The sequence below is a fragment of the Choloepus didactylus genome, chromosome 10 (assembly GCF_015220235.1).
Source record: "Choloepus didactylus isolate mChoDid1 chromosome 10, mChoDid1.pri, whole genome shotgun sequence".
Lineage (NCBI taxonomy): Eukaryota > Metazoa > Chordata > Mammalia > Pilosa > Megalonychidae > Choloepus > Choloepus didactylus.
The window spans coordinates 128,971,930-129,042,859 of NC_051316.1; the positions used below are offsets into that span (position 1 = coordinate 128,971,930).

The 70,930-nt window shown below is 51.3% G+C and overlaps 1 protein-coding gene and 1 non-coding gene across 3 annotated transcripts; one reads left to right on the forward strand and one right to left on the reverse strand.

The window, feature by feature from the left end:
- Positions 1–24,909: 24,909 nt before the first annotated feature.
- Positions 24,910–25,036, forward strand: LOC119505803. The gene has a single exon (XR_005210843.1). It is a non-coding gene; the product is annotated as a U6atac minor spliceosomal RNA (small nuclear RNA).
- Positions 25,037–27,293: 2,257 nt separating this feature from the next.
- WDR5 (WD repeat domain 5) lies at positions 27,294–49,542 on the reverse strand. Of its 2 annotated transcripts, XM_037797919.1 has the most exons (14): positions 49,422–49,542; positions 46,045–46,219; positions 45,199–45,307; positions 44,700–44,773; positions 44,263–44,352; positions 43,942–44,031; positions 43,707–43,790; positions 39,949–40,004; positions 34,385–34,431; positions 32,695–32,770; positions 31,273–31,306; positions 30,881–30,955; positions 30,210–30,297; positions 27,294–29,389 (listed from the first exon to the last, which is right to left on the reverse strand). In XM_037797919.1, exons 2-14 carry the CDS (start codon positions 46,123–46,125, stop codon positions 29,289–29,291), a joined length of 1,005 nt encoding a protein of 334 aa, XP_037653847.1. In that variant the 5' UTR covers positions 46,126–46,219; positions 49,422–49,542; the 3' UTR covers positions 27,294–29,288. The 2 variants fall into 2 exon arrangements, with proteins under 2 accessions (XP_037653847.1, XP_037653848.1); XM_037797920.1 differs by lacking the exons at positions 27,294–29,389; positions 30,210–30,297; positions 30,881–30,955 and adding an exon at positions 30,346–30,830 and having other exon boundaries at positions 31,278–31,306.
- Between the last annotated feature and the right edge of the window lie 21,388 nt (positions 49,543–70,930).

Consider the following 70,930-nt stretch of genomic DNA (forward strand, 5'->3'; position numbering starts at 1 on the left):
GATGAAGGCTCCATGCAATGGGCTGATGGCTTCTTGAGAGGCCCCTTGGATGGACCCCAAGACCTCTGGTCACCCCCACCTGTGGATCCTACCGCCTCCAGGCTGCATCTCCTCACCTGCTGTCCCAGGTGATGGCTCCTGGCTCACAGGACAGCTGAGCAGATGGTGAGAAGTGAGGCTGTCTCCCAGGGAAGGCTGGGGTGTGGCATTGTGTCCCCCTAACCAGCTCAGTGGAGGCACTTAGCATGGACTGGTCTACAATCTATGTTTTGTTCAATTTAAAAAAGCTATATGTGGAATAGGATCATGGGGAGCTCTGGGAATCGGTCCCTCCACCAAAACTGCTCCTGAATTGGCAGGAACTGTCTGAATCAACCACCCTGGAACTCTGTGCAGCATCCAGGGAAGGGCTGGAGGAGGAGGCCGGTAAATTGAGGTAAATATCGGTGAATTTCACCCTCATTGAGGCAGCTCCCATCCCCTGTCCCCCAGCCTCACGGCAGGCAGCAGCGGGGCTGCAGCCCAGGCTCCTGGGGAAGTCTGATGGGACCAGGGTGGGCTATAAGGACCTATTCCTCCAATACCTGCAGGGGTGTGGTTGGATCACTGATCACTGCTTTTGATCAGCTACTTGAGATCACTGGGAGCCAGCTCTGGGGGCAGCCGCTGTGCCAGCCCCCTCAAGAAAACGCAGCAGGGGAGTCTTAAAGAGGCAAGACCATTTTTTTGTTTTGTTTTTTTGTTTTTTTTAATTTTCTCTTTCCATTCCCCATTTGGGAGCAAAAATACTCTGCAAAAGTCACAAGGTGATGGCTCCATCCCTTAAAAAAAAAAAATAGCAATCCCAGAGGATGAGAGAAATAGATTTCCAGAGTAATAACAGCATAATACTCAGAATGTTGAATTCTCAACAGAAAATTTACAAAACACAAAGAAACAGGGAAGTATGGCTGATACACAGGGATTAAAAAAAAAGAATTGACCAGAAACCATCCCTGAGGAATTTCATACATTGGAACTATTAGTCAAAAACTTTAAATCAACTATCTTAAATACATTCAATGAACCAAAGGAATCCATATACAAAGAACTAAAGGAGAATAGGAAAACATTATCTGAACAGTATAAGGAGCTAGAAATTATAAAAAAAGAACCAAATAGAAATTTTGGAGCTGAAAAGTACAGTAATTTAAATGAGAAAACCATTATATGGATTCAAAAACAGATATGAACAGGCAGAAGAAAGAAAGAGCAAACTTGAAGACAAGACTATTAAATTTATCCGGTCTGAGGTGCAGAAAGAAAAAAAGAAGAAAAATGAACAGAGCCTAAGGGACCTGTGGGACACCATCAAGCATAGCAACATATGCATTATTGGAAAGAAATAGTAAAGATTAGAGCAGAGAAACATGAAATAGAGAATAGAAAAACAATAGAGGGAATCAACAAAATCAAAAGTTGGTTTTATGAAAAGATCAATAAAATCGACAAACTTTTAGCCAATCTGACAAAGAAAAAGAAAGAGGGGACACAAATAACTAAAATCAGGAATGAAAGTGGGGACATTATTACTGACCTTACATGAATAAAAAGGATTAGGAGGATACAATAAAAAAAAATGCCAACTAATTATAAAACCTGGATGAAATGGACAATTTCCTCGAAACATATAAATTACCTAATGTGACACAAGAAGAAACAGAAAATCTCAACAGACCTATAACAAGTAAGGGATTGAATTGGTAATCAAAAACCTCCCAACAAAGAAAGTCCAGAAATGGATGATTTCACTCCTGAATTCTACTGCACATTTAAAGAAGATTTAACACTAATCCTTCTCAAACTCTTCCAAAAAATAGAAGGGAAACGAGTACTTCCAAACCATAACACCAAAGACAGATAAACAGCACAAGAAAAGACCAATATCCCTTAGAAATAGAGATGCAAAAATCTACAACAAAGTACTGGCTGACCAGATCCACTAAATGGATTATACACCATGACCAAGTTGGATTTATTCCAGAAATGCAAGTATAGTTTAACATAAGAAAATCAATCAACGTAATGCCCCACATAAATAGAATGAAGGGAAAAAAACACATGATCATCTCAATTGATGCAGGGAAGTGTATTAGTCAGGGTTCTCTAGGGAAACAGAACCAAAAGGAGATATCTGCAAATAGTATCAGATTTTATAAAAGTGTCTCATGCAACTGTAGGGATGCATGAGTCCAAACTCCGTGGGGCAGGCTGCGAGCTGACAACTCTGATGAAGGTTGTTCTGGTTTGCTAATTCTGCCCTTTTGCAAAACACTAGAAATGGATTGGCTTTTATAAAAGGGGTTTATTAGGTTACAAAGTTACAGTCTTAAGTCCAAGTGTCCAAGGTAAGGCATCAACAATAGGTTACCTTCACTGGAGGATGGCCATTGGCACCCAGAAAACCTCTATTAGCTGGGAAAGCACGTGGCTGGCATCTGCTTGCTCCCAAGTTGCATTTCAAAATGGCATTCTCCAAAATGTTACTCTTGGGGTGTTTTGTCCTCTCTTAGCTGCAGCTCCTCTTCAAAATGTCACTCTTAGTTGCTCTGATCCTTCCATCTGTGAATTCCTTTATCCCACTCCAGTGATCCCACTCCAGAGATCCAGTGATCTCCAATCTTGACATGTACTGAAATGGTGGCTGGGTTCCATGTTTGGTTAAATCCTCATGTTGGGCTGTAGCTTCTGGGGTTCCACCTCCTGGAAGCCCAGAATTTTCCAAACCATCAGTTTCTGGTTTCTTTGAACCCAAGAGTTCAGTTCTAAGTTTATCTCTCTCTGCTCGCATTTTACTATAAGCTGCAATGAGAAGCCATGCTATATCCACAACTTTTAGTTTCAAAATCTCATCAGCCAAGTATCCCAGCTTGTCGCTCCCAAATTCTTCCTTCCATCTGACCACCAGGACTCAATTTTGCCAAATTCTCTGCCACTTTAAAACAAGGATCTCCTTCCCTCCATTTTGCAATGACACTTTCAACATTTCTGTTTAAGTCCTCATCAGAAGTATCTTTAGAGTCCATATTTCCACAAACAGTCTCTTCAAAGCAATTTAGGCCTTTTCTATCAAGCTCCTCACAATTCTTCCAGAATCTTCCCCTTATCCATTTAAAAAGCCATTCCAACATGTTTAGTTTTTGCAAACTCAGCAACACCCCACTCCTGGTACTAAAATCTGTTCCAGTTTGCTAATGCTGCCCTTTTGCAAAACACCAGAAATGGATTGGCTCTTATAAAGGGGGTTTATTGGTTTACAAAGTTACAGTCTTAAGGCCATAAAGTGTCCAAGGTAAGGCATCAACAAAATGTACCTTCACTGAAGGATGGCCATTGACATCTGGAAAACCTCTGTTAGCTCAGAAGACATGAGGCTGGTGTCTGCTTGCTCCCAGGTGCCATTCTCCAAAATGTTGTTCTTGGAGCATTTTGTCCTCTCTTAGCTGCAGCGCCTCTTCAAAATGTCACTCTCAGTTGCTCTGATCCTTCTGTCTGTGAATTCCTTTATATGACTCCAGTAGTCCAATTAATACCCACCCTGAATGGGTGTGTTAACACCTCCATGGAAATTATCCAATCAAACATTTCACTCACAGTTGTTTGAATCACATCTCCATGGAAACACTCAAAGGATTCCAATCTAATCAATACTAATGCATCTGCCCCACAAGATTACATCAAAGATAATGGTGTTTTGGGGGACATAATACTTTCAAACCGGTGCAAAATTCTTTGATGAATTCCCCAGGATAGACTATGAAGTAGAGATGAAGATTCTCTCTTCTGACTGCTGAAGCCATCACTTCTTAAAAGCCTCATTGAGGAAGACACTCCCCTTGACCAACTGCAGATGTCAGCAGCCAGAGATGCGATCAATGTACTGATGATTTAAGTCCATGAAATGTCCCCACAGCAACAGATAGGCCAGTGCTTGTTTGACCAGAGAACTGGGCACCATCTCCTGGCCAAGTTGACTCATGCACCTAACCCATCACAAAAGGCATTTGACAAAATCCAACATCCTTTCATGATAAAAACACTCAGAAAAACAGGAATAGAAGGGAACTTCTTCAACACGATAAAGTGCATTGCTGGAAAATCCACAGCAAAGATCACACTCAGTGGTGACAGACTGAAACCTTTCCCTAAGATCATGAATAAGAAAAAGGATGCCCGCTGTCACCACTGCTATTCAACATTGTACTGGAAGCTCCGGCCAGAGCAGTCAAGCAAGAAAAAGAAATAAAAGGCATCCAAATTGGAAAGGAAGAAATCAAATTATCCCTATTTGCAGATAACCTGTCCTATATATAAAAAATTCCAAAGAATCTACAAGAAAGCTACAAGAACTATTAAATAAATTCAGCAAATTTGCAGGGTACAAAAGATGAGCACACAGACATCAGTTGGGTTTCCATACACCAGTAATGAACAATCTGAAAATAAAATTCCATTTACAAGAGCACTAAAAGAACAAAATACCTAGGAATAAATTTAACCAAAGAGGTGAAAGCTTTGTACACTGAAAACCATAAAACATTGCTGAAAGAAATTAAAGAAGGCCTAAATAAATTGAAAGACATCCCACATTCATGGATTGGAAGCCTTAATATTGTCAAAATGTCAATTCTGGCTAAAGGATCTACAAATTCAGTATGTTCCCTATCAAAATTTCAGCAGCCTTTTTTGCAGACATGGGAAAGCTGACCCTCAAATTTATATGGAATTTCAAGGGGCCCCAAACAGCCAAAGCAATCTTGAAAAAGAACAAAGTTAGAGGACAAAAACCTCCTGGTTTCAAAACTTACTATGAAGCTACAGGAATTAAAACTGTGTGGTACTGGCATAAGAGCAGGCATATAGGGCAATGGAATTAAATTGAAAGTCCAGAGATAAATCCACACATCTTTGGTTACTTGATTTCAACAAGTGTTCCAAGTCCATTCAATGGGGAAACAATAGTATCTTTGACAAATGGTGCTGGCACAACTAGAAATCCATACGCAGAATAATGAATGTGGACCCTACCTCTCACCACTTACAAAAATTAATTCAAATGGATCAATGACTTAAATATAAGCACTAATTCTAGAAAACTCTTACAAGAAAACATAGGGAAATCTCCTCAGGACATTGTGGTAGGCTATGGATCTTTAAATTTGACATAATAAAACAGAAGCAACAAAAGAAAAAATAGATAAAATGGACTTTGTCAAAATTAAAAACTTTTGTGCCTCAAACAACATTATCAAGAAACTGTGAAGACAACCTACAGAATGGGAGAAAATATTTGGAAACCATGTATCTGACAAGGGTTTTTAATATTCAGAATATATAAAGAAAACAATATATAAACAAAAGGACAAACAAGCCAATAAAAACTGGGCCAAAGATTTGAAAAGACATTTCTCCAAAGAAGATATTCAAGTGGTCAATAAGCTCATGAAAAGATGCTGTGATGATTTGAAGCTGTATGTAGCCCAAGAAAAGCATGTTTTTAAAGCGAATCCATTGTCGTGAGTGTGGACCCATTGTAGGTAGAATCTTTTGGTAAGTCAGATCTTAACTTGAGCCATGACCCACTCATTCAGGGTGGGTCTTAGTTCTCTTACTGGAGTCCTTTATAAGAGGATAAAATACAGAGAGAAACATACAGAAGACGGACAAAGACACAGAAGCTCAGAAAGAAAGCCACGAATGGGGCAGCCAGAAGCTGAGAGCAATGAAAGCCGGGAGAGAAGGACAAGCAGACGCTGCTCTGTGCCTTCCCATGGGATGGGAGAGCCCAAGATCACCAGCAGCCGGTCTTCAGGAGACCAGATATTGTCTAATGATGCCTTAACTTGGACAGTCTCATGGCCTCGGAACTGTAAGCTTCTAAGCTAATAAATCGCCACTGTAAAAGCCAACCCATTTTACGGTGTCTGCATTTCATCAGCTTTAGCAGACTAAAACAGATGCTAAACATCATCAGCCATTAGGAAAATAAAAATCTAAACCACAATGAGATGCCACTTCCTACCCTCTAGGATGGCTGTTATTTACACAACGGAATAATGAGTGTCCACAAGGATGCAGACACGTGGAAACCCTCGTGTGTTGCTGGTGGGAATGTAAAATGGTGCAGCCACTGTGGAAAACAGTCTGGTGATAACTCAAAAAGTTAAACGCGGAGCTACCATATGACCCAGCAATCCCACTCCTAGGTGTACACCCCAAACAATGGAAAGCAGGGGCGCAAACAGACACTTGCACACAAACGTCCGTACGGCTTCATTCACAAGAGCCAAAAGGTGGCAGACACCCAAGCGTTCATCAACTGGCGAACGGATAAACAAAATGTGGTGGAAATTATTCAGTTGTAGAAAGAAGTGATGTGCTGGTGCACACTACAACATGGATGAAACTTCAAGACGTCTTGTTGAGTGAAATAAGCCAGACACAAAAGGATAAATATTCTATGACGTCACTTACATGAAATACTTAGAAGAAGCAAATGCATAGACCGAAAGCAGAGGACTGGTTCCCGGGGCTGGGGGGCAGGGGAAATGGGGACTTATTGCTAAATGTGTGTTTGGGTTTAGGACAACGAAACTAGTCTGAAAATTGACAATGGGGAAAGTTGCACAGGATTTGGATGTACTTCATGTCAAAGAATTGTCCACTTAAAATGGTTAGAATGATTTTTCTGTGATGTATATTTCACCACAATTAAAATTAATATTTTTTAAAAGAGTATGAAAAAAAATTGCATGTTGGGATAATATGTGGGATGTGTTGAGATACATAAAATATATTATTGAAACTGATTTCATCTGTGTGGGGTTTTTTTTTAATTTTTTCTTAAGGGGCTACTAGAAAAATCTAAAATTGCCTTTGTGGCTTGCACTGTGTCGTTCTGGACAGCTCTGCTCTAGGGCCTCCATTGCAAGGATAGAAAAGCAGGAACTGTGGGAGCCACGTGTGTTTGGGGTCTGACAGAGGATGCAGCTTGGGGGGAAAGGAGCAGGGGTTTGGGGACATACCTGGGAGGCCACAGAACGGGGCGGAAGGCCCAGGGCTGCAGCTGTGGCCAAGGGGGCAGGTGAGCCTGCGAGGAAGCTCCTTGGGCTTCTGGGCAGTGGAGCCCACTGTCCTGAGGGGGTTGTGGGACGAGGAAACTAGGCTGATATTTGACAGCGGTGAAAGTTGCACGGGATTTCAATGTGGGCCAGGCCTTTGGGTCATGCCCCCCACCCCCTCGGGCCTTGCTTTGCCTAGGGTGGAAGGAGGGAGCAAGCAAGGAGGCTGGGCACGTCCCCTGGCAGGCTGGAGCTGGGTAGCCGAGGCCACCCACCAGCTGCTGCCACAAAAGGAGCAGCGCCCACTCCTCAGCTGCCTCCCTCTAGCCATCCCGAGGCCATGGGGCTGGGAGGAGGGCAAGGGTGGGGTGGGGTGGCCTGGGGAGGGTCTCCCCACCCTGCTGCTCTCCTCTCCCCCTTGCTCTCCATCCTCCTGTTTCTTTCTGCTCTCTCTGGCTCTCCCTCCCTCCCTCTCCCCCCTCCCAATAGCCCTAGCAGAGAGGGGTGGCAGAGCAGCCCCTGTCCATAGTAACAAATCTTCTGCCTTATTCCCTCTCCTTTATTTACACCGGGTGCACAGTAGCAATTCAATCAGAGAAAGTGCCGTGTTCTTGGAGGCGTGCAGCCCAGGAAATAGATGTTTGTGTTAATCAATCTTGAAAGAGCCTGTGGGGCCCGGAGCTGTGTGACACGAGAGATTTCTTCTATTGATTAATTGAATCCGAGCAGGAGGGGTGGGGAGAAAGCCAAACACTCCCAGTGGCCAAAAGCTTCGGGGCTGGGTCGGGCTTCTGTGCCCCCACCCCTGCCTGGCCCAAGGCGTGTTTGGGGGCCCCTGGGTTCCGGGCCCCCCATACCTTTCTCTCCCCTTGGCATCGGGCACCAGCTGGGGGTCAGGATCCCTGACTCCAGGCCCAGTTCAGCCCTGGCTTTCTGTGGGAATTTGGGGACAACCCTCTCCTGTCGGGGCAGCTGGACCAGGGGACGGTCCCAGCCTCACACCGCCAACCCCTGACAGCCCGGCTGGGTGGGCCCGACACCCCCGGAAGGACCCAGGGAGGCCCATGAATGGGCATGGCCAAGGACTGGGCCATGGAGGGGGTGGCCGGGCACCCCCAGGGCCCCTGCTTCAGGCCCTGGCCCAGCTGCTACGTGGCACCAAGTTTGGGTGCTGGCCAGTGGACATGGAGTGAGCCCCTGGCCCAGGCACCAGCTGGCCCTGCTGTAGGTCTGGAGGGCATGTGCTCTTGCCTAGGTGACCCGAGATCCAGCCTCTGCCAATGCCATTAGGGGCCTCAGAGCCTCTCCCCGCAAGGATCTGGGGGAATCAGAGGGTGGCGAGAAGTAACTATGACCCCCAGGAGGGCTGGGGAGAGCACTTGGCCTCAAAATACTCCACCCTGGTCACGCCTGGGGGCTAATTCAGAAACCGACCCATCCAGGGTCCTCGTGGGGGCTGGGGCAGCAGACGGGGTCATCCTCAGAGCCATTTCTCAAGGAGAAAACAGAGGCCCCAACAGGCGGAGAAGGGCAGGTTGCAACTTGAGCCCCACATCACCCCATCCCCGGGAGCCCAAGCACCTGCTGTCCTGTCCCCAGGAAGGTGGTGGGGACGAGACGGGCTGATTCCAGCACCTGGGGGTGGACATCTGACCACTTCCCAGAGGGCCGAGGTGCCTGCCGTCGGGGACGGGAGCCCTTGCCCCCAAGGGCACATCCGAGGGCTGGGCGGTCACGCCTCCTCCCCCAGCAGAGAGCCTCAGGGGCCTCATCCGGGAATCACCAAGGCAAAAATAATCACAAAAAAAACAGGTGTCTCCCTGTCCCTTGCCAAGCTTCCGTGGTCATCCTCATCACCATGACCTGAGCACCCACTGCCCACCAGGGGCCACATCCTCATTGCCTCATGGATTTGGGGCTGGAGCGGCCCTATCCCGAGGCCCCGTCCACAATTCCCGAGGCAGCACTACAGAAGGGAGACCCCATCCAAGCACGGAGAAGGGCTGTGGTCTGAGATGAAGCCACCCCAGGGCTGAGAGCCTCGTTCCCTGCCCCTTCTCCTAAGAGGCCTGGGCATGTTTCCGGTTTTACCACAGTCCTGTGATGGTGGCACAGAAATGCCTGGAAGGGACAGGAGGAACGGACCCCAGACCCAGGCAGGCCTCTCGCTCATGTGAGAAACAAACACTACTCCTAAAAAGGAGTAAACGCTCACCCAATTGTGGAGAAGAAAATAATTTACTCATGGTCTTGCAAGAATGGGTGTGCAACCAAAATGTGGGGGTTGGTGCCCAGAAAAATAGACCCAGCAGTATTTATTCCCTACGCCTAACTGCAGGTCCCTCCCCTGTTTCTCCATTGGCTGATACTCCAGAGGTTACAATCTATTCGACAAGCCTAACTACCCCGCACAAATTTGAAACATGCAGCCAGCCCAAATTGGAAACATTTGAAAAAAGTCTCCTGCACAAACTTGAAACATTTGAAACAAGTCTCCACCCCTCTTTCCTTTGTTCTTTAGCTGCAGGGCCAGCCTGAGCTAGTTTGGTAACAACTTATGAAGCTATTTTAGGAATCTCTATTCCCCCCCACCCCAGTTTCCACCTTGCAAGGACAGTGGGCGGATAAACAGGAGGACCGGCCACTGATTATAGCTTGGCTTCTTGACCCTCTGCCATTCCCCTGAGCTTCCCCCACCCTGTGTGAAAGCTAAACTTAATCTAATTCTCACACTCGCTCTGCCTTGGCTTCCCCATCTGTTAAACGGGTCGGACCAGGGACATCAGAGGGGCCCCTTTGCTACTGGGTGTCGTGCGGGAAATCTGCCTTGCTGAGCAGCTCCAGGCACCGCCTGTGTCCTGCCCCGAGCACAACCCCCACACGGCCTGAGGCAGTTGCCGCAAACAGCTGCAGGAGCCCCCAACCCGCCTGCCTCTGGGAGTCCAGGGGGGCGCACGGACGGAGCTTTCGCCTCTGCCCTCGCCAGCCCTCCTCCTGCCTCTCACGTCCCCTCCGGAAAGACACACCAATGACACCGGGGAGCTGAGGGCTTGGGGGGTGACCCAGCCGTGGCACTGTTCTGGAGTTAAAAGGAAGTGGATTTTTAAGAATAGTCAAAAGGCTTTTTTTGAACTGCTAATTGGATGCCTTTTGTCCCGTTTCCCCACACACGCACACACACTCACGAAGCTTTGATTTTTCCAACAAACAAACAAAGCATAATCTCTGCAACTGCAACAGAACATCCTGTTTAGGTTGACAGAAGTCAAAAAAATGACCCCAAATCGTCCCACCACGAAATGCTTTTCCAAGAAGGGTTCAGCGGCTCAACCCCGTCCAGCCTCCCTCCCGTGGCCGCGCTCTGCCCCCGCCCCCGCCCAGGCCGTCCCCGGCCATCCCCCCGGCACACAGGCCAAGCACGACCTCCAGAGAGGAAAGGAGCAACTTGACCATACAGAGAAACACCAGCTTCGAATGTCAAAACCAAATTGCAGACAAAGTTAAAGGACAAAAGACAAACTTGGAAAAAATATTTGCAACATATACGGTTACAGAAGAGTTGCTATCGTTAATATGTAAAGAGTTCCTACAAATACTAACAAGGAACAACAGGCCATGCAAAAGACAGTCGATAAGCATTCAAGAAATGGTGGAACTTCGCAAAATTCAAAAAAATTTAACAGAAAAGAGCAAAGACATCTCTGAATCTCTGCCAAACTGGCAGAGAGTTTTATGTTAACACTAAGATTAATGAGACAGTGGAAATAGACACTCTTGGTTCTCATCTATCATTCTAGAAGGAAATATGGCCATGTTCACACACACACACCCCCATTTTCACATGGGCATGCCCTTTTTATTCAGTGATGTCCCTTCTCTGCGTTCTTGGGCAGAGTAGCAAGCAAGGATATTTATCTGAATCTTGGTGTTCCTTATGGCAAGAGGATCGGAAACAGTGTCAACATTTGTCCATGGGGGGTTGGTTACATAAACCCCCTTTTCTTAACACAATGTTGCCGCCTGGCTATTCAAAGTCACATGAGGAACAGTACAGTGTGATCCTGGTGAGATTTTAAAATGCATGTTTTCTACACACACACACACACAAGGAGCTTTTAAAGGAGGGGTCGCAGCTGACCCCGTCCCGCGGCCACGGAGGTGAAAGGGCACACGGCTGGGACCCGGCCACCCCCCGCCCCGGGCCGGCATCGCGGCACCACACAGAACAGCAGCTGAAATCGTCAAAGGCCACTTTCTCCAACCTTCGCAGCCGGCACAGGCGTCACCTGCCCCCACGTGGCCCCGCGGCAGGCGTCAGTCCGCACGGCCTCACAGGCAGGTGAGAAAGTGGAACGCGTGGCCGGATGTGAGAGGAGCTCAGCCTGGCACTGCCTGCGCCAGCCACGGGGCTCTCCAAGGCCCGAAGGACAGTTGGGGATCCCGGGAATCATGTCCATGCTGGAGGGACACAGCAGTGGAGACGTGCTGACTCAAGTCTAATCCAAGTCCCTCTTGCTGCAGGGGAATGTACTCTCCCTTACTTGGTCCAGAGTAGAGATGGAAACTGCCTGTCTCCCGGCTTCCCTGTCACAAACCAACAACCCTCGCTCCCTCTCTTCCTTCCATCCCGCCTCTCTCCCTCCCTCCTCCTTTCTTTCCCGCCGCCCTTCCTTCCTCCTATCCTTCTTTCCTTCCTTCCCACTCTCCCTCCTCCCTTCCTTCCATCCCTCCTCTCTCCCTCTAACCCACAAACCTGGACGAGTCCCTCTGGGAGCCAGGCTCTGCTGTGGCCCGGGACAGGCTGGCCCAGCCCCAGGCCTTGGGGCCTGCTCTGCAGACAGACGACCAAGGAGCATCTAATGTGGGGGGCTCTCGAGGCCGTGAAGCAAAGGCAGCAGCCCCGGGCAGCGCCTCAGGGTGCAGGAAGGCTCTGACCCAGGATCGCAGGCAGGGCCATGAGGGCAGTGACGGAGGGGGCCGTGCGGACCCACTCGGCCTGCTCAGGGAAGGGGTGGGGGCGGAGGGCGACGAGCCGAGAGCAAGAAGGTGAGCCCCAGGGGGCGTGGGGGACAGAGGACCTGGGTTTTCTCTGGGATTTGAGAGGCTTCAGGCAGAGCCACACATTCTGGCCTGACTGACCCCAGGCCCCAGTGTGGGGTGGACACGAGGCGGGCCAGGGACAGGGTCCACAGGCAGACCAGGAAGGGAACATGGCGGCCTGGACAGAAGGGAAGAAAGTGGATTATGAAATACCTTGAAGAAAAAGCACCATGGTTCCTCATGGGTCGGATGTGGGATGTGAGTGAAACGAAGTCCACCGGGCTTCCAGGGTGGGCCCAAGCCCAGGATGGGGGCCACGGCCTGAGACGGAGGCCGTGGGGGGAGCGGGTTTGGGGCAGTAGCATGTTGGCTGTGCTGAACTCGAGGTGCTCTCAGGCCCCAGGAGGGGCGATCACCTCTGACAGGTGGAGGAGGCTGTCAGCCGTAGAAGGAGCTAGAAGCTGTGGGCCTGGGAGAGGCCTCTGAGGAAAGAGGACAGACGGAGAAGAGGAGAGGCCCAAGGACAGCTCTGGGACCTGCCAACGTGCAGAAGTACAACCATTGCCCTCGAATCTGAGCAAGCCCGGAGGGTTTGTGCTGGTTTGAAACTGTCATGTGCCCCAGGAAAGACCGTGTTCTTTAATGCAATCTTGTGTGGAGCAGACTTATTAGTCTTTTGATTAGGGTGGGATGTTTGATTGGATTGTTTCCATGGAGGTGTGAACCCCCCCATTCAGGGTGGGTCTTGATTAGTTCACTGGAGTCCTTAAGAGAGCTCAGGGGCCGACACAGACACTGACGCTTGGAGATGCAAACAGAAAGAAATTTGGAGATGCTAAGAGATGAAGAAGCTAAGAGAGGACCCCCAGACAGTTAGAAACACCCCAGGAGAACCAAGCAGAGATGAGAGAAGCTAAGAGAGACAGAAGCCCAGAGACATTTTGGAGAAAGCCATTTTGAAACCAGAACCCGGGAGCAAAGGACAAGCAGATGCCAGCCACGTGCCTTCCCAGCTGACAGAGGTGTTCTGGATGTGCCATCAGCCTTTCTTCAGTGAAGGTGTCCTCATGTTGATGCCTTAGTTTGGACACTTTTATGGTCTTAGAACTGTAAGTTTGTAACCTAATAAATCCCCTTTATAAAAGTCAATCCACTGTCGCTGCAAAGGAGAGGCTAGGCCTCCCTATAATTGTGCCTAAGAGCCTCCTCCCGAATGCCTCTTTGTTGCTCAGATGTGGCCCTCTCTCTCTAGCTAAGCCAACTTGAAAGGTGAAATCACTGCCCTCCCCCCTACGTGGGATCAGACATCCAGGGGAGTGAATCCCCCTGGCAATGTGGAATATGACTCCCGGGGAGGAATCTAGACCCGGCATCGTGGGATGGAGAACATCTTCTTGACCAAAAGGGGGATGTGAAAGGAAACAAAATAAGTTTCAGTGGCTGAGAGACTCCAAAAGGAGCTGAGCGGTCACTCTGGTGGGCACTCTTACGCACAATATAGATAACCCTTTTTAGGTTCCAGTGACTTGGAATAGCTAGCAGTAAATACCGGAAACTATCAAACTACAACCCAGAACCCTTGAATCTTGAAGACGATTGTATAAATATGTAGCTTACGAGGGGTGACAATATGATTGGGAAGCCATATGGACCACACTCCCCTTTGTCTCGTTTATGGATGGATGAGTAGAAAAATGGGGAAAGAAAAAAAAAAGGGTGCCCAGTGTTCTTTTTTACTTTAATTGGTCTTTTTCAGTTTAATTTTTATTCTTATTATTTTTTTGTGTGTGGTAATGAAAATGTCAATAATTAATTTTGGTGATGAATGCACAATATAATGGTACTGTAAACAATTGAATGTATGCTTTGTTTTGTATGACTGCATGATATGTGAATATATCTCAATAAATATGAATTAAAAACAAACAAACAAACAAACAAGTCAATCCATTTCTGATATTTTGCATAACGGCAGCTCTCGCAAACTGGAATGGAGTGGGAAGGATAATAAAAGTCGGCAGGTCATGGATTTGGGCTGTGGTGGGACGAGGACCTCAGGGTACTAGAGTGTGGAGGCAAGAAAGAGCAGAAGTGATGGATAGAGAATGACTTGCTTGATATCAAGAGTAGAAAGGGGGTGCAGATGGCAGCAACAGGGCCAAGTCAGCATGGGGTCAAGGCATAAGACGGGCAGAGGACAAGGTTAAGTCACATGTCAGTGGCTGAAAGGGGCAGAGGCCAAGGCCAAGGAGCTGAGTGGCAGGGGTGCGCAAGGATGTTGGAATCACCAGCAGGACAACCCGAGTGACAGGGAGCCCAGAGCCAGATCCTCCAGGGCCGAGAGGGAGGCCTGGAGGCCACAGATGCCTCAACAAGGAGCTTGGGCTCCCCGCTAAGCTACCCTCTTCCTGGCCTGTTCCGTTTCTGACTGCACCCAGCTGGCTCACCCTCACCCCAGGGCCTTTGCACCTGCTGGCTCCAGGGTTTGGAATTCTCTTACCCCGGGTCTTCACCTGGCTACCTCCCTCCCATCCTTTGGATTCAAGCGGGTTGTCACCTCTTCCGAGAAGCCTGCCCTGACTACCCAACCTAGATTGGGTCTGGCTACTTCCTGTCCTGAGTATTGCTCACCGCCAGTGTCCTCCCTCTAGAAGATGACACCCACCCATGTCAGCACTCAACACTCTACTCCTGAGCCTGCCTCAGTGCCCAGCATGGAGTGAGCCCCAGGGAATGCTTTTCAAACTAATGAAATTAATAAATGAGTGAACATGTGGATGAAGGATGGCAACTCGGCCTTCTGCCTCCTCCTCTCCCGAACTGCCCCCACTCTGTGTGAAAGCTAAACTTAATCTAATTCTTACACTCCCTCCGCTCAAGCCACCCCTCCCTCCGAGGCCACAGTTAAGTTCAAGGCCACATTCATATCTCACCCCCTCTCCTCTAAACGGGCCACTTCTGCCATTGCCTCTGCTAAGCTTGGGGGAGCTGCTGGCTCGGGGGGGCTGCTGGCTGGAGGGGTGCTGCTGGCTCGGGGGGCTGCTAGCTGGGGGTGCTGCTGACTGGAGGAGGTTGCTGGCTGGAGGGTGCTGCTGGTTGGAGGGTGCTGCTGGCTGGGGGTGCTGCTGGCTGGAGGGGGCTGCTGGCTGGAGAGGGCTGCTGGCTCGGGGGGCTGCTAGCTGTGGGTGCTGCTGACTGGAGGAGGTTGCTGGCTGGAGGGTGCTGCTGGCTGGAGGGTGCTGCTGGCTGGAGGTGCTGCTGGCTGGAGGGTGCTGCTGGCTGGGGTTGCTGCTGGCTGGAGGGGGCTGCTGGCTGGGGGTGCTGCTGGCTGGAGGGGGCTGCTGGCTGGAGGGTGCTGCTGGCTGGGGGTGCTGCTGGCTGGAGGGGGCTGCTGGCTGGGGGTGCTGCTGGCTGGAGGGGGCTGCTGGCTGGAGGGGGCTGCTGGCTGGAGGGAGCTGTTGGCTGTAGGGGGCTGCTGGCCTACTAACAGAAGAGAAGGGCCCATAGCTGCACCTCAGTAGAAGACATGCCCCGGGGGAGCTGCGGCTTGGCTCCCAGTCCCCATCTTTCCTGTCCTCAGGCCTGCTGGACCAGGTGTGGGCTCTGCCATGCCGACAGAGAGGAGAGGCCTGGGTCCAGGTCACCTGGGGATGACTGTCCCTCGCTGGGGCTTGTAGCCTCGTAGTAAGTGCTGTGGGGTGGTGAAGGGGAGGCACCTGGCACGTGTGTCCCTGTCTAAAGCTGCAGCCCTTGGCCTCTGTGCCTCCCAATGGCCTGGCACACAATGGGCCTGCGGAGTGGACTTAGTGCTGGAAGGTGCTTTGTGGTGCTCGCGCAGAGACAGGGGCCTCCTCTGTCCTGCTCCACCGTGCAAAGTGGGCACAGAGGCCCTCCCCTGGGCAACATCTGCCACGCAGGACATGCCCGAGTTCAGGCCTGGTCCCAGCTCCCTCTCCTGGCTCTGCGCCCACCCCTGCCCCTGCCCGGAAGTGCCCCTTCTCCCCTGCCTGCCGCCCCATCCCTTGGTCTAGGAGTTTGCCCCGAGGTCCTACTTTTGCCATCGGGCAGTACCTCTCGAGATGAGGCCGTGCTGCGTCACCCAAGGGCCCTAACTCCAACAACAAGCATCCTTATAAGACACTCAGCGGGGAAGGCCACGTGGAGATGGAGGCAGACACCAGCCAGGGCACCCAGGGGCCACCAGGGGCCAGAAGGGACAAGGACCGGCCCTCCCCAGGGCCTTCGGAGGGAGCACGGCCAGGCCCACACCTGGATGTCAGTCGTCAGCCTCCAGAACCGTGAGACAGTAAATGCCTGTGTTGTAAGCCCCCACCCCGGTGTGCAGGGCCTGGTGACGGCCGCCCAGGAAACACTCGCAGGACGAGCCCTTGGGGGGGGGCCCTGAGCCTGAGCCCCTGACAGCACCCGGCCCCTGGCCACCACCCGCAGCACGAGGGGCTCAATGACCCCCGTCACCTGCAGCGTGGGCAGGGTTGGCTCTTCTCCCCGCGAGCCTGCAGGCAGCTGGGGATGCAAACAGACCCCAGCCGGAAATAGCGTCGGGCCCAGAGCACAGGCTGCTGGGGCCACAGGGCAGCGCCACAGTCACCAGGGCAGGGGCAGGGCTGAGGAGGGCCAAGGAGGAGCCGGGGCCATGGAGGGCAGCTCTCGGCCTCTCCTGTGTCCGCCGCCACCCTGGGGCCCCTTCTGGTGCCACAAAGTCCCGTTGGAGCTCACCTGAGCATGTGGCCTAGAAGACGACACCCGTGACCTTGGGCAAATGCGTCCCTGCCCTGAGCCGGACACCTCACCCACAGACGGGCAGAGCAGTGGGGCCTGGGTGCAAAAAGCTGCCCCTGGCTGCCACCCCCACTTCCTTGTCCAGTTATGGCATGGAGGGTAACATGGGGTCCCTGGGAGCAGGGACTTCCGTGAGGCCCCCTCCTACACACTTGCCCCGGGGACATCAGCCACCCCCTTGTTCCCTGTTAGAAGGCAGGGGCCAGCGCAGCCTTCAAGTCCCTGCTCTGCTGCCTACTGGCTGGGGGTCCTCTCTGAACTTCAGCTTCCTCCTCTGTCACATGCAGAAAGCAGCAATGGGACCAAATGGGGACCACATGGCTAAGCCCCAGACAACACAGCGGGCGCTGCTGTGATCATCATGCCAGAGGGCAGGGGCTGGCAGCACCGACCTCCTTCTGGGTCAGTCTCGCTGTCCAGCACCATCTTTTAAACTACCTTCCCTCCGGCCTCATCTTCCAGGATGAGTTGGCAAAGGCCTCGTCATTTTGAGCCCACGTCCTCGTCCCTGCCTGATGGCCAAGAACCGAGAGGGGCCTGAGTTTCCTCCCGGGTTCCGCTCTGGGCGGCCGCTGGGAGGGAAGGAGGCTGCGATTCTTCCTGTGATGATTATTCAAAATGGGCTGTTTGGGTCCTTCAAATGCTGCCGGGTGCAGTTCCTTCCTCCGGTGCCAACAGGAGCCGCAGAGCGAGCACTGCGGGCTGACGGGTCGCCCAGCCAGGGGGGCGGCCACACACACGGCACTGCGACCCCGTGAGAACACGGCCCCGGCTCTCAGTGGGGAGGACTTGCTCCTAGGGGAGAACTGAGGACCGTCGGGTACCCACCCCCAGCCCAGCCAGGGCTGTGCCAGCTCCCGCCCTGGCCAATGGCGGGGACCCAGAGGGATGCCCCGGGTTGACCCATGCTTCAGGCCCGTGTCAGGTTATTTGGGGCCAATCCTTTCCCACTGTGCCCCCTCCTTGGTGGTTATCGTGCAGCTGCGACCCTCTTCCACCGGGAGACCCCCAAGGCCAAGGCCCCACCCGGCGGCTCTGCCCAGGGCAGCTGACCTGGGGGGACCGTCCAGCCCCCAGGCCCCACCTCTGCCTCTGCTGAACTCCGCTCTCAGGCAGGCCCTCCTGCTTCGGAGGGCCTTGGATTTCACCCCGTGCCACTCTTGGCATCTGTGTGACCTCAGGCCAAGAGCCTGGGCCACAGGTGACCTCTGCACCCACCTTGTTGAACAAGGGAACGAGGGAGAAGCTCAGCACACACGGGCCTGGACAGGTGGGCAAGAAACATGCAAGAAAGGCCCCTGGCCCTCGGGCGAGCTGTCCAGGGGGCCCTTCTGTGCTTCTGGTGACCGATTCAATAGCCCGTCTCCCCCTCCCGGAACCCCAAGGACCGAGCCCAGGGGTGAACGCAAGTAGATGCGGGTGTAGCTGGGCATAGAAAGGCCGCTTTGTTTCTGTAGCTCATGCCACCCCACCTCTCCAGCCACATATGGTTTCTGGGAGGTGGAGAGAAGTCGGCCACTCTTCCCTCCCCAGGCCATACCCACAAACACCCTCAGAGCCAAGTGAACGAGAAGAGAAATTAAGGCCCATCCACCAGAGCCGGGCAGTGGGGCAGCCTGAGAAGGTTCCGGCACAGCCATGAGCCGGCTCCAGAGGCCAGGTGACCTCTGTGGGTCCTGGCTGCTCCTGCAGGCCTGCGGCCACCCCTCCCTCCCCGGCTGCTCGGCGGCGTGCAGGGATATTTATATCACAGAGGAAGGGCAGCCCCAGAGCTGGGTCCACGGGGGCTTCCGGTCCACTTGACCGTCAGGGCCCAGGCAGAGCCCAGTGCTCCGGGGATGGCCGGGTCAGGCAAGACAGTCTCCAGCCAAATGCCGGCCCTGGGAACGCTCCGTCCCCTCCTCCCTCCCGCACGTCCGGGGTCAGCGGTCACTTTATTAATAGAGGCCCCCAAGGAGAGGCCTCACGGCCCCTGGACGGTCATCACTGTCCCTGTAGAGGAAAACAAAGGCTGCCCACCGTGTGGGCTTGACTGAGAGACTCTTGGGGTAACCCCTGGAGGGAGCCACGGAACAGCTGGGAGGACCGGGCTGGGGGCAGGCCAGGGGCTGGCTTCCCCGGACCTGACTCCCAGGGGTGTAAATCTCCCCGGCAAGGCAGGATGTGACTCCCGGGGATGAATGTGGACCTGGCATCATGGGATTGAGAATATCTTCTTGAGCAAAACAGGGATGTGAAACTAAACGAAATACAGCTTCAGTGGCTGAGAGATTCCAAATGGAGTCGAGAGGTCACTCTGGTGGACATTCTTATGCACTATATAGATAACACCTCTTAGGTTTTAATGTATTGGAATAGCTAGAAGTAAATACCTGAAACTATCAAACTCCAACCCAGTAGCCTTGACTCGCTGAAGATGATTGTATAACAATGTAGCTTACAAGGGGTGATGGTGTGATTGTGAAAACCTTGTGGATCACACTGCCTTTATCCAGTGTATGGATGGATGAGTAAAAATATGGGGACAAAAACTAAATGAAAAATAGGGTGGGATGGGGGAGATGATTTGGGTGTTCTTTTTTATTTTTATTTTTTATTCTGATTCTAATTCTTTCTGCTGTAAGGAAAATGTTCAAAAATAGATTGGAGCGACTCCCAGGGTTGTAAATCTCCCTGGCAATGCAGAATATGACTCCCGGGGATGAATGTGGACCCGACATTGTGGGACTGAGAGTATCTTCTGGACCAAAAGGGGGATGCAAAATGAGACGAAATAGTTTCAGTGGCTGAGAGATTTCAAATGGAGTCGAGAGGTCACTTTGGTGGACATTCTTATGCACTATATAGATAACACCTCTTAGGTTTCAATGTATTGGAATAGCTAGAAGTAAATACCTGAAACTACCAAACTTCAGGAGTCCAACCCAGCAGTCTGGACTCCTAAAGACAATTATATAATAATGTAGATTACAAGGGGTGACAATGTGATTGTGAAGACCTTGTGGATCACACCCCCTTTATCTAGTGTATGGATGAGTAGAAAAATGGGGATAAAAACTAAAGGACAGATGGGGTGGGATGGGGGGATGATTTGGGCGTTCTTTTTTCACTTTTATTTGTTATTCTTGTTCTGGTTCTTTCTGATGTAAGGAAAATCTTCAGAGATAGATTGTGGTGATGAACACATAACTATGTTATCATACTGTGGACAGTGGATTGTGTACCATGGATGATTGTATGGTGTGTGAATGTATTTCAATAAAACTGAATTTAATTTAAAAAAATAGATTGGAGTGAAGAATGCACAACTATATGATGGTACTGTGAACAGCTGATTGTACACCATGGATGATCGTAGGGTATGTGAACATATCTCAATAAAACTGAATTACAACAAAAAAGGTTGCGCAGCAGGACCGCGTTTGCTCCGTCCGAGTTGCCAGCAGGTGCCAGGTGCAGCACTGATTCCACAAAGCTCTTGGGGAGCAAAAAGCAACCACAAAATGCCTCACCTTCAGAGACATAAAAGGTGTCTTTGCAGGGAAATACCCTCTTTTAAGCCATTTGGGCCCATAAATACATGGAGAAGTCTGGAAAATTATCTGGACCCGCCCTCGTTCCCCTGCACACCAAACCTCTTAACAGACCAAGTTGCTGTCGGGAAAATGTCGTGAAAGCCCTCGACAGAGGCAAAACGCATGGCCAGCTGTCCTGCCCACACGCCTTCCGGGCCGCCTCTGAGCTGCCTGACAACCCTGTAAATTACTGGAAATAGGAAACTGCTAATGATGCAAAAGACGCTTGTGCGCGGACTGCAGATACGGCCCGTGGCGCGGTCGGCCGGAAGGCGCGGGACTCCCGTTTCTTCTTTGAACCTGCTCCCGTGTGCTTTTAAACGTGTCTCCCATGGGGGTATTCCGGGTATGATACAACACAAACCCTGCGGCAGAACTGAGCCAGAAGAAGCTTGCCGCCTGCACCTGGGGCCACACCTGTTGGACACACCTGGAGCCCCCACGGCAGCCCCACGGCTCAGCGGGCTCCCCCCACGGCCCCCAGGTGCAGTGAAGCTGAGGTCCAGGGCACCATCCTGGCCATTCCCAGGGACGCTGGGACCCCAGAAGCCCAGGTTCCAGACCCAGAGGCCCACAGCACCTGGGCATGTCACCTCCAGGTGTCGTGTAAACACTCCGAGCCTCAGTTTCTCCATCTGGAAGACGGGCACAAAAATAGCCAACCCCTCCACTGCTCTGTTGTCAGTCCCGTCAGGGGAGAAACTGAGGCACAGAACCACTAGGCGACTTGCCTGAGGCCAGAAGCAGCCTCTAATGGGAGGCTTAGAGAACACGAGATGGGGGAGTCCTCTGCCCGGGGAAGGCTCAGCAAGAGGCCGGGGAGTGGCCGCATGGCCGCCAGGACCGGAGCCCTGGGAGGTGCAGCCCTGCCCCCTGGCGGACGCTCCTGGGAACGCCCGCACGGCACCCCGGGAGGCGGGGGCAGCCTGCGCTCCCACCTGTAGGGCAGCACCCCCGAGAGGGGTGACTGGGATGGATGCCCAAGCCACAGGTCCCAGCAGTGGGACAGGGAAACCCTCTCCCTGTCACATCCCTTCCCATCGAGAGTAAAGTGCAGGCAGGGGCAGTCCTACCACCGCTGGGGGCGGACCACTGGCTACTCCAAAGCCAGCGGGTCAGGGGCTGGGGGACAGGGGAACGCCACAGGCCGGGGTCCACCTGATTCCAAAGGCCCCAGGAGTGGCCTGAAGCTGACCCTCAAAAGCTCCTGCAGCCCAGGCGGGTCCCGCATCTCTAAGACCTTCCCTTCAGAGGGGCAGTGGGTCCTTGGGAACTGTCGCCCTCCTGCCTGTGCTGCTTCTCTGCCCCTCCCACCTCGGACCCTCCCAGGAACCTGGGGAGCCTTTGGGGCCAGCGGTCAGCAGGCAGAGGTCTGTGACCTGGAGGTGGGCAGGGCCCCCCAATCACCCCACCCAGCCCACACAGGCTGCCAGTAAAACGTGCCTTCCAGAGAACTTTCCCCACTTCAAGGTTCAGCTTAAACCCACCACCGTTCCCTAATTCCACAGGACTCTGCTGGGCACCGGGAGGCCATGCTTTCTTTCGATTGCATCCCATCTCCGGCTTTGCCCTTCCTGTGGGTTCCAAGAGCTTCGGGTTGTGAAAGATCTGGCCAGCCCCGGGCCATCTGCACACCTAGGTTTCTGGAGAAGGGATGTAGCCACATTTGGAGGCTGATGGTTGTAGGCTTCCCTCAGCTGCCTGAGTCCTGACTCACAACATTTTCTAGATCCACAGCAGACAGTTCATCAGAATCTGGGAGATTCAGGCTTTCCAAAGCCACCATGCCTGGAGACGAGAGCATAGGAATCAGCGCAAAAGCAGGCTTGCCGCTGGGGGTCTCGCATCTAGTGCACATTTGTGGAAGGGGGACCAGGCAGCCTCCCAAGCCCTGTGCCTGCAAATCAGCTGACCGCCACCAGGGAGGCTCCCGCTAGCGCTGGCGGCCTGAAGGACCGCGGCAGCTCCTGCTCCTTCTGCTGTCTTCTGCCCTCCTCTTCCTCTCTCAGTTTTCTTCTCTTTTCTAGTTCCTATTTTCTTCCTCGCTGTATGCTTCTCAAGAACACAGGGCTGGATCCCACCAGCCTGGGAGGCGGGGGGGGGGGGGGCGTGATAGTAAATAATAGAAATTTCTTTTTTGAAAAAGGTTTTTTTTTTTTGTTTACCACAGAATTTCCCAAACAGGTCCTTCCCTTGTTTTCATGGGGTATCTCAAGTGACAACCGGTCACTGGTGCCCACTTTGGGGAATGCTGCTTGGGCAAATAAAAAAAGCTCCCCTCCACTGGTTCACTAGGGCTGGCAAATTTAGCAGGGAAAATGCAGGCTGTCCAGTGACATTTGAATTTCAGATAAACAGCAAAAAACTTTTAGCGTATGTTATGTACAATGATGTATTTAGAACATATTTAAAATAAAGTATATTTGGTGCTTATCAGAGATTCAAATATAACTGGGAACCCTACCCACGGACATGCTGGGGAAAGGACTGGAGCTCTCCTGGTCTCTGGTAGTGTGATGGCCAGGTGAGGTCACCTTCCCTTTCTTCTGGGACCTCCTCTGGGTGCAGCCCTGAAGGCTCCAAATAGGAGCCTTCAAAGGAAGGCCTTGGGGAGCTGCATTCCTGGTGAGCTCAGGGTGGGGGGCACCAAGTGACCCCTGGGGGAGCTCTCAAATGCACGCCCGCCTTCCTGCCGTGCAGCCCGAGCACAGGGCGGACCCCTCTGCCGCAGGGCAGCTCGCCGGCCCAGGAGGGTTTTGCCACTGTCTCGGCCCCCTCTGATGGAGGCGAAGCCAGAACTGAAGGCGCGGGTCTCAGGGGAATAAAGAAATACTAGCGATCCAGCCGCACATGTATTCACCAAACGCTGGGCCCCAGGATGAGGGCACGAGCAGGAGAGAAGGCACCTGTGGGGGCGCGGGGCCCGGGGCCCCAGCAGAGACGCCCGGGGAAAGCAGCCTCAGCACATGCGCCCAGGGGAGGAGCTGCAGGTTACCAGGTCCTTCCAGCCCGGCCCGCCCGACCCTGCAAAGACCCTCGGCCGCCTTCCCTCGCGAGGCAGCCTTCTGTGACGAGACTGGACCCTTCCCACTTCACGGGCATCACTGCCAAGTCCCCTGAACCAGGTGGGGTCATCCAACCCCCACCAAAGAAGTGACCGGCTGCTAAGATGAGGGGACCCGGAGGGCTTCATGATGCAGATTCCTGAGCCCCGCTGCAGACCCGGGAGTCAGGCGCCAGGGGACCGGCCAGGAATCTGCATTTAACAAGCCCCCGGTGGGTCTGAGTCAGCCGACACTCGAGGGGCCGGGTCTGGGGTTCCCGAGGGGCCAGCCGCCCCTCCACGCCCAGCCCATCCGGGACCAGGAACCTGCAGACCCAAGGGAAGGAGGCGGCCCCGGGGCGCTGGGACCGCCCGGCAGGCCCGAGGCAGGGGGTCGTGCAGAGCAGCCGCGTGGGGAACGGTGGGGCCCAGGCACTCCCAGCCCGGAGCAGGGTCCTCCAACGGCGACATCCCCAGCCAGCCGCCCCTGGGGGCCGAGGAGGGAAGGCCGGGCCGGGCCGTCCGCGCACCGCCGGGACCGCGTCACCTCGAGGGGCCCGTGACCCTGGAAACGAGGCACGGTTTGCAGCTCTGGCCGTTGTGCCCTTCACACGAGAGGGGCCCATGGCCGGGAAGTGTGGGGGCGCGTCCTCCCGTCACAAGCACGGCCGCTGCAGGCTGCCAGCCCCGCTTGTGTTTCGATGGGAGCTGGGGTGTGATTCATGCCCTCGGGCCATATTCTTGTCGAAACTGACGCCGCGAGAGGGAACCGCACCTCCTGGGGCGTCCGGCCTGAAGTTTTAATGGAAAACGCGGGAGGCAGTGGACTCCGGCCCCCGCCGGGACTCGAACCGGGGACTCCAGGAGGGACACAGTAGGAGCCGGGCGGCCGCGGAGCAGGCGCGGGGAACGCCCCCAGTACCCACAGTTCCAAGTGCAGGGCCGCTTCCGGAAGTCGGTGGGCGCGGCCCTTCCATTTCTCGGTTTCTGATTCGTCGCAAATCACTTCCATTTCCGCAGACGCTTCCCGACCCTCCGGGAGGAGTGTCGCTGCAGGAAGTGCGCGCCGGCAGTTTTATTTCCGGGGGAATCTTCTTTTTAAATGACGGTCCGGTGTTCCCCTCAGCCTCTGATTGGCCGACTTTATGAATATATTAGAGCCCGAAAAGTGATCGATTTTCTTACATGTTCAAATAAATGTGGACGATATGATGCAAGTATTTGCATCTTCCAGTAGTAGTCTGGTATTTTCACAACTTTGTATATCTGAATTGGGAACAGGAAGTCACCGTATGCGTAAAGGCGGCGTATTTCCTGGGCTATAAATAGGGTGCAGGCCGCCACCATCCGCGTGTTGTATGAAAGGAGAGAAGGTTAGCACTCCCCTTGACAAGGATGGAAGAGGCCCTCGGGCCTGTACAACACGCATACGGTTAAGGCATTGCCACCTACTTCGTGGCATCTAACCACTGTTTTTTGCAGCAGTCTCACGTGCTTTGGAAAAGATTTAGGTTATTTATTAAAACTGGGTGATCTGAGAACATCTTGACCGAAAGGAGGACGCGAAATGAAACAAAATAAAGCTTCAGTAGCTGAGAGGTTTCAAATGGACTCGAGAGGTCACTCTGGTGGACATTCTTACACACTATACAGATAACCCTTTTTTAGGCTTTAATGTATTGGAATAGCTAGAAGTAAATACCTGAAACTATCAAACTCCAACCCAGTAACCTTGACTCTTGAAGACGATTGTACAACAATGTAGTTACAAGGAGTGACAGTGTGATGGTGAAAACCTTGTGGATCGCACTCCCTTTATCTAGTCTATGGCTGGATGAGTAGAAAAATGAGGACAAAAACTAAATGAAAAATAGGGTGGGATGGGGGGACGATTTGAATGTTCTTTTTTACTTTTATTTTTTATTCTTATTTTTACTTTTTCTGGTATAAGGAATACGTTCAAAAAAATAGATTGGGGTGATGAATACACAACTATATAATGGTACTGTGAACAGTTGATCGTACACCATGGATGACTGTATGTACGATATGTGAATATATCTCAATAAAACTGAATTTAAAAAAACAAAAACAAAAAAAACTGGGTGATGGATCCATGGTGATTTGAAATACACACACAGGCTCCTGCCTGCTCCCAAACACAGAGAATATGATTATTATTTTGTGTTGTTTGCAGTTTTTCATGTCTATTTTTAAAAGTTTCCTTTGTTAGTACCATAAATTATGAGTTTGCAATCAATACACCTGGAAGCAGGTCGGAGCCTAATTTTAAAGCAGAAAATTGTCTCTGCTACCTCGATAGCCACAGCGGAGAGGCAGGTAGGGTTGCCAGATTTAGCAAATAAAAATACAAGACATCCAGTTAACTTTAAATTTCAGATAAATTATGAATACTTTCTGAGCAGATGTACGTCCAAGCCTTGGAGCTTCGGGCCTGGACAAAGTGGAGAGGAGGCTCAGCCGGGGGTGGGGGTGGCGGTGGTTCTGGTGGGCCGCTGACCCGTGGGCTCCTTGTGAAAATCCCTCTGAAGCTCTGGCGCATTAGTCCTCATACTGTTCCATGAATGGATGAATGCTGAGCAGAATGGGTGCAGCATGGAGGCTGGGGCTCCAGGGGAGGTCTGGGAATGCTGCCACAAAAGACACCACCTGAACTGAGACCTGAAGGAGGTGAGTGGACAGCTGGAACATTCCACAGGGGAAAGGCAAATGCAGGCACGGGCCTGGTGTGGCTTCTGCAATGAGGCCAGCGTGGCTGGAGAGGGGCGCGTGCAGAGGGTGGGAGCGGAGTCAGAGGGGCGGGGACTGGACTTGAGCTCATGCTCAATGAGGCAGGGGGTCCAGAGGGCACCCACAGGGGAGCACAGGCCCTCGCTTGGCCTTTAACAGCATCCCCCTGGCTGCCACATGGAGAAACGATGGAAAGGATGGAAGCTAGAGACCAGACAGGGCTGTTGCCGGGGGCAGGGCTGGTGGCGGCTCAACCAGGGTGGCAGCAGTGGGGGGTGTGCGAAGGCCTCAAGCCCAACTGTCAGGTTTGCTGACGGGTGGAAGGAGGACAGGGTACAGGACAGTCTCAAGGTACCTGGTCCCCGCCAAATGGAGCCCGGTGCGACCATCACTGAGCCAGGAGGGCTGCCGGCAGCGCGGGCGGGTTCAGGGCCTATGAGGCACCCAAGTGGAGGCTGCGGATGTCAACCCGAGACTTCTAAGCCCAGCGCACTCACAGCTGCGAGGCTGCCGGAGGTCCGGGGAAGCGCGGTCTTCACAGCTTGGTTTTTTAAATCACAGTCACATTCCTGCCAACAGATGTCCCCAGAAAGGCGGTGCAAAGGGTGGAAAGAGAAGGGGCCTAAGCCAGGCCTCTCCCCTCTGTTTCCCCAGTGTCTGGGTAGAGCACTTACTCTTCACAGTTTGAAGATGGAGGGCCCATTTAAGGACCTGGAAAGATGCTTACCAAATTAAATAACTAACTGATCTGAACAATGACCCGACAGTTTCAAAAGGCACACAGTGCTGCCCGCTAAGTGCTCGGGATGAAAATGGAAGCTGAGTCTGACTGGCCTCCAGGCCTCGCTACCAGTTTACAGGGAAGAGGAGAGAGCGAGACATTAAAAAGCGAGAGGGTAAAAAATAAAACCCAGGCCAGTGTCGCCCCTTCCCTGCACAAGACCTGCATTTTTAAAAAGTTAAGAGATTCTTATGGGACAAAACTACAAGACATGAAAACCTTTATTTTCAAAAAGAGAATGTATTTTTACATAAATCTACAACAGAGAATTCCAATGTAGAAAAAATAAACACTCTTCGGGACCCGGCGCTGCAGGGCAAGCGCCTCTCCCGGCGGCACGGGTGGCTCTGGCACCTGCGGCCTCTGGGGACTCCAAGGTCACGACCGAAACGGTGGCACCTCCCGGCCCAGCAGGCTACAGCTCAGGACGCTAGACCCCGCGCTTCAAAGACAAGCCCACCCCGCCGACCACAGCAGTTTATTCCTTAGAAGACATCACACATTTGAACATCTACTTCCAAAAGACGTTGGGGGGAGCGTATTTCCAGATGTCTTTTATAATCTCACCCTGCACGACAGGAACCCTGGAGCATTCTGTGAAGCCCACCCAAGACATCCCTGCTCCCTCCAGGGGGCCTGTCATGACTCCAGGACCCCCGGGAATCTATTCAACCGCACGGCACCGTCCACAACCCTCCGGCCTGGTCCCCGTGACTGGCCTCACCACGGGCAGAGCTGGCCGTTCCAGCTGCACCTCAGACCACATGGCCACCTGCAAACTGCCCCGACAGCTGCCCCAGCCTGGGTGCCTGCCACTTGCACAGCCACGCTGCCTTGCAAAGGGCTCCATCTCAGCATACTCGGGCTGGCACCTTTGGGCTCCCCCGAGCTTCCCAGGGGCCAGAAGCAGGAAGCAGCTCTAGTAAAACTCTGCTCTGCAGCGCGGAGCAGCACCCTCAGCTTCTTCTCCAAACCAGACCAACACGTGGAGAAGCCAGGAAGCTGCAGAGACACCTGGCTCGAGCAGGGCAGAAGCCTGAGGAGGCGAGGATGGAAGGAAGGCTCGCCTCAGGGCTCACACGCACAAAGCCGGCACCTCGGCCCACCAGCCTGAGGTTGGCAATGGGGAGCGGGCACCACTGCGTCCTCAGCCCTGTGTGTCAGGCTAGAGACTAAACCTGGAATTCAAGTTACATGCCAGGCCGGAATCACTCTACGAGCCTCTGCCAGGACAGTGACTTCAACATGCCAACAGAACTCTCTGGAAAGAGCATCAGACCCTCTCCAACTGAGAACAACTCCCGGCTCCTTCACAGAGAGGGCTGCAGCCCCCGCTCCAACAGGCCGGCGCTGCTGACCAGCAGGCACAGACCCGTCTTGCTCTGACCCTGGATCCTGACAGTAAAGAAATGACGGATGCATCACTCAGGGATATGTGTCTTTTGGAAAAAATTCAATCTCCAGGCAACTGTGAGGCGTCTTATAAAAAACTGAGGAGACAAGCTTTGAGTTAGAACGCGGTGGCCACAAGCGTCCACCTTTACTCCCATCCGTGGTGCTACTTGTCGGAGGGACACCAACGCGATAAACGGGTGTGGTGTGCACGTACTATGCTGGCGGCACGTGAACTGAACTTCCAAAACACAGAACCTTTACACGGAAATAACATTACAACATTCTGTGCTTTCCAGAAAGACTTTAAAATACAGTGGGAACTACTACAAGTAGCAATCGGTTAACAGTCTGTGTTGCTGGAACATTCTACTAAACAGAAAAGAGGTGGCCGGTGGGGGGGGCAGCGGGGGGGGGGGAGGCCGGGAAGCACAGGGCGTGTGGCGTGGCTGGTCACCACGTGTGCACCAGGTAATAAAATATCAAAAGGTACAGAACATTGACTGGAAAAAACACAACTCATGATAAACTGAACTTCACCCTTTTGTAATAAAAAATTTAGAATGTTTGCTGACTGTTTAAACACAACATAGACAAGAACTCTTCCCCAGACAGTGTTAGAAGAACTGGCAAGAAATGTCACCAGCAACTTTTAGAACTTCCCAGAGGTACACACTTTTCCCCTCAGCTAAATAATCTTCGAACAGGAGGCTCAAGCCCAGACCCAGGGGACCACCTTGTCCACATCCGTGCTCCGTGCCAAGCCGGCCCCGTCTTGACGGTCCCTCCCAGCACAGCACAAGGGCTTAACAGTCACTCTTCCACAGTTTAATCGTCTTGTCGTTTTCTAGCGCGGCTGACGCGATGATGTTTTCTGTCGGGTGACAAGCCGTGGAGATCACAACGTCTGAAGACAGAGACAGCCAGAGCCTTAGCACCAACTTGGGGCATGGGATCGCCCTCGTGGGTCACCCACATTAACGCGTTCCTACTCCCAGAACAGCCTCCAAATGCCCAAGTGTCCCCCACCCCCCAATACAGAGGGGGACAGGGAGGCAACACCACCAGGTGCTGGTCTCCAGGCCTGCTGGGCAACGTGGGGAGAAGGCGAGTGCGCGCTGAGCCTCGAGATTTATGCTGGGCTTTCTAGGGAAGGGTCTAACACTTTCACTGACTTTGCCCCAGGACAGGGGACTGCCACCCCTGCTCCCTGTGGACAACCACAAGAAGTGGGCACCCGAGAGTGAAGGAGCTGCCCAGAGGGGGCTGGGGTGGCGGGACACGGGCGAGTACCTTCCAGGGCAACCGGGACTCAGGACGGGCAGCAAGGAGCTAACCCACCCGCAGCACCAGGGTTCTGCCCATGGAAACAGGAAGGAGTGCCCGAAAGGAACCAGCTTCTCTAGCACTGGACAGCAGACGTCCTCACTCACTTGGTGGACAAGGGAGCACAGTGAGCCACGAGGCAGGGCATGTGAGAAGCCACAGAGCCACGGCACGTCTTAAGGACCAGGCAGCCTGGGGCGGGGCTGTGGATCCTGCACGTCCCAGCTGTGACCCTGGACAAAACCACCACTTACAAGAATTCTCCAGAAAGGGGATACATCCTCCTCCCGTGTCATCAGAGGGCTGAGAGGTAGACGCAGGCAGCAATCTACTGAAACCACCTTTCTTTCGTTTGTTTAAGAACTTTCGGTGTATAGAACGTGGCATGTGACCTAGCTCACCTGTATGGCCTTGTAATTTCTGTACAATCTCTTTTGTCTGAAGGTTCCAGATGTAAACCAGGTTATCTTCAGACCCAGACACGATCCACTAGTCAATGCAAAAAGATAAGATGAGGGGAGAGAAAAACGAGGCCAGGTCCTGTGTGGAAGGACAGCACCCCACCCGCCCGCAACACAATTCACACCGCCCTTCTGGTAGTTGCTTTGTTGACATGAAAATACACAGAACTTCCACTCCTCCCCAATTAGGGTTCATCTGCTACATTTTCTTATCACTTACATTTCAGACAAACTCACCATCTACTCTAATTACAGCCCCACCCCAACCCGAAGAAGACCCTGTTAAGACCCTGGGGCGAGGGTGTGAGCCAAGGGTCCCTCTGCTCGGGGTGGGATGACCCAGCAGAGCTCCCAGGGCAGCCTGGGCGCGGGTGACCCTCAGAAACAGTCACGTGCCCACCACAGCCCGAGGTGACAGCGCGGCACCAGGCCTCCCAATGGCTTGGCTACCGGAGACGCGGTGGGTCCAGAAGTGGATGGGAGACGCTGCCCCCACCACGCCACAGGGGCGCTTCGTGTCGTGAGCATCGAACAGCATCTCTGATGACAGCGTTGTCACTCCTTGGAAGGAAAAGGTGGAAAGGGGGAGATACTCAGTTGGGGAAACCTACCTTCCCACCAGTAACTGAGAAATTTGCAAATATGCAGTACTTCTCGTTCTTGTGACCCGTGTACGTCTTCAGGCACTGAAAAGGAAAGGCTCAGGGTCAGAACTGCCCGCGTTCCAGATAATCCCCCAAGTTCTAAGCACAAGCATTTTACTGCAGGCTAAACGGAGCCCTCGAAATGACTCTAAGTATGTACAAAACACATGCAGTCAAAAAGCTTTATCCTGCAGACTGGCCAATCCTCCAAATGCCAAGCCTTTAAGAAATCAGCACCAAACCAGCTCAAGGAAGAGCTTTGCAACCAAGTTCCCTCCTGCTCCACCTCCTGGCTGGGCTCTGCTCCCGCCAAAGGCCACACCACAAACCCAGCCCCGGCGGCCCCCCCCGGCGCTCACCTTGCCTTTGCTGTAGTCCCAGAGTTTCAGCGTGCTGCAGGGCAGAGGGAGAGAGACAGGGGGTGAGTCACCTGCACACCTCCGGGGTCTCTCTCCAGGGAGCCGTCTCACCTGCCACCTGGAGCCCCTCCTTCTACCAGAACAGCCCACAGCAGTCGAGGAGAGGCCAGACTCACAAAGTCCAGTAAGTTGGTGACGTAACAGCACAACGTGAGAACGCCAACCAGTTGTGTCAAAGACAGACTTTTTACAAGGAGCAAATGCACAATGGGGAAGGGCTGCTGTCTGGGGTGACAGCAAAGTTCTGGAAATGGATAGCGATGAGGACACCATAGCACTGTGATGGGGATTAATCCCACTGAGTGCTGGGCTTGGAGGAGTTGAGAGGGGAAAGTCTATATTACATGTATGTTTCCACAATTTAAAGGGAAAGAAAAAGTGAGCAACTAAAGAGAAAATGGAAATGAAATGCAATACCTACCCTGGACAGGACCCAACAAGGGAGGAGAAAAGCCCCAAAAGGACACTGCTGGGATATACGAAAAAAGTGGGACAGACTGTAACATTCCTATCAATGCCAGTGTTCCTGAACTTGACCTCTGCCCTTAGGGCAGTTACATAAGCAAACACCCTTGTTCTCAGGAAATGTTCATGGAAGGACACGGACATGTCCAAAGAGCCAGATGTATAGAATCTACTCTAAATGCTCAGAAAACAGGAAGATAGCTGGGCAGATAGACAGGTAGAACGATACGGCAAAAGTGGCAAAATGTTCAAATTGGTGGATCTGGGTATCAGAGTGGGGGTATGTTGGAGTTCTCTGCATGGGGCTTATACTATTTTTGCAACCATCCCACAAGTAGCAAAGTATTACAAAACAAAACATTTCACAAAAGGAAGCTGTTATTGCCCTCACTCAGTGAGCAGCCAGCTTCATTCCCACTGAGAAGGGACGTGGAAAACCCTCTTGGTTCCCAAAACACCCAGAGAGAACATGTTGCGGGTGACACTCACTCCTTTCAGGGGCGGGCATCCACTCTGACAGCTGGGCATCAATGGGCTAACCCCCGACCCTGGAGAATCGGGTCAGCCCAGAAGCTGCAGGCAACCACCCCAATGGCTACCCAAAGGCAACCCAACACCTGCACACAGGGAGCCAGAGCTTCAAGGGCCCCAAGCAGGGGTCGACAAAGCTGACCCTCAACCATCCTGTCCAGCCACTCTTACACGGGAAGGCACGGCCCAGGGTAAGGGGGGTTTGGGTGGGTGGGGGGGGGCGGGACCGGACTCCCAGCAGAGACGGGGCAGGGACCCTCACTCGAGTGTGGTGGTCTATGTGACGGAGGCCGGGGTGTCAGCAGAGGAGCCGGGCACCCCAGGAGTTGAGGCCGCCTGCCCCCACCCGGGAGCCAAGACACTCACTTGTCCAAGGTTGCAGCGAGGATGTATTTGCCGTTCGGAGAGAACTTCACAAAGGACACGGGAGGGTTGTCATCATCTATGCAGAGAGACGGGCTGATGGCTGGTGGCCTCGGCGCGGGCGGGACCCAGCTGCCACCACCCACGCGAGGACAGAGAAGTGACCACCACCGGTGCCGGCACCAAGACGCCTGGGTGCAGGGCTCCCCAGGGCCCGTCCAGGCCGCCTTCACCCGCCACTCAGTGCCCAGTGGTGGGAGCTTCCCGACCCACAGCCCCACAGGCTCCCTAAAGCTTTGGGACAAAGCCCCTCTAAGGGCTCCTGTGCCCAGCCACAGCCAGGCCTCCTCGGGCACAGTTTTCCTTAGAAGACTCACAGGAGAAATTTTGCAAACACCCAACTAAATGGAGAAAACTATCACCACTGAGAAAATAAAAAGCCTAGGGCAATAAATCTCAGATGTTTTCTCATCATGCTTGTTACTACAGCAGAGGAACTTGCTCCTTCTAGAGCTATTCCTCACGCATCGTGCCCACACCTCTGCCCATGGACTCTGGGCCCACGAGCTCAACCCCAGGTAATCCTGGGAAAGCAGACAGGAGGTAAACGGCCGCCCCGCCTCACACGGGTGAGAAAAAGCCAGCACCACCCGGAGTTGCTGTCACCGACAGTGCTCGGCTTCTTGGCCATCCCGTTGTCCTCTGCTGGAAGGACCCAGAGGAGGAGGGGCCCGAGGGAGAGTGCACCCTGGTGTGGGGACAGGGGATGGCAAGGAGGGGCACGCCTCAGGCCCGCCAGAGCCCACTTGGAGGTCTGTGTGCCCTGGTGTGTCCCCAGCACCGGAGAGGGGGTGGCACACAGTTACCACCTCTGGGGAGCCGGGCCTCGCCACCGGGACCCAGGGGCCTCCGCTCCCTCCGGCTGACCACAAACACTGCAAAAGGCATGACAAGGTATGAAGCCTGCAGCGTGCTCTGTTGGGGACACGCTGGGAAGGGCCGGCTCAGACTGCCGGGAGGGCTCACCTCACGCAATGTTCAGGAAGGTCCGACAGCCCTAACCTCTATCTGCTACGCCTGCTAGGGACCTGCTGCTCAAAGTTCTAATTCATGTCCCTGACAGGAAAACTGCTAACGACACACCCTATAGTTCTCTGATTCTACGATCTGAAGCTTCAGGGGGCTGATGAAGCATGCCTATGGCACCTCCCTGTTGGAGCTGTCCTTCAGTGTCACTGCTCAGAGAAGCACGTGAGGCCAGCTGCCAAGAACACAACTGCAACCCAAGCCCCTGGGCACAAGGCCTGGTTCTGGCACTTGCTCACTGGGTAGCCTCAGGCAAGACATTGCACCTCAGTTTCCTCACCTGTGAAATTCTCATTCCCAGACACTCCCAGCCCTGCCAGGGCTGGCATGGAGCACGCGCCAACTGTGTCTGTCCAGATGGTCCCAGGAGAGAGCACAGAGGCAGAGTCCCCAAACCCGGGTAGGGCGGAGGGCCCCAGGGGCCTCAGGGCCAGGCCTGGCAGCAGAGGATGTGGGGTGGGGGACAGCAAGTGACAGGCGGACACTCGCCTCCAGGCTGGCCAGGAAGGTCAGGGGAGGGGAAACGGTCAAGAAAAGGGCAAGGGGCCTCTCAGAGGGTCAGACTTCGGAAACGCTGCCCGCCGGAAGCTGCACTCAGAGCACTCACCGATCAGCGTCTTCAAGCACTGGCCCGAGGCTGTGTCCCATATCCGACTGAAGAGAAGATTTAAAAAGACTTTAAAGCAAGTTACTACAAGTGGCCAGGACAGTGTACAGTCATTAGCCAAACGTAAGCTTTAGGACGAACGCATTTTCTTCTTATTCCATTTGGTTTTCAATTCCAGGCTTTGGTGATTTGTCTGATAATTACTCCCTTATATCCTAGGGTCACAAACAGACCAGGTGCCTCTAGACAAACACAGGAGCCACAGGCAACACACAGGCTCCAAGGCGGTGGACTTTTCAACTCCTTTTCCAAAACTAGCACGTTTACCACAACCGGCAAAACACCATGGAGGAAACACCTACTGCCCTCCCCACCCTGTCCGGCCAGGACCAAGGGCACCGACAGCCTGCCGGGCATCCCTGCAGCTCCTCCACGCCACACAGAGCGCACAGAACGGGGAGAGCGCCCAGCTTTCAGAAAAACAGAGTATCACAGGCCATTTTCTGGACATCTCTCCAGTTAATCACAAAACAGCATCTTCAAATTGCTGTGCAATCCCAGAATGGGTATGCCGGGCTTCCACCTCACTGGTTTCCATTTTTTTTTATTTTCCCCATTATCTTTGGCAACACACACCAGTGCATAGGCGTGTCCACGTTTCTACAGAACAGGCTCACAGGAACAGGCAGGCCGAGGCCAGGAGCATATAAATTTTTATTTTAATTGACACCAAAAGGTTATTTTCTAAGAAGACTCTCCCCCTGTCCCATCCATTTCTGCGCACCCTCGCCCAGAGCAGGCACTCCTCATCCTCTGCCAGCCTGGAGTGAAAACACCACGTTGTGACGGGCACCACGGAGAACTCCGCCTGCCAGTGGGGGTGGGAGAATGGCCCCCCATCTGCTTCAGAGCCCATTTCCCACTCAGCTGCTCCTCCTAATCACCTTGAAGGAAAACTGCCCCATACCAAGGATATCCCTTTTTCTGTCAAAAGCAATAATCTTTTCACCAACCTATTTTGCAAATTTTACTTTGTGAGCTTTTGCTGTATATTTTTTTCTTCTTTTTTGAAAGTCAGATACGATTGCCATTTTCTAAATAATTTTCCGGTTTCCTGTCTTCTTACAAAGATTCTTCCTCAACCTGTGATTATACAAATATTTCCAATTTCTCCCTAATGTTCAGTGTCTGTTTGTAATATTTAGGTCTTTCCTCTGGCTGGAAATAATCCTGCTGGGGGCATGGAGGGTCCACTGTGGGCCGCAGGCGCACCCCGCTGTGCAGAGTCCATCATCGGCTGGGAGACCTGCCCCTGGCGAGACCCCCAGCTCTCCGCCTGTGTTTATTCCTGCACCACCACCACACTGTGTGCTTCAGAATAAACTATCTGGGAAAGGAAAGTCTCCTCCTACCACTCATTTTCTTCATTCTCTCAGCACAGAGCTCAACTATGCCTCTTTAAAGATTTTAAACTTGCCTCATCCAGCTGCAAGATTACCCCGTGGGGATTCTACATGGACTTGCTCTACAGTCACAAATTCAGGACAATGGACTCCGGGACTGGGACAGAGTCAGGTCTTGCCTCCAGACCCCTGAAGCTCTTAGGTGTGTGTCCTTTCATTTTATCATTTTCATCACAAGACGGTCCTGCGCTTTCCGTTAAAGGTATTCCTAAAATATCTTAAGCATTCCTGTCACTATTACAGGGAACTTTTCTCCCATTGTCTAATCAGTACTTCCTAGTTTCCAGAGAAAAACCATAGATTCTTAAACATCTGCCTCGCCAAATTCTGCACGTTTCTGTAACCCGCAGGGCCTGGCTGAAGTCAGGCTCTGGGGCCCCACTGACCAGCCGAGGACAGCAAGCACGCATTTCTCCTGAAAACGGATGTGACCCAGTACCCTCACCACAGGGGGTCATGAGGAGCAAATAAGTGTGGCACTAACACTGGGTTTCAACTTAAAAATGTACAAGTATATCACCCACAGAGAGATCAATAAATCCCTATCCTATTTTCACATAACTCTTATTTTCTTATCTCATCACATTAATCAGAAACCTCAACCAATGTGGAATAAAGGGTAAACGGGTTACGCCTATGGCTCCCAACAGTGGCATTAGTGGCTTTAGCATGTCACCACTAGGATCAAAGTTTCTAGTTTCTGGTAAATAGTCTGCCATATCGGTCTAATTTCACTAAAGAGTCTTCAGTAAGTATGGATGCTCGATTTTATCAGTTACCTTTTGACCTCTATCAATAATAAATCATATGGATGTTTTCCTTTAATTTGAAACAGTGAGACTGATAGATTTCCTGATATTTACGGTGTTATTACTATAATCATTTATTATTTGACTGGCCTCACTTGTCCCTCTCTCCCACGGTGACCGGTCCACTGCAGTGCCCACTTCCCAGGCCAATCAGCAGCCGCGGGTGCCCACCCCTCTGAAGTCCCAGCGTGCTGTTCAGGGGCTGCTCTATGCCTCTTTTACCCTTCCCTGAATTTGTGCTTTTTCTACCTCTTCTCATTTCTAATCTTATTTTTGCTCTTTCCTTAATTAGGCTTCCAAAGGTTTTCATTACTTTATTGGGTTTATCAAAGAAAGCGTCTTATCTTAATTATCTTCTTTTTGTCCTTCATTCCTTTCAGCTTTTACCTTTATACATTCCCTCCTCCTATATTTTTGGTATACTGTTTTTCTTCTTCTAATTTCTTTAGAAAGGTTTTAGGGCAAAATCCACAGGCAATGAATTCAAACGTATAGAAATGGATAGGGGTGACGACTGTTTGTTAATGGGATTATAAGTATCAGAGCTGTATTGAAGGCAAATAGGATTGAAAGGGGTTGTTTAAAGGCATGTATCCCACAGATCAGCACCACAAATTTAGATAGTATTGCATGAAATACTTCTAAGGTATGACACTAGCACAGAGAGTTGACAATAGAAGGATATGTGGAAAAAATCTACATATTGCATACGAAGGACTATAATTAATAGGAATACCATACTAGTATTACACATTATTACAAATTATTATGGATAAATAATTAAGGCTGCCAAGAGCTTCGAGATGTTTTGGGCCATGAGAATTGTTTAAAATGGAGAGTGATGAGGATTGTACAACTAAGTTATGATAATGTGAGATATGGATTATGATGGACATAACATGTGCTAAGTGAACTTAGGAACCCCCAACTTTGTAAGTCAAGCCCTTGATATGGAGGCTTGCTCGAGAGAAACTTATGGTTGTAAAGGGGAAGCTAAGGCCACCTATAATTATGCCTAGGAAAACCTCTTTTGTTGCTCAGATGTGAACTTTTTCTCTCTAAGCACAACTCTGCAAATAAATTCAACACCTTCCCCCCAACATGGGACAGGACCCCCAAGATGAATGAGCCTTCCTGGCAATGTGGGACACAGACTCCAGGAATTAGCCTGACCCTGGCATCGGGGAATTGAGAATGCCTTTTTGACCAAAAGGTGGAAAAGAATGGCAACAAAATAAGGTTTCCATGGCTAACAGAATTTAAATACAGTCAAGAGACTGTCCTGGAGGTTACTCCTATGCAAGCTTCACCTAGATATGCCAAATGACCACAGTATGATAAGCCCAAGTCAACAGCAGTCCTGAAAACCCTAAAGAATACCCGGATCCCTAGTTGAGACTCGATAAAAGTTTCACACACTAAGTTTCTTCTCCAGAAACTTAAATCCTTCAGAGAGCTCCTATGCCAGCTAAGTCCCAAGACTCAGAGGCAATAGTCTCTTCAAGAACATCAACCAGCTGTGTCCCCTTTTCCCATAATGTCAACACCCCTTTCAACAAGAACAGGTTAGGGTGGTCACTGCCTAGACATCCCTGAAGATTGGGAAACTGATTAAACTAGAGGAAGGGGAAGCAACAGACAAGATGGAATTTAACAAACGATTATGAACACTGAATCTCCATATAATTTTCTTTTTCTTAGTTGCTAGGGTATTAGAATAGCTAGAAGGAAAGAACTCAAATGGTGTAACTGGAACACATAGCATCCTTTAAAATTTGTTCTACAGCTACTTGTTAAATTGTAATTTGAAAGCTGTACTTTTTGTATCTATGTTATATTTCACAATAAGTAAATAACTGAAACTATGGTACTATAACTCATAACAATTTTGGAAATTTCCTATATATCTACTTGTTAAATCATACATTGAAAGATATTATCTTTGTGTATAGATGTTATACTTCATAATAAGGAAATATCTGAAACTGTGGCACTGTAACCCATAATACTCTTTGAAATTTGCTCTCTCTTGTTAAATTGAACTTGGAAAGTTATCACTTCTATGTATATATGTTACAGTCTACCAAAAAAAAAAAAATGATGGAAAAAAATGGTGATTCTAAGACTATTCCATGCTCATAAGAAAAAAATTTATTTTCTATTTACAGTCTGCAATGTACCCTGTAAGTAGACAGAATGAACAGCTTATGGTACTATTCATATCTGCTAAACCCAAACCCCCCTCTGACAAAGTCTACAAACAGAATATTAAAATCATTCACAACTTTGTTTTTTAATCAAGTGCTCCTCCTGCTTTTGTATTTTTTGGCTGCTATGGCATTTGGTACATGAACATATATAATTCCCAGGTCTCTTTCATAAATACTATCTGCTCATAAGGTAATATCACTCTCCACCCTGTTTAGTCTCCATGTTTACACTCCACCGACACTAGTGCGTCTTTTGGCTTGCACCTGCTGTAGACCATTTCTCCATCCTTCTATTTTAAGCCTTCATACATCACATGGTTTCAGGTGTATGTTTTGAAGCAACAGGGTCAGAAGGTTGTTTTGTTTCTGTTTAGCTGAATCTGCCAGCCTTTAACAAGTGTTGAACCAAATCCTGGTTTACTGAAATACCTAATACAAGGCATTCCATTTCTTCCATGTTATTTTTACATACATTAGTTGTTACTCTACTTCTTTCTTATTTTTGCTAAGTGCAGACATGTCTCTGGGTCATGTTTTCCTCCCTTACTATCAATTCAGCCACTAACTGCCACCGCCCCTCCTCTGCCTAGTAAACAGGCTGGAAAAAGTTTCTGAATCGCTCCAAATCAGCAAAATACAACTTGAATGCTTTACTCTCCGGCCCTGCCCATCAGGTTCTGCGTCTCTTCCTCCTGGACACTGTGCAGGGCGCATCTGCCAGGCCCAGCCCCTCCTGCTCCTCACCACACCGGTCTTGGGGTCTCTGCTGGTTAACCCCTTAGGACCGGGACCTCCAGTCACTGGCACATGAGGCTGACCGCCACATCACTCCCTCACCTCCAGGGCTTCACTGCCCACTCGCCAAGAGACGGGCAGTGCCCCTTGCCTTCCCCAGCCCGCACCCAGCTGTCTCCATCTGCAGCATCTACCCCTCCCCGAAAGTGTACTGTGAGCGTCTGTGTAAGCTCCTTGAGGGTAAAGACCTCTGTCTCTTCACTGCTGTGACCCTGGGCAGCACACAGAGAATCCCTTCATAAAGATTTGCTGGTTATGATTACATGAAGTAAAAACTGTTCACTTACCAGAGACCATCATAGCTACTGGAAACTATTAAGGATCCATCACGGTTAAAATGAACCTAGGAGGTAAGGAGTGGGAGGGGGAAAGAGATTTATTTTAAAACCACCACCACCAATGGCCCATTAGCCAGACATCCCTCCTCTTCACAAAGGCCCAGCACAGAGCCCATGCAAGCCTAACCACGCACCGAGCAACCAGCAGAGCTATTGCACACTCTGAAGCCCAGGGGTCCCCGGACCCTCCACCAGACACATGAGCAAAATAAACACAACGATCACTGTTACCTGATGTCTCAGGCAAAAGACATGTTTTGTTTCATGATGGATGACTGAGCCATAAAAAGCAACCTGGAAATAGGCCTTGAGTATTTAAATCACTTCACTATGAAAGTGGAGTGTTGCAAAGAAACAAGATGGCCCAGCCCACACGATCCACTCGGCCTCGTGGAAAGGGGTGCAGCTTCTGTCAGTCTGTCCGTCTATCTGTCACTGGGGCAAAGCAGCTTGACCAGGTCAATGTGTTTACAAGCAACTTTCCCTGACCTAACACTAAACAAGGAATGATACGTATCAGGCCAGCACACCCCCCTATTTGGCAACTGCCCTCAGAAGGGAAGCCCAGGGCTTGTTCTCTCACATGAGCATACCCTGGACGGCCACCTAGAAAGCAGAGTCCACGGAAACCAAACCGTGGGGATGCCAGCTCGAGCCGGCGTGAGCTTTTCAGATGGAAGAGATAAGACCTGGTGCTCCCAAGCCTGTGCCTCAGAAGAGGGGCAATGCCCCATTTGCTGCTGGCTCTCAAATTACCCACAGCATTTCAAAACCATTCACTTTACATGAAAGTCTAGGTATGTCCCCAACACTTCCTGATGGAAAGAAGCCACAACCTGGGGGCAGTCCCTTTCTTGTAACTTCATTTTTTTTCTGTTCACTTTTTTCCTAGTTGAATCTTAGTGGGAACAAAAAGAACTACACCAGGGGTTGGCACTCACATCAATTTCTATCATTACTTGCACACTGGGCAGATTATACCTAGGATAAGCCATGTGACAATATCACCTTACTGGAACTCTGCATCCAGCTCTGCGATGTGTACGTCGTACCTCCTATGATGAAGCGCCCAGTGGAATTACTCGGGGAGGGGCGGGCCCTCTGCTTTCTTCTTCTGCCCAGACCAGGGCCCCCTCAGCGCTGGCCCGAGGACGCTCTGAGCTGGGGAAAGTGCAGTGCTGGCAGCTGCCCTGGACATGGCCAGTGTGAGGCTGCATCCTTGGCCTCCCCCTGCTGGGTGCCAGTAGCACTGCCACGATGTGACAACTGACACTGTCTCCTAACCCTGCCAAGGGTCCCCAGGAGGCAAAACTGCACACTGAGCACCTGGAGGGTGGCCCCACCCCCACGTTCTCATTCACCAGGTGCAGGAGACCAGAGAGGTGCATTTCTAAGGAGCTTCCAGGTGACGCTGCTGGCCTCCAGAACCACACCTGGAGCTCCACACTAGACTTCGAAGCAGTACTGGGAGCCACAGGTGTGATTTTCCCTTAGAAACGGTGAAATGTATTTAACCCAATACACCTAGAACACCACATTTCAACATGTAATCAACATAAAAATGCATTGAGGTAATCTCCATTCATACTTATGCTCTCAGTCTTGGGAACCCAGAGTGTACTCACATCTGCAGTGTGTGCCCCCTTGGCCCACACACCTCATGCTCCACCGCCACAGGGGGCTACTGCCCCCACACTGGACAGCGCGGCTCTGGGAGATCCTCCCCAGGAGGAACTCAAGACGCTTTGCAATCGCTTTCGTTTTCTATTTCTACCAGTTGCTGCTCCTGCAGCACCACCTACTTACTGCAGCCTTCTTTTCCTCAGCCTCTCAAGGACTTGCTAACTCGGGACAATTGCTCTAATCACATTCATCCCTTTCTCAATTTGCAAAAGAGGCCTTTTGTCAAGGCCACCATGCCAGGTAGTAAAGGAGTTGCCAGGTCCCAAAATTCACCACATCCATCTCCGTGCTTTGCTTTTTCCCACCCATCCCCCCAGCCACATCTAAATCTTAACCCCCAACATGTGGCAGGCTTTCCCAGTCAGCCAGAGCCCATGGGGGCAAAGCCGCTGGAAGTACACAGCCCACACCATGCCATCCAGCAGCAGGCCACCAAAGTACATGCTGCAAGACCCGAGGAAGACACCAAGGCGGAGCCTAATGGGCACCAGATCCCAGCTTTCACCAACGGACAAGAGTGGCCCTGTGAGGAGTCAGCCTGGCAGACAGGTCACCAAGTGCCAAAACACCGAGGCAGCGAGCCGTGGGGTGAACTTAAGGAAAAAACCCAGGAGGCCCACCAAGAGACAAGAGTGGCTTGGACATGAGTGGAAGGACAGGGGTGGGGAGAAACCCTGACGTTTCTAGCACCAAAATACTTCTGTTAAGCTAGATGTTTGCATTTGGACACAGCATCTCCCTTGTAAACATCTATCCTGTGGAAATCATCACCAAGTAAGCAAAGAGGTACAAGAGAGGACACTACATTCCCTGTAATCACGAAAACGACTGGAACACGAACCATGAATGATGACGCTGTGGCCCAGTGGGCAAAGGATGGCAGGTAGGGCAACACACAATGACGGGCAAAGACGCCCAGGAGCCCTTCCATGATGGGAGCCAAGCTGTGCGTGGTGCACTGTTGCCACTATTTACAAAGAAGGGGGTATGAGGGAGGTAGGAGGGGAAGTATCTATCAACAACCAACTCAGAGGGATGGGCCCCAAACTGTTAGCGGCTGACCCTCCCTCTGGGGTGGAGGCTCAGGAGATTCTGATTTTCTACTTTTTACATTAGCTGGCCCCTCCCCTCCCCCCCAACGAACAAAGTCTGTCCCCCCACTAAAACACACACAGAACACCCCTTTTTTCTTTCAACTTGCAGACCCACATCTACACTCACGCTTCTAGCTATTTCACGTGTATTCCTTTGCTATCCCCAAGCTGAAAGCCAGTTCTGCTCTGACAATGACCCAACGGCTGTGTTCCTCTCCACAGCACACCCCCTGTCCCACAGTGACACCGGAGCAGCCCGCACCAGCCAGATGCTGAGCTTGCTGCTCTGCGTCAGGGCTCTGCATGAGGTCTCATCTCACCCACAGACCTCAGTGTGCCAGGCACCACCTGCTGGGAAGAAGCACCCTGCTCACACGTGACCCATTCGACCTTCCAAAAAAAAGCAAGCTTTGCTGGGAAACAGATGCAGACTCCTTCAGCAAAGGAAACTTTTGGCCATTTAAAGGAGCAATACACATTATTTTGTATAATATAATCCTGTTACTTTTGTTTTCACACACCTGGCAAAATGTGGGACCATGACCACACACGCAGCCAGGGAGCTTCTGACTGGTCTCAACCCTGGGTCAGCCTCACCCTCTTCCACCCCCACCCCATTAGCCAAAGTCAGCTCTACTCAAAACCCCCACTTCACCCGGGCCACACCTCCAAACGCATGGCTCCCTCTTCTCAAAGCACACTTCTGGGCCAAGCCACCATCAGTCTCCTCCAAAACTCGATCTGGGGCTGACTCCCCCAGAAGCCCCACTCAGCACTCAGGGTCCCCGAGTGCTTGCCCACCAGTCCCTCCACTAAAAACAGGGCTGGGGCTTCGGAAGTGTCCCCAGGCCCATCCCATAACCATCACCTATTGCTTGGGTCAAGAACAACAGAACTGGCCACGAACCACAAGGGCACGTGAGGACTTACAGCCGAGACGGGGTCCGAGTGAGCAGGTAAAGTCTTGAGGCACTTCCCTGTTTTGACATCCCATATCCTCACACTTTCATCAAACTGCAGACAAAAGGACAGATTAAAGCGATTCTGAAGGAAGAAGGTGACAGCTCTCCAGAACCCAGCACCTGCCTCAGCCTCATCCTCCCCATTCATATTTAGCACACAGGGCACCTGCACCTCCCACCCAAGGAGACCCAGATGCACTTACGGATCCTGAGACAATGAGGTTGGACTGGGGGTTGAAGTTACAGCAAAAGACGTAATTACTGTGTCCCTTCAGGGTTTTCAGACACTTTCCCTAAAAGAGGTATTGTGAGATTCAGTTTTCCCCAGGGGTGACCTTCCTGCACAGGGGCAGTCAGGGAAATCCCCCCACCCTGCCCACGACCAAAGCTTCAAACACAGGGAGTGACAAACAAGACCTTCCAGGGAGCTGCTGCTCCCCAAAGCCAACTGACTGCCACCTCTCACACCCTCTTCATCAACTGCACAGCTTCACATAGGAGAGGAACAAGAAGGCGCTGCTTACCGAGCTCACATCCCATATCTTTAAGGTTTTGTCATCTGAGGCAGAAACTAGGAGGTTGGAATCTGACGACCAGGCTACATCTGATATTCCCTTGGGGGAGAAAAGACAGGGTTATCGTCTTGGGGTCACCAAACATGATTAACCAGCAAAAGGTCAAAGTTCCAAACATCCATGTAAAGGTGAGTAAGCCCCAGTCGCTCCGCTCTCAGGGAATCTTCTAGCTAATGTTGACCACAAAGAACCACTACACAGGCCCCAGAGGAAAAGCACCCACTCTGTGCTCTGCCCAGAAAACACAAAAGCAAAGAAATACCAAAAACATGGTGAAAAACTTAGGCTTTAACCTCAAGACTGCCCCCTGCCCACCTGACTACTTTAGCCCCACTGTTCAACTGTCCATTTCATTTTGCCCTTGATCCAATAGGACAAAAACCTACCAACTTGTGACCAGATATGGTTTTCTCAAATTTTCCATCATATGCTCCCCAGATTTTAATGAGTTTATCAGCAGCTGAAAGAAAGTAATAAAAAGAACAGAATGTCAGAGAGCAACGTAGTTGTCCGGCCTCGCAGCTAGAAGATCAGAGTCCAAAGTCAGGCTTTTCCTATAACGTGAACCCCCAGTGACTAACATGAATCACCCCAGAATCCACAAGCCTGTGTCAGGTGCAGGAAAGAGCTGCTGCATCGGGAGGCATAAGGCAGGCAGCCCCATTCTTGGGAGCCTCAGCACTCAGTGCCTTTCCTCTCTCTGCCAGGCCCCTCGCCCTGGCAGCATCAACAGGCACAATTTATTTACAGTTACAGCACGGGCACATAGCCTGCAGCAAATGGCCCCTTGGAGTGTCAGAAAGTCAACCATCCTGCCCTCCCCCCAGTTTCATGTCGGCAGCTCACACGGCCCCTCCCACAGGTGACATCCTCAACGATACTCACAAGAACTTGCCAGCCACTCTCCGTTGGGACTGAATTTCACAGAGGACACAGCTTTTGTGTGGCCAGCCAAGGTGAATTTCAGAGCATAGTTTGGTTTGACAGGTGTAGGCTGTTGGAAAGACGGCACAACTTAAATGTGAACAAAAAGTAACGGCCACTGTCCAATTCAATTGCTTACCAGTTTGGATTTGATTTCCAAAAGTTAATCTCAGACCTCTTTTTGAACTCCAAATCTATATTCTAAGTGCCTACAGGAAATCTCTACCCAGATGTCACATCTCAAATTGAACATGACTAAATCTGAGCTCGTTAATTCCACCCCACACAAACACCCGCCTTCTCCTGCTTCACCTCATGGTCCACCCCACCCCACCTCCAAGTGGTCGTGTCACCGGGACACTGCTACGTCACACAAGTCCCTCAAGTTCTGGCTTTGGCCCAGCCTCCCCAAAAGCAAACCTAAAGGCACTGCTCCCTTTGTTAAAGGTCTCAGTTTGCCTCTTGTCTCATTTGCAGACCTGGCTAAGCAGCACAATCTGGGGCTGGGGAGAGAGGGTACTTATTAACTGTTTTCTGGGTCCCACTCTCACAACTTCCTACAGTCACAACCAAGAACCTGTATCTTTGACAAAGCTCCATCTACATGTTTAATTACACTCCCTCCTCAGTAAACAGATTTTGGGACATAATAAAACACTTGATAGATAGGTGGTCAGTGAATAAAACTTGGTGGCAATATTTAACTGAGTAGCAGAGAATAGACTTATGGGCTTGAAATGATATTTCCAAGAATCTTTAAGCCTATTTTCCCCAGGAAGCTCCCCGAGAAGCCCTTTCCAAACACACCTTGCTCTGAGTGGCAGAAGACGATGGGGCTGGCTGTGCTCTGGCTGCCTCCGTCTCCGGCTTCTTCTCCTCTGTGGCCATGGCTCTGAAGCCCACCAGGGAGGAGGCGCAGATGGAGAGGTGCACAGCTTCCAGCAGAAGACTCAGTGGAAAGAGGCCAGCCACTAGCTGAAGCCTATAGGGGACACAGGCCAAGAAACAGACCACACTTTTAAAACAGTATCCAGGAGTAAGTGAAAAAATAAACAACAAACAAACAAAAAACACGGACCACCATATTGAGCCTTGTAGCAACAAACTGTTCCAACTCGGAACCTAACTATATTATCCTATATTCCGCTTCACCAAAATATCCCTACACTCACCCTTTCTCAAAGAACCCACACTTGAAGGATACTTCCTATTTTGTGTCCAGTGGTCTGCAGGAATATAGCATGGTTCACACAAAATGCAATTTTCTTCAAAAAGCCCAAAGGTTTCTTGACAGAAAACTAACATGCCAAATTATAGGAGACTAAGCGTCAGGGTATAGAAGTTTGGGAAGTCATCCAAATCCTAAAATGCATCCCAAGTGATAAGCTATTGTTAATGCCATGTCTGAAAACACAGAACACACGCCCAGCGGTCCTAAGCCGCACAGGTAGGCTTTGCTATTGCAAGGTACTGGCTGCAGAGGCAAGGCTGCATTCCAGGATGCTAACAGCCTACAAGGCTCTCCGTCCCTAGTGAGAAAGCTACACAACACAGCTGAAAAAAGCAAACCTGAGACAACTATGCCTGCTGGAGGTTCCACCTCTGGCCTGCTGTAGAAAAAGCACAGCACCGATACTGGGCAGACAAGAGCCACACTGCAAGAGAGGGAAACAAGACTGCAGCTCAATTAGGCTTCAGCTTGACAAGAGGAATACCCACAACCTGTGCAGTAAGTGATCAGTTTCCTCTGTCCCTGGAATAGATTCCATTCTTCGGATTCATCTCCTAAAAGCACACGAGGTTATTCCAAAATGAGGGAAACCACTAATAAAAAGGAGAGCTGCCAAGCCATTTTGCAAATATCACTGGCCATCCAAAGCCCAGAAGCTAGTACTATGTCTAACCTAGTGAGTTTACACATGCAAATTCTAGCTTAAGAGCTAAAGTCGGCAGTCCTGCACAAGCTCCCTGAAACACTAAGGTGAAATGGAAGCCATCAGAAAAGCCCATGCCCCAGTCTTCATCCAAAGAAAGGGAGAAAAATCACACTGTGACACACACTGGGCAGAGTACACATGCAGCAGCCCTCAGTCTACCTGCAGCAAAGATTCCCTGTCCTAGGACGGCTCCCAAAGCCCGAGTCTGAGTGGGAAAGAAGGGCAGTTCCCACTAACCTGCCAAGGGGCAAAGTGCTGGCACAAAATTGATTATCCTTGATGCAACCTGGCTAGTGCCAGTTTAACTCAACTGCTGCCCTCTCCTCTGTGGGATGGATAAGCAGGGGAGCGTGGCGCTAAGGAAACCTATGCTTAGGAATAGAGCTGCAAAGTCTGCTTCAAAGGCCCCAGTAGATAAGGAAGCCCAGATCACAGCAGAGCTAAGTGAGCATGGCAGATGTCTGCCCACCCAAGCCCAATACTGGTGGGAACAGAAGAGGCTGCAGGGGCTGGTCACTATACCCACACAGGTGAAAAGGGCAGCTCCTTTTAGCATAAAGTCAGCCCCATCTGGAGGTGAAGCGTGGCTCCTGCCATCAAGGCACTGCTCACAGGTGAGGAGCAAGCCCGGGGTTTTAAAAGAGGTATTCTTATAGCAAAAGTGCCCCACTCTGGGGTCTCTCTGACATTAATGTGCAAAAAAATCAACTTGAGAGCTAGGCTTTCAAGAATACATATTTCCTGATCCAATGCCCCAAGATTCTGCCTCACTGGTTGGGTCCAGGGCTGTGCACTTCTCAGGAATACACAGCTGATTCCATGGAACGGCTTTTGAAAAACCACCATTTGAGGGATGGGGAACTAGATCTTTGGAAAGGAGTGGTACTAAAGGCAAGCACCACCAGGGTGAGGGAAAGGAGATGAGGTCTTGCCCTCCAGAGCAGGTGCTGCATGCCCTTAGCATCCATGGCAGCCTGCCCACCTAAGGCAGAGCTTTCCAAACCTCAGAGTGCTCTCTGGGGCTGCTTGTAAAAGGCAGATTCCTGGGCTCCATTCCAGAGGATGACACCTCACATGTGGGGAGTAGAAGATACTCTGCACATTTCAAGAGGCCCCCGGTGATCTGCAGGTGGCCATCCAGCGGTGGGCTGGGGGACTCTGCTCTGCCGCTCCCTGGGTTCTTGGACCCTCCTCCTTCCTATCTGCCCTCCCAGCAGGGCTGGGCCAGCCTCAGGCACAGAGTCTAGCACAGAACCTGCCGGAGCAAAGCTAAGGAAAGCGTTTGCTGAAGAGAGCTGGTAAACGAGCAGAGTGGGGAGAAACTCATAAAAGAAAACTGGTAAGGCATGTCTTCTAAGCACCCAAGATGGCTTTCATGGACCAGATGACGACAAAGGGTCTTAAGCACCACAGCAGGAGGGATGGTAGTTTCTCCCTTGGTGACACAGGACACTAACTCAGGGGAGCCCCTCCGGGGACTCCGGACTCCTAGGAGAGAGACTGAGACTAGCTGCCTAGGGCTGAGGGGGGTCCAGCAGGGTCAGGGTGGAGGTTGGGGGGTGGAGGGCAGGTGTCCAAAGGAAAGCTCACCCCTGTCTGCACTCAACCGCGTGCACCATACCCAGGCACTTAACTGGCTACGTGGATTGGGGGTCTTTTTCTGGTAGAGCAGTGGAGGAAAAGGGGCGTTGTAAGGCATGCCCGCTGGCTGCAAGGAAAAAGAACTCACGACCCCTCGGGTTTACTTGTCACTGGCCCGCCGGGGGCGGGTGGGCGAGGCCAGTGGGGTCCACGGCCCATAATGGGTCACCGCGGGGGACATCCGGAAACCCAGGGAGGTTTAAGGGGGGACATTTGGGGAGACGGCGAGCGAGGAGAGGAAAGGATCTCCACGGGCGGGACTGCCGCGTTCAGGAGCCGGGCGTCTGGCCCGAGACGGGGGTCCTGGGGCGGGACGCGGAGTGGGGGGAGGAAGGCGGCCTCACGGGGGGCTCTCCACAGGGAGGGCCTGTCCCCGCCGCGGAGGCAGCTGGGGGGTCGCCGGGCAGGGCAGAGGCGCCCCGGGAGCGGGCTGCGCGGAGCGGCCGCGGCGGCTTGGGCGCGCCGGAGCGGGCTGGGCCGGAGCCGGGGCCCGGGGCGGGCCAGGGAACACGTGTGGCGGCGGGGAACGGTTTGGGGGTGCACCGGCGTCGTGCCCGCCTCTCCCCGGGCTTCCCGCCCGCCGCGCGGGGACGGCCGTCCGCTTACCTGCCGGGCCGCAGCGGCGGCGGGGCCGAGGCGCTCGGGACGTCGCGTCGGCCGCCGCCTGGGCGAGAGCACGGGCCGAGCTCGACGCGGCTGCAGCTCCGGCGGGCGCCAGGCGGCGAAGGTGGGGGGCGCCCGGCAGCGCGCGTGCGCGAAGGGAGGAGGCGGCGTCCTGGGGGCGGGGTAGCCGCACAAAGCCAGCCTCTCGCAGGAGCGCTACGGCGAGCGGCAAGGGGCAGAACGCCTCGGGCACGCCAACGCCTTAAAGAGACAGTATGCGCGCGTGCTTCCCGCTTGAAAGCGTTAAACCTACGAGTCGGCTGATGCAGGCCCTTCTTTCCCTTCATTTTAAAAAAATGGAGGTATAATCTATGTACAGGAAAGGGCCAATGTGCCCTCAAATTTCCACCCACCGAGCACGGCCGGCAGCCATAAGCCCTCCTTCCGCATTCTGAGGAGGTGGCGTGGCTCCTCCGTTTTTTTCTCGGAATCAGGGCCGCCTCGGGAAGCAGTTTCCTTCTTTATTATCGTTCGTATTGAAGATAGCGGCAGGTAGCGTTTAGAGAGCATCCGTGGCGCCGCCCTGGGCAGAGTGCCCTGATGTGTAGCATCTCAATTAATGCTGACAGGCGACAGGTAGTCAGACCTTCCTGGGCTGGAGAGGAGAAGCCCGAGCTCCGCGCAGCGCGGTGCCCCGGACTTGGCCCGTGGGGCCGCGAGCCCTTCCTGCACCAGCTCCCCTGCCCAGCGTTGCAACTTGAAAAGAGATCTCAGTCCCGCACCTTCTCCCCTGAGCCTGCTGGAAACAAGAAGCAATGCTAAGAATTATGTGTGCGTGCTGCTCTGCAGGCTGCAAAGCCGTTTCCCTCCAGGCCCCACGCCCGCCCCCTCCAGCAGGCATTACCACCTCCATGTACAGATACGGAGGGGAGGCCCAGCACAACGGACCAGCTGGGCCAGAGCTTGGAGCCCCAGCTTCTGGCTTTCTCTCCTGCACATTTCTCACCCAGCTGCCCACTTCTGCTACCCGCATGGGGCTTAGAATCTTGGAGGTGCTCGTGGTCTCCACAGCTTCACAGCCTCAACCAGGCCAAAAAACATAGTCTCTTATTTTCCAAATAAATGGAACACCAAATATGGCACGGGAACTGTGCGAGCAAGGGACTGGGCATTTGAATGGAAATGCCCAGGGAACATGAGGTGTGTCGTTGTCATAGATACGGAGCCGGAAGAGTGGCCGCTGATCTGAAGCCCTCCTCCCAGAGAGGACACAGGGCTGGCCCCGGCTTGGCTCCATGTGGATCTGTGTGCCCAGCCAGCCTCGTCGCCTTGGGGCAGGTGCCCTGGAGCGTGAGGCGGTGATGCCCCAAGGTGAACAAAACCAGTTCTGGGGTGAAGGAGTGCACCCCTGCCTGAGCCCCTCATGGACTCCCCTTCATCCTCAAACAGCCCTCCCCTCCTTCACTCCTCTCCATCCCCACCTCGGTCACTGCAGGGCCCCCAGACTGGCCCTTTCCACACCTCTCTCTGAAGTGCAGAGAGGGGAGCTTTTCAAAATCCAACTCTGATTGGTCATTCCCTAGTTTGAGACCCAGAAATGGTTTCCCATCACCCTCGGGTCAAAATCCAAGCTCTGTTGACAGGGTTGACAAGACCTGCCTCCCCCTCCAGCCCAGGACCCACCCTAAACTGCAGTTCCAAACAGCTAACTCAGGTTCCCAACTTCCCCTCCCGGGTATTTCCATCTTGCCTCCATCCTCTCCCCTGGAGGTAGAGCCATCCAGCGAAACTGAGAAAATCCTTTAACTCGGTTGATTGTTTTGCAATCCATGCCTCCAGTCATAGCTAAAATCCTGAAACCAAATAACACAGTGGGTAGAGCAGTTGAACGGATATAACCCATTTGCTTTATTATCTAAGTTGTAAATCCTTTTATATCCCTCCCAAAGAGTTGTCAGGCTCAGAAAAACCACAAGTGGAAACGGAACAGAGGAAAAGAACTAAAGAAAAGTAGAAAATACTTTGGTGTTTTTGTTTTGTTTTCAGAACATTAACTGTTCTTAGGCCAGCAGAGGTGAATTAGTTAATGAAACTGTTTCCAGGAACAATTTTTATAAGTTCCTAGGAAGTTTCTCCCCACCCCCACTCAAGGCTGTCCATCACCAGAGCAATGCCATGAGCCTGCCTGGTACCCTCAGGGCTTAGACTGGTCCTTCCACCAGCCAGTGTCCTCTGGGGCTTCAGGATCTTCCCCAGATCCACCCAGCTGTATTTCCACTGCCCCCGGTTCCTCCCCCTTGGAAACACTCATCTCCTTTCGTTGTAATTCCTGGCTCAGTGTCTCCTAGCCTGGCTGAGCTGGGTGGGGACAGAGGCAGAAGGAGGAGAAGAGATGAGATCCAGCATTTATTGAGCGCTTCGTGCCTAATTCTATATCAAGTTTATTATATATATATATATCTCCTTGCACCCTCAAAACAACCCTTTGAGATGGGTGCCTTCATTATCTTCTTTTCACAGTGAGGTTGAAAGGCTGCCCAAGGACCCTTTGCCAAGGCCCCACAACAGTCAAAGTCAGGAGTGGCTGGAGGCAGAGCCTGCATTCCTAACCCCCAGCCACACGGTACACACTCAATGGAGCTTATGGGATGGATGGATGGATGGATGGATGGATGAATGGATGGATGGGTAGAAGGGTGGATGGGTGGATAAGTGGATGGATGGGTGAGTGAGTAGATGGATAGATGAATGGGTGGGTGGGTAGATGGATGGATAGATGGATGGGTGGGTAGATGGATGAGTGGGTGGGTAACTGGGTGTCTGGGTGGATAGGTGAATGAGTGGATGGATGGATGGGTAGATGGATGAGTGGGTGGGTAGGTGGATGGATAGATCGATGGATGGATGGAAAATAAATGTAGGTCTTCAAAGAAGAGAGCAACCCGTGTAAACTGGAGCAGACAAGAGAGATCCTATGGAGTCTGCAAATCGGAAATACAAAACTTCACATTCCAATAGGGCTTGAAGATCTTGAAATGCCGTATTTTGTAATCTAGTAATAAGTATTTTGTAAGGGAAAGTGGACAGTCAAACTAGAGATGGGCTTTGCTGGGAGGTGGCAGTGGAATGGCCCCCACTCCTTTGCATGCACTAAGAAGACTGAGAGGCTCTCCACCCAGGGGCTGCAGGTGGCAGGAGAGCACTGGCCCTTTAATGGCCGAGCCCAGAGCTTTGGGGATAGCAGATTCCAATGGCAGTTGATGGAGAAGGGTGGAGCAAGCCGAGGCACACAGGGGATGCCAGGATTCAGGGTTCCCAGGAGCTGCTCACCAGATTCCAGGCAGCTGCTGACGTTGTCCCGAGATCCCAGGCTTCCCCTGCTGCTCAGGTCAGTGAGGTTTTGTGTTAAATTGCTTTTCTCCTGATAAGTAGGCCAGTGTGGCCAGTTTGGGAGATTTATGCCACCACCTCCCCTTCTTTGGGCTCCTCTCTTCCTTCCCCAAAATCTCCCCCAATGGTGCATCAGGACAGACATTGAGTCCTGCTGTCCCCTGGGTCTTTGTGGGCCTTCAGCTCACAGCTTCATCCTGAGTCACACTGGTTCTTATCATCCCTGGTGCCCAGAAAGCCAACTCCAGTCCTAACTGTGCCACCATCCTTCTTGTTTTCCCCTGGCCTCAGTTTCCCCGTTACAGAAAAAGCAGGCTAGAACCCATCTTGCTCTTGACATTGATGCTTCCTAATGTCAAATTCTCTCCTTGCACAGCCTTCGCCCAGGTGTGTGCCTCACACCCCATGTCTTTGCTGCATCTCTTTTGCTGCTTTCTCCTTCTTGGGAACTACTGGGCACACCCCACCCACCCCTGCCTCATCCCCCAATTCACATGCCCCTTGTTGGCACCCTCTGGTTTGCCCAGCACCATCCTGGTTTTAGCACAGAAAGTCTCCATCCCTGCCTCCCCATCAATCCCAGGTAAAGTGGGATGGTTGAAGACGATCCCCTTCTCCCTCCATTCTCACACTTATCCTTCCTCTGGGCTGTCTCCTCCTCAAGGACTCCAAGCTCAGCCCTAGGCCACTTCCCTCTGTATCTTCATTGCCAGGGTCCACTCATCTGTCCACCGCCCCCCCACTGGGGCTGCACAAGAGCAGGATCAGCCAGTTCACCCCGGTACTGGAGGCACCAGTGGGTGCTCAATAAAGACCGGTCGAATGAATGAATCATCCACTGTTTGCTTTCTCCTCCGGTTTGTTGTAAACACATCGTAACCTTGCTGCAAAGCTGTGACAACTAAATCCATCTGCCCTCACCCTGCACCGCACCCCAGGCCTGGACACCTCCCTGGGATGGGCTCCGCTCTGCCTCCAGGGGGTGCTGGGAGCCTGGCCATCTGCAAACAGGAAGCACCCTATGCGCCAGTCTGGCCTGGGCCCCTGGACATCCGGGGGCTGTGGAAGCCCAGGCCTTCCACCAGGAATTCCAGGAATGCGGAATCCCTCTCGGGAAGCCAGGCTGCACCTGGTGCTGTCTGCAAATCCTGTCCCCACCCTGGGACCTGGGTGTAATCCCCTTGGTAGGAGAGAAGTCCAGACAAGTAAGAAAGAGGCAGCACCCAGAGCAGGCTAGATCAAAATCGGAGGCCCAAAAGGCCAAAGGAATTTTTCAAAGGCTTTGGTGTAGTTTAGTTGGGGATAGTGCAACAGTGGTTTACAGGGTCAATTTTTTAAGGAGTCTAAATTTGGCTGCTAGTTTTCCAACAGCTTCCCATCATATTACAGTTTCATCTGTCCATGTTATCAAGAAGCACCTACTGCGTGCCCTTCACTTGTCTCATTAAGCCCCAAACATGGTTGTAAACTGTTTGGTTATTTACAGAAGAAGAAAATGGGCCCAGAGAGCCTCAGCAACTTGCCCAAGGTCACACAGCGAGTAAATGACTCAGTGGGACTTAACTGACTCTCTGGGCCTCCAGCATCCTGCAGTGCCCTGTGGACCAAGCTGGCACTTTTCTGTGTGCAGATATCATTTCCACCTAATTGTGATCACAGTGGCTCTGCCGTCTGCCTTTCAAGCTAACTTTTACCATGAGCATTTTCCCAGTTTACCATCCAGCGTCACTTTCGGTCATCTCCTCAGCTGGACTGTCGAGGTTGCCCCCAGGGTTTCACAATTATAAATTTTTTCTTTGGGACAAAATCCAGGAGTGGCCTGATTGGGTTAAGAGGTGGGAAAGGAGTGGCCTGCATTTGGGGAACATGCCAGCCTGCACCCCTCACCCAGGCACTGAGAGGGGGGCCCATGGAGGCCGAGGGCTTGCTGAGAATTCCCCAAAAGGAAAGCAACCGAGCGAAAATAGAAAAGCTGACTGAGAGGAAATGCACAAGGAGCCGAAGTCCCAGGCAGTGGCTCTGCTGCCTGCTACAGGCGAGCTCCCTCCCTGCCGGGTCCCCCCAAGGAGCCTGGGTGGCCCCCTCCATCTGCCTACCCCTTCTCTCCATCCTCCGGGCTCCTTAAATCCCAGTGCCAACAGCTAAGGCCATGCTTGCAGGGCGGGTTGGCTCCTCCAAGGCTGGCTATCAGCCTGGGGTTGACTTGCAGCTGTCTTCCTTGTGGCTGGCCAGACCTTGGGGGACAAAATTGGAAGCAGGGAGCGGCCACCCCACCCAGACCAGTTGCCAGAGATCCGCAGGCAGCAGGGCAGGTGTGCCCACTGTGGGTCTGCTTGGGGAGGGGCTCCAAATCGGGTGGTTTGGTTTTATCCTGGGGAGAGAAGACCCAATCCCGGGTTGAGGGCCCCTGGGCGGTTAGGATCCCAGGCAGTGATTTTCCCCTCAGTCTTGGGGTCTCATGGTAAAGCTGTTGGGGATAGAGGACCAGGGATTACGAGGGCAGGGGGTCATTTAGACAATAACAGCGGTCCTGAAAGCCAAAGTAAAAAGCAGACCTCAAGGCCTCTGATGCTCACGGATCCCCCAGCAAGTCCTCTTCCAGGGATCTTTCCTTCGGAAACACTGCAGGGGCAGGAGGAGCAGAGGGTGGCTCAGGCAGCCGTTAGAAGGATGCACTTCAATGACCGCAAGTAGGGGATAGCCAGGTCGTGGGACATCCATGTACCGGCACATTCTGCCTCTGTCTTAGCTGCCAGGGCTGCCATAACAAATACCACAGACTGGTTCAGCTCAAACAACAGGAATTTATTGTCTCACACTTTGGGAGGCCAGAACGGCAAAGTCCGGATCCTTCTGGAGACAGCTCAGTCTCGGGCCCCGTCACAGGGCAGTCTCCTCTTTGGGTCCCCGTCTCCGGCTCCTGCTGAAAGTCCACGTCCAAGATTTCCCCGGGGCTTCGGTTACATTGGACTAAGGCCGCCCTGCTTCAGTTTGTCCTCATCCTCATAGGATCCTGGAAGATCTCATTGCCAAGTGAGGCCACACCTGCAGGACTGGGGCATGAAGACCCCAACCTGCCTCCGAGGGGGACAGAATTGCAGCCACCACCCTCGAGGAGTCCTGGCCTGGAGGGAGGTCTCAGCATGTCGTCAGGAGAAACAAAGCAAGCCATGGAGAAGCGCACAGAGTGGTCCCCTCGTGTAAAACGGGCCGTACGTGGGAGGAAGCGGGTGTTGGATACAGAGGGGCCGTTTGCAGGGAGAGCCCGGGAAAGGAACCAGGAAGGTAGAGGGGGCGTCTTTCGATGTCCCCTCCTCCTCTGTGCCACTGTGATTGTCCTGACCGGATGCCCTGCTTTTGCAATTGAAGAAAATCATACCAGGTCTCCCTCCACGGTACACGGTAGGAGGAGGATGCTGGATTTAGCTGGCTGTTTGTAATATTCTTCTCACCCCTCGCCCCCTTTCCCAGGCCCACGTGGTCCCTCACTCATTCACCGATGTCGCTGGAACAGGGTCGTCTGTGCTGGGGGGCTGCCAGGTGCTGCCGTGAATAGGAAGCCAGGAGCCCATGGTGAAAGGGGAGCCAGACACACGCCCCAATTGTTACAGAACTTGGCGGCAGGTTCTAGAACAGACTTCTGTGCAAATTCTGTGGGCCCCCGGAGGCAGCGGTGCTGCAGGCAGGTGGGCTGGCAGGATGGTCTTCGCAGACGAGCAGGAGCTGCCATGTGCGCGCATGTGGGCATTTGGGGAAACTCCAGCCGTGCAACCAAGGCTGAGGTCACGGGGAACCCAAGGGGCAAGGCCAGGGGAGCCAGGAAGATGCAGCCGCAGAGGTGAGTCGGCCCAAGCAGCAAGCCACGGGTGAGACTGGGCTTCAGAGACGACAAGAGAGGCCCGAAGCGCGAGGCTCTGGAAGCTGGAGGCTGGGGGCTGGGGGTCAGCTCCAGCTGACACAGAGGCAGAGCCTGCAGCCACCCCACGAGGGACAGAGGCCTTTTTACAGCCCTAAGGGCAGTCAAGAAGGCCCAAGGATGAGCAGGGGACTGAGCGCCGGGCTCTGGGGTCCCCCACAGTGCCCAAAGACTGGCTGGGGCTCCCCGAGTGGCTAGGCACACTGCATCTCTGGGGCCCTGCTTTCTCACCTGGAAGAAAGGGGTGGCGTGGGGAGAAGACCTGTCTGGAGGGCTGTTTGTGAAGTACGAGAGAGCGAGTCCGAAGCATGTAACCTAGCTCTCATCAGGGCACACAGCTGGGCCCTCTTTCCTAGGGATTTTCACCACCGTTAGGACACCCTGGGAGGAGGAGCTGGGCCATGCCCCCTGGGAACTGGGCAGCGGCCCCTGATGCGGCTAGGCAAGGGGCCTGACTTGGCTGAGCTTCCATCCAAGGAAGTCAATGCTGCCATCTGGGCCCATCGGTCTCCTCCTGGCCCACCCACCCCCCGTCCCCTGGTGGCTAGCACCAGAAGGGAGCAATGGAGAGCAGAGGAGAACCTGGCAAAAGCCATCACAGGGGAGAAGGGGCCAATGCCCCTCAGACTTCAGGGTGCAACAGAATCCCAAGGGGAGCTGGTTAAATGCAGGTTCCCAGGTCCCCAGTGAGTTGGGGAGGAGCTTGGGGAACCAGCAACTCTAACCTGCAGCCTGCAGGGTCCCGGCCACACCTGGACCACGACCAGCACTGCCCTGTGTCCAGCCCCAGCGTGCCTTAGACACGCGGGGCTAGCCCTTGCCTCTTGGCTCCTGCTGTCCCTCAGTCCCTGCCCCGTCGAACGGTCCCCTGGTCTGTCCCAGCACGGTCGGAGGCATCGCCCAGAGCCCACGAGGCTGACTCACGATGTGAGCACGAAACCCGGTTTCTACTCAGTTTCGAGGAGGATGGCTTCTGGGCACACATGCACCCAGGCCCCTCCTTACGCCCCAATTTTCTCCCCTGTAAAATGGAAAGGGCCGGACGCCCATCGGGGTGCAATCACATAAAGCTGTCCCATGCACACGGTCTGGGAACGGGAAGCACTCCAAAGGAGCTGTTGTTGACAAAATAATTTTGTTATCTTTAATTTTTAAATGCCATATCATCAAATGGAGTCGGAGAGAGATAGTAGGTTACAGGTTACCAGGGGCTGGGGTGGGGGGGAGGTGAGGGGAAGGGGGGCTATTGCTTATGGCTTATTGGAACAGGGTTTCTGTTCGAGGTGATAAAAAGTTTGGGATAATGGGTCTTGGTCATGGCAGCACAACATAAGGGATGTAATTAATGCCACTGAACTGTACACTTGCAAGTGGTTAAAATGGGAAATTTTGAGTTGCATATATGTAAGGACAATAAAAAGTCTAAAAACATTGCTCTGGGAGGGGGTGACAGAGTTCTGTGAGTTTTAACCACATCTAAGTTCATGGAAAGACCACCACCTTCAGGGTTGGAGGAAGAAGTCGAAACCCACCAGCCTCACCTGCTACCACAAATCCCACGCCCACCCCAACCCCTGACCCCATCTGTTCTCCACCCCTACAGTTTCGCCTTTTCTGGAATGACGTATAAATGGAATTCTGCAGGATGTGTCGAGACTGGCTTCTCTCATTCGGCTTAATGCCTTTGCAACTCGTCCATGTCTTTGTGTGTTGGGAGAGTCTATTCTCTTCACTGCTGGGCAGTGCTCCCTTGCACAGTTTGTTTAACCCGTCGAAGGACATCTGGGTCGTTTCTGGGTTTGGGCAATCATGAATAGAGCTGCTGTGAACATTCACATAGAGGTTTAAAGTTTTCATTTCTCTTGGAGTCAGATGACCTGGTCATGTGGAGAACGAATCTTTTGACATTTTAAGTTAAACTGCCAAACTGTATTTCTGAGGGTCTGCCCCTTTTTGCACTCCCGCCAGCCACGTATAGGCATTCAATTGTCCTCCATCCTCACCACCTCTTGGTGGCATCAGGTGGGTTTTCCCCCATTCTAGCAGGTGTGTAGTCGATTCTCATTGTGCTTTTAACTTGCATGTCTCTACTGGCCAATGATGTTGTGCTGATCTTCCATCTCTAACTTCTTTGGTGAAGGCTGTTTCAATGTTTTGCCCATTTTGAAGTTGGGTTTGTTTTCTTATTGTTGAGAAGTAAGGGTTCTTAAATATTACAGACACAAGTCCTTTGCAGAATATGTAATTTATAAAAATTTTATCTTAGTCCATATCTTTTTATTCTCAACAGTATCTTTCAAAGAGCAAAGGTTTTAATTTTGGTGAAGTCCAATTTACCAATCTTTTAAGGATTGTGTTTTGGGCATATCTAAGAACTTTGCTTTCTCCATGGTCACAAAGTTTTCCTTCTATGTTTTCTTCTAAAAGCATTATAGTTTTACATTTTACGTTTTGAACTGTGCTACACTTTGAGTTAATTTTTGCAGGTGGGAGGTATAGATTAAGGTTCTTTTTTTTTAATGTAATGGATATCTGATTGTTGCTCAACCATTTGTTGAAAAGACTATCCTCTACGTATTGAAGTCCCTTTATTCCTTTGACAAAAATCAATTGAACATATTTATTTGGGTCTGTTTCTGAACACTCTGATCTGCCCCATCAATCTACATGTCTTCCTTTTGCCAACATCACACTGTCTTGATTACTTTAGCTTTAAAGTAAGTCTTCAAATCGGGTAGTGGGAGTCCTCCAACTTTGTTCTTCTTTTTCAAAATTGTTTTGCCTATTCCTCTTCCTTTGCATTTATTTCCATATAAATTTTAGTGTCGGCTTGTTTATATTAAAAAAAAAAAAAAAAAAAAAAAAAAAAACGCTGCCAAGATTTTGGTGGGAATTGTGTTACATATAGACCAATTTGGGAAGAATTGGCATCTGAACAATGTTGAACTTAACTCTGTTGAGTTTTCTAATTCATGAACACAGTATGTTTTTCCATTTCTTTAGGTCTTCATCGATCTATTTTTTCAGCTTTTTTGTAATTTTCACCATACAGATCCTTCATAGGTTTTCAGTTATTGATTGCTAATATATAGAAATATGACTGAGTTTATATGTTGACATTGTATCCTGCGATCTTACTAAACTCATTTTTGGTAGATTTCTCGGGATTTTTCTATGTAGACAGTTATGTATTCTGTGCATGGGAAAATTTTTATTTCTTCCTTTCTAATCTGTGTGCCTCTTTTTTTTTCTTGGCTTATTGCACTAGCTAAGATTTTCTGTATAATGTTGAAAAGTTATGGTTAGTGGACTGCTTTCTCTTTTCCCAACCTCAGAGGGGAAGAGTTCAGTCTTTGACCTATTGGCAATAGGTTTTGTGTAGATGCTCTTAGCTGTTTGTTTTTTTCTATCATAAATGGGTGTTTAATTTCTTCAAATGCTTTTTCTACATCAAAGAAAGATCATCATATGATCATGTGTTTTTTCTTTTTCAGTCTGTTCATATGCCAGATTACATCAATTTTCACGTGTTGAACCAGTCCCGCTTTCCTGGGCTGATTCCCACTGAGTCACGATGAATTCATTTTATATACTGCCAGATTTGATTTGCTAATATTATTTTGAAGAGTTTTTGTGCCTATGTATATAAGGGATATGAGTTTATAGTTTTCTTTTCTTGAACTGCCTTTGTCAAGTTTGATAACAGGGTAATGCTGGCCTCGTAGAATAGCTGGGATCTCCTTCTCTTCTACTTCCTGGAAAAAAAATGTGTAGAATTGGTGTTCTCTCTTTTTTAAATTTTGGGTAGAATTTCCAGTGAATCTATCTGGGCCTAGAGTTTTATTGTTCATAAGATTGTAAAGTGCAAATTCAATTTCTTTAATAGATATGAGACAGTTCAGGTTGCCTATTTCTTCTTGGGTGAATTTTGGTAACTTTGTGCTTTTTGAGGAATTGGTCCATTTTGTCAAAGTTGTTGAATTATTTGCGTAGAGTTATCATGGTATTCTCTTATCCCTTCAAAGTAGGTGGGGTCTGTAGTGATAGCTTCTCTTTCAGTCCTGTTACTGTTATTTTTGTATTTTCTATTTTTTCTTAGTCTGGCTAGAATTTTATCAATTTTATTGTTCTTTTCAAAGAACCAGCTGTAGGTATCATTGATTTTTGTTACTGTTTTGATTTTAAATTTTATTGTTTACTACCTGTGATGGTTAGGTTCATGTGTCAACTTGGCCAGGTAATAGTACCCAGCTGTCTGGTAAGCAAACACTGGCCTAACAATTGCTGTAAGGATGTTTGAGGCTGGTTAGTAAACCAACAGACTGGTTTATTAAATCATCAGTCAATTGACTGCAGCCGTGACTGATGACTCACCAAAGTGCGTGTCTTCCACAATGAGAGAATGCAATTGGCTGGATTTAATCCAATTAATCAGTTGAAGACTTATAAGCAAGACAGATAGAGGACTGCGGGACACTGTTATCGAGTTCCAACTTGGCGGGCCTGGGCCAGGGGAACTGATCAGCCCCTAGGAAAGGTAGTGGGGCACGGGCGGTAGCGCCCTCCACGGCCCCCCGGGCCTGAGAAAGTGGAGCCGAATGCAGGCCCCATTTCCTCACCCCAAAGTACAACCGTTGGGGAGGGCTTGCCGGAGAAAACTCCCCCCCCCGTGCCTTACCCACACCCTCCACCCTCTTCGTTACCGGAGCAACTCCCGCCCCTTTTCAAACAACCTCCGCGCCCTCTCAGAACCAATCCAAGCCTTTAACCCCTACAGCTACCCCGCCCTCTAAACCGCCTGATATAAGCTTGTACTCTCCCCTAATAAACTCTCTCTTGGCTTCCTCACCCTAAAAGAAACGTGTCCCGCCTGTTTCTTCTCGCCGCCCTCCACACCTTGCACGCCACCGCCGGGGACCGGGCCCAGTCCCCCGCCTCGCCCTCGCCTCCGGGAAAGAGCCCCGCCGCCGGTACCCTCCGAGCAATCCCGAGAGCATAGGATTTAGCAACCGGCCGCCACCCCCCCCCCCCCCAGAAAAGTCAACAGCGACCGCAACTGGCGCCCAACGTGGGGCAAGTCCTCTCCACGCAGCGGTCCAGTAAAACCAACCACCCGCTCGCCCGGACGCCTCTCCAACTCCCCTTCTCCTCGCCTGCAAGGTAAGGGCCGCCTCTCCCTCGCCGCCCCGCGGAGCCGCCTCTCCCTCGCCGCTCCACGTCCGGAGCCGCCTCTCCCACGCCGCTCCGCGCCCGGGCCGCTCTTCCTTTCCCGCATTAACCTGGCTTTTGCCCCCGACTACCTTTCGTCTTCTCTTCCTATGTCCCCCCATTCCTCCTAACACTCTTCCTCCAGTAGCTTTCCCTCTTCCCCTCCATTACTTTGCTGTGGTCCTTTGTGTCTTTGTTTCTTTGTTTGGCGCCGTGTGCCTCTTTGCAACCGCCCCCCCCAAAACTGCTCCCGCTACCAGAGGGTCCTGCTTTCTGCTCTCGCTGTCTCCTTCGGCCTCGCGGCCACGGTTTACCTCATTTTCTTTGCTCGGTAATCAACCCCCCCTCCTTCCCCCTCTGCTAAACAATACCGAGTCTCTCCAAAATGGCGAACTTCCTCCTTCTTCTTCCACTGAGGGGAGGAAGTGCTCTAGTGATGACGTCAGGCCTAAGCCGAGCCGGAAACCGCATGCGCTTTACCCCGCCCTTTCACAGGGCGGAGCTAGTCCGCCATCTTATGCCTTAGCCACTCCCACCGCACCGCCATCTTGTGACGCTTGGGGCCTCCCACTTCCGCCTCCCCCTTCGGCGAGCTCCCCCTTGGAGCCGCTACCAGCAGCTGCCGCCGCTCCTCCCACCCTGCCGACTAACAACCCCTAGCTGCCTTCTACACCTCAAGGCAACCCTTGGGGCAACGCTCCCCCTACCCCCACTCCCGTGCCAGGCCCTCTGCAAGCGCGTCCTCCTTTCTCTCATGCTTTTCGCTGCTTTCCTCTTAACCTTACCCCCACACCGCAGAAACCGTACGACTGGTATCCCATTGACTCAGATACTATCAAGCAGCTTCGCAGGGCCATCAAGGAGGACGGGTTGGGTAGCCCATACGCTTCCCAATTACTGCAGGATCTCGCCATGGACTTTTGCCTCCCCCAAGACTGGGCCTCGCTTGCCCGTACCATCCTTGGCCCCGGCCAGTTCGTTGATTGGCGTGCCCACTTCCAGGCAGAAGCAGCTAGGCAGAGCGAGCAAGACGCAGCCACTGGGGCCAATCATAACCCCGAAGCTTACTTGGGCACGGGAGCGTTTATACACGCATCCGCCTATACCAATGCACCCACCACCTTTTGGCCTATCCTTCGGGGAATCGCCTTACGAGCATTTGCCAACTGCTCCGCCTGTCGGCCTAATAAATTCACCAAGCTCTTCCAGGAGCCGAGTGAGCCTTTCGCCACCTTTGTCTCCAGAGTCAAAGAAACCTGCGCTCGAAAGGTAAGTGATCCCCAGGCCCAATATTACATGTGCCCATCCTCAAATCCTGGAAAATCGTACTGCAATTCCCCCAACGAGTACTACTGTGCATACTGGGGGTGTGAAACATTAGCCACTAATTGGAAGCCTCCTGTTCCTGATCTATACCTTACCTTAAAGTGGGCCCCTACAGGGTGCAAACTCCCTACAGTTAACTGGCTCGGCCAAGAAAGCGAGGGATCCTGCACACATCTTAATCTTACAGTGCAGCTCCCCACTGATCCCTCCTGGTTACTCGGTCGAACTTGGGGCTTCAGAATCTATGAGAAAGGAGCCGACCAAGGATCACTTATTCTCATAAAAAAGGAGGCTGTACTAAAAAACCCCTCTGCTATCGGTCCCAATAAAGTCATTAACCCCGTTTTTCCACAACCCTCCAGCCGCACCTCAGCTGCAAACAGCGTATCACCAACCCCACCACCCCAACCTTTTCTACCCCCCTCTCATTACTCCTCTCCCCTCTTCAGCCTTATCCAAGCAACCTTCACCTCACTAAATGTCTCCTACCCCAATCTTACCTCCTCTTGTTGGCTTTGCCTCTCCACCTCTTCCTCACTGTATGAGCCCGTCGCCTCCAACCTCTCCTTTTCAGAAAATGCAGAAGACAACCCCTCGGAATGCAATTGGAATACCTCAACCGTCCCCCTAACCTTTCATTCAGTTTCCTCCACAGGAAAATGCATCCGCCCTCGCTTAAACAACTCTCCCAACCTCACAGCTTGTGCCAACTACTTATCTCCCAGCAGCTCTGCCAAATTTCTTATTCCTCACAACTCCTCCCTATGGCTCTGCTCCTCTACAGGACTTACCCCCTGCCTTAACGTGCAAACCCTCAATACAACTAATGAAACTTGCCTCCTAATTGTCCTCATCCCTAGGGTCCTATACCATAGTGAGGAAGACTTCTTCCTCCGCCTGGAAAGAACTGCAACTCCTGCCACTCTGCAAAAGCGAGAACCCATCACCGCCCTCACAATTGCCTCCCTCCTAGGTCTTGCAGGCGCTGGCACCGGAATCGCTGCATTAGCCAGTCAAAGCTCCGCCCTAACTCACCTCCGGGCGGCTGTTGACGAGGACATTCGTCACCTACAAGATGCTATTTCCCATCTTAAAAATTCTGTCAATTCCCTCTCTGAAGTCGTGCTCCAAAACCGCCGAGGTCTCAACCTTCTCCTCCTCAAAGAAGGAGGCCTTTGCGCCGCCCTAGGAGAAGAGTGCTGTGTATATGCCAATTCCACAGGTCTCGCCGAAGACAGCCTAAAGAAGGTCCGAGAGGGACTAGAACAACGCAAAAGAAACCGTGAAGCCACCAACTATTGGTCCCACATCTTTACCCCCCTCCTCCCATACCTCCTCCCTCTCCTCGGCCCCCTACTAATGATTATTCTAGCTCTCACCCTAGGGCCCTGCATTATCCGCAGAATTGTCCAGCTTGCTAAGAACCAAGCCAATGCTGTCTTTTCATCATTTGTGCAAGTCCAGTATCAACAACTTGCCTCCACTGAAGAAGCTGACCCTCCGCAGCGTCGCCACCCTCGTCCATCCCGCAAGCAGCGAGGCCCCTCTCGAACGCTCGGGTGCCACACCAACGTCGAGCTCCAGCCTTTCTAACTACCATCTACCCCTATCCCTTCCCCCACCTCCCCTTTCCCTCATCCCTTGGCGGATCTCTCCGGTAAGCTTCTTCCTCTAATTAGAAAAGAAGGGGGAAATGCGGGACACTGTTATCGAGTTCCGACTTGGCGGGCCTGGGCCAGGGGAACTGATCAGCCCCTAGGAAAGGTAGTGGGGCACGGGTGGTAGCGCCCTCCACGGCCCCCCGGGCCTGAGAAAGTGGAGCCGAATGCAGGCCCCATTTCCTCACCCCAAAGTACAACCGCTGGGGAGGGCTTGCTGGAGAAAAACCCCCCCCCCGTGCCTTACCCGCACCCTCCACCCTCTTCGTTACCGGAGCAACTCCCGCCCCTTTTCAAACAACCTCCGCGCCCTCTCAGAACCAATCCAAGCCTTTAACCCCTACAGCTACCCCGCCCTCTAAACCGCCCGATATAAGCTTGTACTCTCCCCTAATAAACTCTCTCTTGGCTTCCTCACCCTAAAAGAAACGTGTCCCGCCTGTTCCTTCCCACCGCCCTCCACACCTTGCACGCCACCGCTGGGGACCGGGCCCAGTCCCCCGCCTCGCCCTCACCTCCGGGAAAGAGCCCCCGCTGCCGGTACCCTCCGAGCAATCCCGAGAGCATAGGATTTAGCAACCGGTCGCCACCCCCCCCCAGAAAAGTCAACAGCGACCGCAGAGGACCTTCACTTCTTCAGCTGCCCAGCGAAGCATTTCCTGAGGAGTTCGTCGAAGTTGCCGGTTTGTTTCCTGAGGAGTTCATTGGACATCTTCCTTGGAGTTGACAGTTTGCTGACTGCTCTACAGAATTTGGACTCATGCATACCCAGAGTTGCGTGAGTCACTTTTACAATTTGATAGTCAGAGACACCTCTCATTGATTCTGTTTCCCTAGAGAATCCTAACTAATACACTACCCTTACCTCTATTATTTCCTCCCTTCTGTTGCTTTGGTTTTACCTTGCTCGTTTTCTAGTTTAAAGAGATGTGCCAGTTTGGATATATTATGTCCCCCCAAAAGCCATATACTTTAATGCAATCTTGTGAGAGCAGATTTATTAATCTTTTTGATTAGAGTGTGACCTCTTGATTGAATGTTTCCATGGAGATTTGACCCCACCCATTCAGGACAGGTCTTGATTAGTTTACTGGGGTCTTTTAAAGGGATCTCACACAGACAGGAGAGAGATGAAAATGCCCTGGGATATGCTAAGCCAAGAGTCAGATGCTTGCTGACACTTTGAGATGCTAGCCCAGAGTTTGCTCTAGAGAAGCTGAGAGAGGACAAAACACCCAAGAGCAACTGAGAGAGACTTTTGGAGAGACACTTGGGAGCTGATAGAGGTGCTCAGAGATACTTGGAATTGCGGACAGAAGGACGTTTGGAGATGCTAAGGAAAGGACACACAGGAGCTGAGAAAGAAGCTAAAACACAACCTGGGAGTAGCAGATGACAGCCACATGCCTTCCCAGGTGACAGAGGTGTTCTGGACACCATTGGCCATCCTCCAGTGAAGGTATCATCTTGTTGATGCCTCAGTCTGGACATTTCTATGGCCTTAGAACTGTTACTTTGCAACCTAATAAACCCACTTTATAAAAGCCAATCCATCTCTGGTATTTTGCATAACAGCAGCATTAGCAAACCAGAACAGGAGGAAACTTATATTATTGAACTGAGACCCTTCTTCTGTTCTAACTTGCCTTGAGATTTCCTCTGTGTCTCATAGGTTATTTAGAAATGTGTTAACATCCAAGTACTCAAGGGATTTTCCATATTTTTTTTTTTTTAGTTTTTATTACTTTATTTCACACAAAGCTTGCAAATGAGCTGTCTATTCATTTCATCACCGTGCAGCCTGGCATTGGGAATGGGGACGCCAATGGCCAGACAGGCTGCTCTTCCCATGATGGCTTTGCGTTCTTGGAAGAAATGCTATGAGCAGTCTCAGCACATCATGAGTTGTTGCACATCAGCAGCACTTACAGCCCCTTGACACTGTGGACCAGGAACTTTTGGAAGCCCCGGGGCAGCGTGTGCTTTGCTTTCTTACTGCTCCCATGACCAGTGTTGGGCACTAAGATCTGGACCTTGAATCTTCTCCACAGCCTTTTGTCAGTGCCTCTGGATTTCTGCCAGTTGTGCTTAATTTTGACGTATTGGTCCAACCGGTGCTGGATGAACTTCTTGATCCTCTTGGATAATCTTGGGGTTCTCAAGGTACCCAAGGCCACCATGATGCTGGGTGGGAGGCAGCTGCCACCTTGGAAGGCAGTGCCAAGGAAGAGCTTCCAAATAATTTTTAAAATCAATTTCTAAGGAGGCGGGGCAAGATGGCAGACTGGTGAGCTGTATGTTTTAGTTACTCCTCCAGGAAAGTAGGTAGAAAGCCAGGAGCTGCGTGGACTGGACACCACAGAGCAATCTGACTTTGGGCATACTTCATACAACACTCATGAACACGTCGAACTGCTGAGAGCAGCGAAATCTGTAAGTTTTTGCGGCCAGGGGACCCGCACCCCTCCCTGCCAGGCTCAGTCCCGGGGGAGGAGGGGCTGTCAGCTCCGGGAAGGAGAAGGGAGAACTGCAGTGGCAGCCCTTATCGGAAACTCATTCTACTGATCCAAACTCCAACCATAGATAGACTGAGACCAGACACCAGAGAATCTGAGAGCAGCCAGCCCAGCAGAGAGGAGACAGGCATAGAAAAAACAACATGAAAAACTCCAAAATAAAAGCGGAGGATTTTTGGAGTTCTGGTGAACATAGAAAGGGGAAGGGCCCTGAGGTGCATATGCAAATCCCGAAGAAAAGCTGATCTCTCTGCCCTGTGGACCTTTCCTTAATGGCCCTGGTTACTTTGTCTCTTAGCATTTCAATAACCCATTAGATCTCTGAGGAGGGCCCGTTTTTTTGTTTGTTTGTTTGTTTGTTTTGTTTTGTTTTGTTTTGTTTTTTTTAATCCTTTTTTCTTTTTCTAAAACAATTACTCTAAGAAGCTCAATACAGAAAGCTTCAAAGACTTACTATTTGGGCAGGTCAACTCAAGAGCAGAACTAGGAGAGCTCTGAGACAAAACGCAATAATCCAGTGGCTGAGAAAATTCACTAAACACCACAACTTCCCAAGAAAAGGGGGGTGTCCACTCACAGCCATCATCCTGGTGGACAGGAAACACTCCTGCCCATCGCCAGCCCCATAGCCCAGAACTGCCCCAGACAACCCAGTGTGACGGAAGTGCTTCAGATAACAGGCACACACCACAAAACTGGGCGTGGACATTAGCCTTCCCTGCAACCTCAGCTGATTGTCCCAGAGTTGGGAAGGTAGAGCAGTGTGAATTAACAAAGCCCCATTCAGCCATCATTTCAGCAGACTGGGAGCCTCCCTACACAGCCCAGCAGCCCAGAACTGCCCTGGGGGGATGGCACTCACCTGTGACATAGCACAGTCATCCCTCAACAGAGGACCCGGGGTGCACGGCCTGGAAGAGGGGCCCACTTGCAAGTCTCAGGAGCCATACGCCAATACCAAGGACTTGTGGGTCAGTGGCAGAGACAAACTGTGGCAAGACTGAACTGAAGGATTAGACTATTGCAGCAGCTTTAAAACTCTAGGATCACCAGGGAGATTTGATTGTTAGAGCCACCCCCCCTTCCCTGAATGCCCAGAAACACACCCCATATACAGGGCAGGCAACACCAACTACACACGCAAGCTTGGTACACCAATTGGACCCCACAAGACTCACTCCCCCACTCACCAAAAAGGCTAAGCAGGGGAGAACTGGCTTGTGGAGAACAGGTGGCTCGTGGACGCCACCTGCTGGTTAGTTAGAGAAAGTGTACTCCACGAAGCTGTAGATCTGATAAATTAGAGATAAGGACTTCAATTGGTCTACACATCCTAAAAGAACCCTATCAAGTTCAGCAAATGCCACGAGGCCAAAAACAACAGAAAATTATAAAGCATATGAAAAAACCAGACGATATGGATACCCCAAGCCCAAGCACCCAAATCAAAAGACCAGAAGAGACACAGCACCTAGAGCAGCTACTCAAAGAACTAAAGATGAACAATGAGACCATAGTACGGGAGATAAAGGAAATCAAGAAGACCCTAGAAGAGCATAAAGAAGACATTGCAAGACTAAATAAAAAAATGGATGATCTTATGGAAATTAAAGAAACTGTTGACCAAATTAAAAAGATTCTGGACACTCATAGTACAAGACTAGAGGAAGTTGAACAACGAATCAGTGACCTCGAAGATGACAGAATGGAAAATGAAAGCATAAAAGAAAGAATGGGGAAAAAAATTGAAAAAATCGAAATGGACCTCAGGGATATGATAGATAATATGAAACGTCCAAATATAAGACTCATTGGTGTCCCAGAAGGGGAAGAAAAGGGTAAAGGTCTAGGAAGAGTATTCAAAGAAATTGTTGGGGAAAACTTCCTAAATCTTCTAAACAACATAAATACACAAATAATAAATGCTCAGCGAACTCCAAATAGAATAAATCCAAATAAACCCACTCCGAGACATATACTGATCACACTATCAAACACAGAAGAGAAGGAGCAAGTTCTGAAAGCAGCAAGAGAAAAGCAATTCACCACATACAAAGGAAACAGCATAAGACTAAGTAGTGACTACTCAGCAGCCACCATGGAGGCAAGAAGGCAGTGGCACGATATATTTAAAATTCTGAGTGAGAAAAATTTCCAGCCAAGAATACTTTATCCAGCAAAGCTCTCCTTCAAATTTGAGGGAGAGCTTAAATTTTTCACAGACAAACAAATGCTGAGAGAATTTGCTAACAAGAGACCTGCCCTACTGGATATACTAAAGGGAGCCCTACAGACAGAGAAACAAAGAAAGGACAGAGAGACTTGGAGAAAGGTTCAGTACTAAAGAGATTCGGTATGGGTACAATAAAAGATATTAATAGACAGAGGAGAAAAATAAGACAAACAAACCAAAGGATAAGATGGCTGATTCAAGAAATGCCTTCATGGTTGTAACGTTGAATGTAAATGGATTAAACTCCCCAATTAAAAGATATAGATTCGCAGAATGGATCAAAAAAAACGAACCATCAATATGTTGCATACAAGAGACTCATCTTAGACACAGGGACACAAAGAAACTGAAAGTGAAAGGATGGAAAAAAATATTTCATGCAAGCTACAGCCAAAAGAAAGCAGGTGTAGCAATATTAATCTCAGATAAAATAGACTTCAAATGCAGGGATGTTTTGAGAGACAAAGAAGGCCACTACGTACTAATAAAAGGGGCAATTCAGCAAGAAGAAATAACAATCATAAATGTCTATGCACCCAACCAAGGTGCCACAAAATACATGAGAGAAACACTGGCAAAACTAAAGGAAGCGATTGATGTTTCCACAATAATTGTGGGAGACTTCAACACATCACTCTCTCCTATAGATAGATCAACCAGACAGAAGACCAATAAGGAAATTGAAAACCTAAACAATCTGATAAATGAATTAGATTTAACAGACATATACAGGACATTACATCCCAAATCACCAGGATACACATACTTTTCTAGTGCTCACGGAACTTTCTCCAGAATAGATCATATGCTGGGACATAAAACAAGCCTCAATAAATTTAAAAAGATTGAAATTATTCAAAGCACATTCTCTGACCACAATGGAATACAATTAGAAGTCAATAACCATCAGAGACTTAGAAAATTCACAAATACCTGGAGGTTAAACAACACACTCCTAAACAATCAGTGGGTTAAAGAAGAAATAGCAAGAGAAATTGCTAAATATATAGAGACGAATGAAAATGAGAACACAACATACCAAAACCTATGGGATGCAGCAAAAGCAGTGCTAAGGGGGAAATTTATAGCACTAAACGCATATATTAAAAAGGAAGAAAGAGCCAAAATCAAAGAACTAATGGATCAACTGAAGAAGCTAGAAAATGAACAGCAAACCAATCCTAAACCAAGTACAAGAAAAGAAATAACAAGGATTAAAGCAGAAATAAATGACATAGAGAACAAAAAAACAATAGAGAGGATAA

Excerpts from the sequence above, each read along its gene's own strand:
- WDR5 (XM_037797919.1), bottom strand. The coding sequence starts at position 46,125 with ATGGCCACAGAGGAGAAGAAGCCGGAGACGGAGGCAGCCAGAGCACAG. Across the intron at positions 43,791-43,941 it reads ACCTCATTGTCTCAGGATCC|TTTGATGAAAGTGTGAGGAT; the intron begins GTAAGTGCATCT and ends TTTTGTCTGCAG. Across the intron at positions 34,432-39,948 it reads AGTAGCTATGATGGTCTCTG|TCGGATATGGGACACAGCCT; the intron begins GTAAGTGAACAG and ends TCTTCTCTTCAG.